The sequence below is a fragment of the Malus domestica genome, chromosome 09 (assembly GCF_042453785.1).
Source record: "Malus domestica chromosome 09, GDT2T_hap1".
NCBI lineage: Eukaryota > Viridiplantae > Streptophyta > Magnoliopsida > Rosales > Rosaceae > Malus > Malus domestica.
In genome coordinates, this window is record NC_091669.1 from 30,025,336 (window position 1) to 30,096,306 (window position 70,971).

At 38.7% G+C, this 70,971-nt stretch overlaps 5 protein-coding genes and 1 long non-coding RNA gene across 25 annotated transcripts; 2 read left to right on the forward strand and 4 right to left on the reverse strand.

Annotated features, from left to right (window-relative positions):
• Window positions 1-1,079: 1,079 nt before the first annotated feature.
• Window positions 1,080-2,920, reverse strand: LOC103444443 (squamosa promoter-binding-like protein 3). The gene is made up of 2 exons (XM_008383374.4): window positions 2,238-2,920; window positions 1,080-1,517 (listed from the first exon to the last, which is right to left on the reverse strand). Exons 1-2 carry the CDS (start codon window positions 2,567-2,569, stop codon window positions 1,283-1,285), a joined length of 567 nt encoding a protein of 188 aa, XP_008381596.1. The 5' UTR covers window positions 2,570-2,920; the 3' UTR covers window positions 1,080-1,282.
• A 5,493-nt stretch (window positions 2,921-8,413) lies between these two features.
• Window positions 8,414-9,354, forward strand: LOC139187968 (mitotic checkpoint serine/threonine-protein kinase BUB1-like). 2 transcript variants are annotated; one of them, XM_070804682.1, is made up of 3 exons: window positions 8,414-8,871; window positions 8,954-9,043; window positions 9,125-9,354. In XM_070804682.1, exons 1-3 carry the CDS (start codon window positions 8,552-8,554, stop codon window positions 9,132-9,134), a joined length of 420 nt encoding a protein of 139 aa, XP_070660783.1. In that variant the 5' UTR covers window positions 8,414-8,551; the 3' UTR covers window positions 9,135-9,354. The 2 variants fall into 2 exon arrangements, with proteins under 2 accessions (XP_070660783.1, XP_070660784.1); XM_070804683.1 differs by having other exon boundaries at window positions 9,004-9,043.
• Window positions 9,355-10,644: 1,290 nt separating this feature from the next.
• Window positions 10,645-13,696, reverse strand: LOC103444444 (ADP,ATP carrier protein 3, mitochondrial-like). The gene is made up of 4 exons (XM_008383375.4): window positions 13,453-13,696; window positions 12,221-12,713; window positions 11,675-12,046; window positions 10,645-11,103 (listed from the first exon to the last, which is right to left on the reverse strand). Exons 2-4 carry the CDS (start codon window positions 12,689-12,691, stop codon window positions 10,804-10,806), a joined length of 1,143 nt encoding a protein of 380 aa, XP_008381597.3. The 5' UTR covers window positions 12,692-12,713; window positions 13,453-13,696; the 3' UTR covers window positions 10,645-10,803.
• Window positions 13,697-14,348: 652 nt separating this feature from the next.
• On the reverse strand, window positions 14,349-23,162 carry LOC103444446 (transmembrane E3 ubiquitin-protein ligase FLY2-like). Of its 2 annotated transcripts, none has more exons than XM_070804680.1 (15): window positions 22,439-23,162; window positions 21,529-21,601; window positions 20,719-20,846; window positions 19,775-19,890; window positions 19,571-19,631; window positions 19,234-19,300; window positions 19,076-19,153; window positions 18,235-18,392; window positions 18,087-18,146; window positions 17,909-18,002; window positions 17,116-17,283; window positions 15,653-15,981; window positions 15,227-15,343; window positions 14,984-15,146; window positions 14,349-14,585 (listed from the first exon to the last, which is right to left on the reverse strand). In XM_070804680.1, exons 1-14 carry the CDS (start codon window positions 22,607-22,609, stop codon window positions 15,045-15,047), a joined length of 1,722 nt encoding a protein of 573 aa, XP_070660781.1. In that variant the 5' UTR covers window positions 22,610-23,162; the 3' UTR covers window positions 14,349-14,585; window positions 14,984-15,044. The 2 variants fall into 2 exon arrangements, with proteins under 2 accessions (XP_070660781.1, XP_070660782.1); XM_070804681.1 differs by having other exon boundaries at window positions 14,349-14,561; window positions 22,439-23,145.
• Window positions 23,163-31,457: 8,295 nt separating this feature from the next.
• On the reverse strand, window positions 31,458-35,211 carry LOC103444449 (uncharacterized). Of its 18 annotated transcripts, none has more exons than XR_011571314.1 (11): window positions 34,845-35,208; window positions 34,668-34,705; window positions 34,502-34,564; window positions 34,037-34,087; window positions 33,828-33,902; window positions 33,694-33,727; window positions 33,433-33,595; window positions 32,667-32,787; window positions 32,358-32,423; window positions 31,732-31,925; window positions 31,458-31,621 (listed from the first exon to the last, which is right to left on the reverse strand). It is a non-coding gene; the product is annotated as an uncharacterized lncRNA (long non-coding RNA). The 18 variants fall into 18 exon arrangements; XR_011571305.1 differs by having other exon boundaries at window positions 31,458-31,618; window positions 32,358-32,439; XR_011571303.1 differs by lacking the exon at window positions 31,732-31,925 and having other exon boundaries at window positions 32,358-32,439; window positions 33,841-33,902; window positions 34,845-35,211.
• A 583-nt stretch (window positions 35,212-35,794) lies between these two features.
• Window positions 35,795-40,091, forward strand: LOC103444448 (uncharacterized). The gene is made up of 11 exons (XM_008383379.4): window positions 35,795-36,228; window positions 36,317-36,376; window positions 36,463-36,630; window positions 37,135-37,201; window positions 37,626-37,876; window positions 38,004-38,081; window positions 38,631-38,664; window positions 39,109-39,221; window positions 39,528-39,569; window positions 39,648-39,725; window positions 39,803-40,091. Exons 1-11 carry the CDS (start codon window positions 36,019-36,021, stop codon window positions 39,857-39,859), a joined length of 1,158 nt encoding a protein of 385 aa, XP_008381601.1. The 5' UTR covers window positions 35,795-36,018; the 3' UTR covers window positions 39,860-40,091.
• Window positions 40,092-70,971: the final 30,880 nt, after the last annotated feature.

Below are 70,971 nucleotides of genomic sequence, written 5' to 3' on the forward strand. Positions count from 1 at the left end.
GCTTGGATATATGCTACTCGTACGCCTTTCTTCTCTAAAATCCTCCAAAGAATGTCTCTTGGGACTCTATCATACGCTTTTTCCAAATCTATAAAGACCATGTGTAAATCCTTTTTCCCATCTCTATATCTTTCCATCAATCTTCGTAAGAGATAGATTGCCTCCATGGTTGAGCGCCCTGGCATGAACCCGAATTGGTTGTCCGAAACCCGTGTCTCTTGCCTCAATCTATGCTCAATGACTCTCTCCCAGAGCTTCATTGTATGACTCATTAGCTTAATACCCCTATAGTTCATGCAATTTTGTACGTCGCCCTTATTCTTGTAAATAGGCACCAAGGTGCTCTTTCGCCACTCGTTTGGCATCTTCTTCGTTTTCAAAATCCTATTGAAAAGGTCAGTGAGCTATGCTATACCTGTCTCTCCCAAGGCTTTCCACACTTCAATCGGTATATCGTCTGGGCCAACTGCTTTTCTATGCTTCATCTTCTTCAAAGCTACAACCAATTATTCCTTCCTGATTCGACGATAGAGGGTGAGCTATGCCAGGAGCTATGAACACAAGAATATGAACACAAGAATATGTCAGTGAGCTATGAACACAAGAATATGTCAGTGAGCTATGACATATTCCTGATTCCCTCCTGACACAAGAATATTCTGCTTATCTCCTACCAATTATGCCATGCTTCATCTTCTTGTCATGCATTCAAAAAGTGCACTTCCTATCTAATGAACAAATGACATGTGGTGAAATAATGACACGAGAGGATCTCTTATCCTACTGACCTCCGTTTCACAATTTTCCCAACTTGGACATCAATGCCGACCATCCGGATATCCATGAGTAACAGTTCCATCAACATTTAGTCAGATTACACAAAGCTTAAACCACCAAAACTGTACCACTTAAGAAAACAAAAGAGAACATCTAGAGAAAACAACACTTAAACTTTTGTCTTATCAATTCCTCTCATTTCGATTACGGATCAGTAAACGAGCCATTAATGTTTGCTATGCAACCTCCAACAACGAAGTATTGAGGCATTCTATTCCCATCCATTCCGCATAAACGAGAAATGTACTAATCTTGCAAATTATATTAGTTATAGAGCTAGCTAAATCACTTAGAAGTTTTTATACCTTCCCACAGCCGGTTAACAGCAATCCTAGCACACACACTTCATGAAATTGAATTTGTTACAAGCCAAGTATCCAACATCTAATAATTATACATCTCTAATTAAGCTGACAGAAGAGAGGGAGCATGCTTGCTATAAATCTTATCTGATATGGAAATGCTTGTGAATTGAATTTCCTGGAATGGTTATCCGAATTCTTCCGCTGTCATCGACCTGCCCGCATACATCCTTGAACTGAGTCCCTGCACCAACATTGCAGCTTGAGCCTTCAACTGCATGAGACTCGGCTGGATTCTTCCTTCGTCGTTCGTTGTGTCCTGCCAGACGCCTGCGACAACTCCTTTTGGTGTCGTCGAATTCTGGTAGCTGATGAAATCTGCAACACAACAACATTCGGCATCAGGATGCTTGCTTATTTATCGGTGAATTTGAAGTTTTAAATGTTGCAAGAGAAACTATTTAACATTGGTGAAACAAAATGTACCAGTAAACTGCTATTCTTGGTAGATATACTTAAATGATTCAGCCTCATTACAAATTGGAAAGAGTAAATTAAGAACAAAAACAGAACCATACAACTTTGAATTTTGAACTTATTGCCAGAGATCGATACAACGACACGAGTAAATGTAAATTGAAGAGTAGCAATGTGCATCAATCGCACACAGGAACACATAAAAGAAACCGGCAACAACAAATTATGCGATTTCTGCAAAACCAATATATAAACTGAGCAAGCAAGTGGCCCTTTACCATAGTGGTGGAAAGGTGTTGAGCCCTTGCAAGAAGGCGTGAGATCAACCCCCTCAGTGGTTAATCTGACATATAATCTAACAAAATCTATCGTTTAAAGGTCATACCCAGTGCACAAGGCTCCCGCTTTACGCTCCCGCTTTACGCAAGGTCTAGGAGAGGTGAATGTCGGCTAGCCTTAAACAAAATCTATCGTTTAACCAAAAAAATATATATATAAACTGAGCAACAATTACTACACATTTTCATACCGCAGAAAAGAAAAATCAAACAGAAACAAAAGAATGGAAATGAAAATTGCAGCAAGAAAGATTGCAATAAGTGGGAAGTGGGAAATGATTACCTGCTGCATTGCTGGCAAAACCTTTGGTGGAGGCCAGAGACAAGCACAACCTGAGACTTGGAATGAAGGTCACAAACCTTATGCTTTCTATGATACTGCTTTTCTTCACTCAGATCAGCTGTGCACCTGTCCGCCTGACACCGTCTCATCGCGCCGCCTCCTCCTCCACCGGATGACAAGGACGAGGACAACGATCTCTTCAAGCCTCCTTTCTTCTTCCTGTCTACTTGCAGCTCACCATCAAATTCCTCCTCCTCCTTCTTCACCACCGCCACCACCCGCGGCTTCTCCCCCATCTGCTTGTTCAAGTCCAACTTACTCATTCCCTCCATCAACGGATCGACCCCAGATGATATATATCACCTTTTTTAGTAAAAAAGAGATGAGGAAGGAAGGAAGAAAGAGCAGGAAGATATTAGCGGAACAAGAGGAGGGGGAGAGTAAAAAGTAGAAGGGAAGCAGCACAAGGAGGGATCAGGAGGAGAAGTGGGAGAGTGAGGACCACAACATTCTCCTCCATAATTTTAAGGGTTTATGTAACAAGCCTTTTGCTTCTTGTCCGTTGTTTAGCAGCTTGTACTTGTACAACAATAATGCAGAGGGGTCAGAGACTCCAGAGGGGAGGGGATAATACCGACGAAAAGTTACAAATAAGCAAACCCAAACACTTTGGGTCTCTTTCCCTTTCCCTTTGTTTCCATGTTTACAAATCAACCCTCACCAATTACCAACATCTCCAAGGAGGTAGCATTTGCGTAGCATTGGAGATTATAAGAAAAAGGATAATACTAGGTTGATCAAATTTCTAAACTAAATTTTATAAATCAAATGATGTCGATATCGCTGATTGGATTATTACTTAAGTACCGATTAACGTATTTATTTTCTATTAGTAATACATCATTTTGTTTGCAAATTTAAGTAAAATTTTAGTCTCCAAGACATTATCCAAAAAAAAAAAAAAAACGCATTTCCAATGGACTTAGCCACCTAATTAGCAACTGATTTTGTATATTCTCAAGGTCAGTGGTTACTTCTTCAAGTTAGCAAATTGAGTCACACAATATATTTTATTTAAAATTATTGTTTAATGAAGTGTTTGAAAATAAAATTTAGGCCCCACAAAATATGGTAAAATTAAGATATTATAACATTTTAAAGTGAAAGATAAAATTTGAAGAGTTTGTTGAAGAGTAGTTCGGTGTGACATATTTTTTCGGAGTGACATTTTTAAAGTAGCATAAAAGTGTCAAACGAGTTAGCAAATAACACTTATAAAGAAAATCTGCTAACTCCTATTGTTAAAATTTTGTTAGTTTAGTTAATGAATAATATTTCATATAAGTGGTGCTTCCTAACCAAATGGTGCGACATACACTTTTGAAAGATTGTGTAACCTAATTCAGAATGCGACATTTAAACCTCTATAAAAGTTCCTACAAACGCTCAATGAAAAGTCTCACAAATATCTCTACTTTTTCATTGAAAACCAAAGCACCAAAAACAAAAATTTATGCAGATTTTGTTTTGGTGGTACTTGAACCTCTTCGTATTCTTGGTGTATTTGGGGATTATCTTAGGAGTGTGGGGATCTCGACAATTATTAGGCATTAAGCCGAGTTTCATTGTATCCACGTGACTAATTCGCACCTTTCATTTGCACACAAGTTGTAAGGGTAAATTACATCTGAAATATAATCATAGATTTTTACGTGCCTTGAAGCAACTTTCATCTTATATGTGACAACCCGTCCCTAATTCTAGAATTTTATAAATTTTAAAGATGTGAATTTACAAAAATGCCCTGAGAGGCGAGGGTATTGACTTACGTTGACCAACATATAGTGAGACGTATGAAATATTCATTTAGCGTATTTCTGTAGTACTCGACAATACGATCGCGTAGACGCAAGTAGAAGCGGATTGGGGTATTGATATTACCATTTATTATTTTATATTTTTTTAAGTACCATTACATTATTTTAAGATTAACTTTGATAAGAATTGAGGGAAGGAGAAGAAGAAATAGGGGCCGGGGGGGGGGAAAGAAGAAGGGCTATTGGCTGCCCAATGAGAGTGGAAGGGAGAGAGAGCTTCGGCCAAGGGTAGGAAGAGAGAGAGTGAAGGCGACCAATCAAAGGAAGGAAAGGAAGGAAAGGAAGGGAAAGGAGGGAGAAAAGAAAAAGGGGGGGGGGAACCGGGTTTCCCTCAACCCGCGACCCGATCCGGTGAATTCTCCCATCTCCGGCCACCTTGGACGACAAGGTTAGTGTCAAAATGACCCTTACCACGAGGCCAACCGATCCCTCTTCCATTTTCATGTGAAAATTGGGTGGAAAATTGGTGAATTTTGGGTAAAACCGTACAAGAAGGGGCGCACGGGTTGGGTTCTATTCCGCCACGATTTGAAGCTACCTCCTCCAATTACCACCACCAATAGACTCCCCTCAACCTCAGGAACAAAGCCCAAACACTTGTGGAGGCGTCGGAGAGAGCATGGAGGTCGAATCGAAGCCCGCCCTCTTTAGGGTTTCCGACTGATTTATGTAAAATTGAGGTGTTTCTTGGCCAAATTGGCCTTGGTCACAGGTATGAAACTTACTCTACTCATTGAGAGCTTCATTCCTATAAATTTTGGTAATTTTTGGAAATAGTTGGATTTTCCGGCGAATCGGGGTGGCGGACCTCCACCCACGGCAGCGCGTGGCCAAGGGACTGTCGATGCTACTCTTAGGTTAAATTAGATGCCTTGAGTTCAGTTTTGGTAATTGTATAACGTAGGTTGATCGTTTGAACCTAAATCCCTTACGATACGCTACTTGGTAAAATGTGAATCGACGATCCGACCGTTGGATCATCACCAAACTTTAATAGATTATAGTACATAATATTTAAGGACCATAGAAACTTACGGATTGGGAATCCGACATACGGATCTTCCTGAATTGGATTTGTAAGTTCATAAAATAAAATATTGACCGCCACTTGGTTTTTGGCAATTGGCAGAGATCAGACCATTGGATCGTAATGAAATTTTAGGATGTTATTCTAGAAGCATAATGTGGATCTTTGGGAGTAACGGATTGGAAATCTGTGATGCAGATCTTACAGATCAAATCTTAGGGGTGTGTTTTATGTAAATGATGTATTCTATCGATAAGAATTCTGAGATGTGATTTGATAATTGTTCTAAGCGCCGATCGTTCGTGACGCCTCTATGTGTGTGCTAGGGAGTTGTAGTGTAAACTCCAGGTGAGTGAGTCTTTTCCTTTCTATCGTATATATATTATTTATATATATATGATTGATAATTCTATAAACGTTTATAAATTGATTATTGCTTACGATTACTGTGAATGTTTTGAAGTAATTATGAACTACAAATGGCTTGATTCCTATTTAGGATACGTAGGCAGTCTAACGAGACGTTAGATGCATCCATATAATAAATGAGACTAAATAATTGAGACAATAGCCTTGTTGAGGGGATTAAGTAATGTGAGGGACATTGGTGGAAAATGTGAGATTTAACCTTATGAATTAGTGGTAAAATGTTTGTCATAAATCAATGTGTAAAGAATCAAGAATTTGAAGTACGAAAACGTAATTAATGATAGTTAATTAAACTAGTGTCTAGTTGGGCTTATCACCGATAATTATTCCCAAAAATAAATAGTTCGGGAGTATGGCGTTACAGCTTATGCATTTTTATGTATTATATATATATATATATATATATATGTATGTATGTATGTATATAATTGAAAATGCTATAACATTGTTGAGTATTAGATTGCATCATGGTTTATCTATATGTATATTACTTGCACATAATTATTGTGAATGCTTGAAGTGCAAAGGTGAACATAGGACACCCAGGTAAGTTCAGGTGAGTTTATGGTATTTGTTGAAATGATGGAGTTATGGCATGACTATATAATGTTTTAAGCAACTCCGGCACTGTCGTACGGGTTGCCCATGAATTGTACATGTTATGTTGAGATGCATTGAGAGCTCATAAATTTGCACCCCGGTGTTAGTGCTCCCGCCCATAGCCAAGGCACATTCCTTCACATGATGTTCACCACCCGCACCTTACGCTCACCTTGGATCCAAGTTAGGTGCACAGTTCTGTCGTACAAACAACTTTAAGTGGTTCCGACTCGTAGGTGACCTGTGATTATTCGCACAGTCTTCACGTAATCGTAGCACTTGAGCGTATTTATTTACACCTAGTTCTGTCGTACATACCACTTTAGGTGGTTCCGACTCGTGTGCAGGTATACTTATTGAGATATGGATAAGTCATACAGGTCACAAGAGGTGACTCCGACTTATGAGCTAGCATATATGATGAGATATGGATAAGTCGTATAGGTCACAAGAGGTGACTCCGACGTATGAGCTAGCATATGTGATGATATATGGATAAGTCATACAGGTCAATATAGGTGACTCCGACTTATGAGCTAGCATTGATTATTAAGCACATGATTATTTATATTGCTGTTGAGCTGCTGTGTTGTGGTATACTTTTGGATTTAATGTTAGCGTACATTTGATATCATACTATACATGGTGAATTCTCAGAAATTATACGGTTTTACAAAGAAGGGTTATTACAAGGATAATTATGATTTCAAATGTTTTGTTTTTACCCACTCACATCTTATGTTTTGCACCCCTCCAAGTTTTAATTGCTGAATGTTCGTATCGACGAGGATTCTTGGCAATCTCAGGATAGAAGGCTACTTCTGAGGGTATAATCCTTATCCGTTCTACTGTACTTACTTATGCGCTAATGTCACATGTGAAGTGAGTTCATTCCCGCTCACCAGTACACACTGGTATTTAGGCACTGTAAGGTTCAAATTTATTCATATTTTCCCATATCTTTACACTTTATGACTTCGTTACCTTCCAGATGTCGGCCAGCACATCTCGATTCAGAATCCTTATGAACATTCCGAATCGGAGTATGTCACTATCTCCACATAGCCATAACCCCACTAGCCTATATTTCGAACATAATGTCCAAAAACTAATTTGGCTAGCTAGTTTAACTTATAATCTCCAACAGCACTCTTTGAATATTTTATTATTTACCGATTCAAATCACTTATAGGAAAATGATAAGCACAAACCATTTTTATCTTATCACACTCATATTCAATTATGCTTGTTGTTTCCATTTGATCAACCACTATCTAGAACCACCAGTTCTCGTATTTTGACCTCTCTCTGATCGGTCCGCCACCAAAATTTATCATTCTCTAAGCCTCTAACATTTTGACACTCCGCCATCTAGTCGCGTTGAATGGACAAAATGGAGAGATTGAAGGAGAAGCGTATTGTATAAATACAATATAGCGAGTGACTATTCAAAAAATTAAAAAACTAAAATAGCCAAACAACCTTGTTTAGCGATATCATGGGATATGTTCCAAGCTAGCATTATTTAAAAGTTTCTTTTATTGTATACTTAGCCGTATCATTCAATATCAAACTCGTCATCCAGTGAGTGAATTTACGACATTTCAATTACTAAAATACTACTAAACCGTAACATTAAGTAGAAACAATACTCAAAAAGTCGAACCAAGATTTGTCTTCCATATGTACGTATCTCATAAGATTTCTCTTTGGCTTCGTGAACGGTCCCATCACAAAGCCAAAGAGAAATTGTTCGATCGATGCGCACATGGTTTATCAGATGGGTATTTCAAGGTCCGCCTCTTTGTCTCCGACAGGATTTTGCGTGCACCTGTGTGTGTTCCGAAATGCAGGTCTACAAAAGGAATGTTAGGCTGTGGCTCACTTTGGATTTAGAAGAAGACATTTTTCACCGTAAATTGTTTAATGATAGTCTTTTCTACTGTCTGTCTGCACTTTTCCTTGGATGTATAAGAAAGAGGTTTATTCTCATTTTTCAATCTCTTCAAGCACGTACACTTGAGCATCCGGTTATCAGATAGAAATTATGATGGAGGATATGCTATCTCTACGTTAGGACCTGTGTTTGTTATGGTTTTTGCCAATACCAACAAGCACTTCTTTTGCTGCATGGACCCTTATCCGGATATGCATTTTATATCCTGATCAAAAGTCTTCTTTTGAACTTTAATTTTGATTATTTATATTCTCTCTTTCACTCAAGAATTGGACCTACAACCAACTTCACTACTACCCTGTAGTGTTACCACCTGAGCTAGGGTCCCAGGGAGCCAGAATCATCTTGGATATTCAGAGCATTCAGTTCCATCAAATTAAATGAGTGTTTCGGTTTTTCAAATATTCTTTATTTTTATACATGGATGCTCCATCTGAAGGTAGAAGGTCAACTTATCATGTTCACTGCCCACACTGTAGGTCGTACGAAGTACCAGATCACTGGTTGTGCAGGCCAGGGTGGCTTTGCTCAAGTATACAAGGCATATGTCAACTGTAATCCTGATGATGTTGTTGCATTTAAGGTAAAATCTACCGGACTTATTTCTCTCCTATTGATGACCAGTGTATTACCGGATAGTTTCAGTTTTTGTAATCTGTGGCTGATACAAAAGCCTGCTTTCCCTTGGGAGTTTTATATGTATTATTGTATCGTCAACTTGATCAACGGATCTCAGGCAAGGAAGTAAGCATTTCCTGATCCTCCGAACTTTTTATTGGTAGTTCCTGGGTCTGTTTATTTTACACTTGATATGTAAATGTATCAGAGGTCAAGCTTTGGTTTCGCTCATAGAATGCATCTCTATCCTGACTGTAGCATCCTTGTCTCCGACTATCTTGCTGGTGGAACACTTCAGGTTAGTTTAACATACATCATACCAATTTTCATGTCTGCCACACTCTTGTCATGCTTATTATAACCTAAAGATCTTGTGCAGGATGCAATAAACTTGAACACACGGAAAACTGGACCTTACTAATGATATATTACTCGCAATCTGCTTTGCATCTACCTTTGTTTCCTCTTAGAGGTCATGACTAGAAATATTGATTGTAATTCTTTCTTTTTCTAGTCTTATTCTTACTTCGTACTCTGGTGACAGGACATGCTTTTAGCTTAAGTTTTTACTATAATTAACCTACGCTTTGTGTGGGAGACAGTTTCTTATCTTCAATAGTAACATGGGACAACTTTATTTCTAGTTAGAACCGCTAGCTCGTCAGCTCATCTTATTTTAAGAAGTCCGTAATCAGGGAGAAAAAAAAATCCCGGCTGTAACAACAAGAAGCTGTTGCAGGATCTGAGGAAATCCTTCCAGGATTACATGTGCTCGGATCCTCAGCTTATAAAGAAACTAAGCGATTTACTGGTTAAGCAAAGGGCCTCGCTGTGTTCTGCTTAGTGACCCATTCATTCCTCCTGGCTGAGCTCAGCTCCGGGAGCATCTGTAAATTCAAGTGCCAAACTTCGTCTGAAGATTCGGACAAATGTAAAGATGTATGTACAGAAACCCAACTTGTTGTGGTGAAACACCCTGACAAATTTGTGTTAACTCACAACAGTTCCTCCAAAGAATCTGCGAAATTGACTACGATTGGGGGGAGGCACCCGCCAAAGTTGTTATTAGTAAACCATAATTCTCTTAAATCATAGGGTATACGAGAACAATACTCTTGTTAAGCATTTTGTTGTTTATTTTTGTTTATTATTCTTTATACATTTCTTGTACATCTCTCTCACCATTTTTCCTCCACTTTTCTTCATTTCCCTTTTCCTCCATAGATTTTCCTTTATCAACTTCCAAACATCTAATAGAGTTAAGACCCAAACATTTTGTAGACCACATCCGAATCATCTCTCTAATAAAAAGTAAAGCCGCCAATATAAGTATATTCCACTTCTATTAGAGAGGTGATTCACATGATATTACAAAATATGATCTCCCTAGCATTTGCCAATCTGAAAACCAAAAAACCCAAAGATTATAAATCGGCCCTTGGGGTTTAGGTTTGGTTGCGAGATTTTGGTTAAGCGCATTCTAGGGCATTTTCAACTACGGCCTCTCTTCTTAGAGGTGTCTAGGTTCACCTCCAAGATGAGAGGCCAACCATTGCACCACCCGCTGCTAACCAATTACTGGGCAACGGGATGGCTAGCTTGATAGATGATACAATTCAATGCCTAAAACAAATTCACTAGACCCTTCACAAGTTGAAAATGTTGGGTCAAGCCGGCTGACCACGTCTCTTGCCCGACCACGTCCTGTTGGTCCCATCCATGTTAGAGCTGCTCCATACGGGCATCCCTACCCACGAATCCCGCCACAAGAGCGGCATCCTAAACAGCTAAACTCAACCGGAAAATGGAACCCGAATCCGCCACAAAACAGGATGCATATTTTACATACAACGTATCACCAAATTTATAAGAAACCACTATCTAATCTCAACAAAGCACTTCCGTTCAAAGCTCAAGCATTAGATAACAAGCACCCAACATTCATATTTCTTCATCCCTGTAACTATGACTTTCTAATAACAAGCACTTCTGTTCATTCAAATTATTCAACTAGAGTCGGTACTTACAGTAACTAACGATTTCATCATCATAGCATTATTAACCACCGCCACCAGACCCATACTTCTTGCCAAGAAGTACGACCTGCAGCTTGTCATAGCCAGCTAGCACACCGGCACCTGCAACAGCACGCAATATGTTCGCTCCAGCACCCTTAAACAGCGACTTAGCACCCTCGTTTTTGATGATTTGCTTAAATGCGTCCAAAGAGCTATTGTATTTAACTGCTTCTCCTGAGGTCATCATCATCCTTCTGCGCACTGTGTCAATTGGGTAAGAAGCTAATCCAGCACCGATAGTAATTCCCCATCCCAGCAAGAAACTAGCAACGAAGCTATCCTGTAAATCACCAGAAGAAAGACAGCAATGAACATTAATTACATCATATACTCCAGGGGAACAGATTCATATCCAATACCATAGAAAAATTGGACAAATGATATCAACTTCAACACATTATTCCCGAAAATCCCAACGGGTATTGAGAAAGACATACATATACAGAATGAACCCAAATTCCAACAGATCATCGGAGCTAATTCACAGTACATATTGACCCTTCACCGCCTGATTTTGGGCAAGGCAGGCAGTGGTCAAAGCAACTCCATGGGTAGCCATGTTGAGAATGATTCAAGCAGCTTACTGCCTTTCATATATTAGTACACACTGCACCTTTACTACCTCAGAAAATAGTGAAAAATAAGGGACACATTGACAGTATAAGAGAATAACACAGCCCAAAAAGTCAAATAATTACACACAAAAATAAATCCCTAATAGAGAACAAGTTAGTACGATTTAACAAGAAATTTTTCAGTGTGCCGGGAAACATGGCCCGATACACCAAGTGTAATAATACAACACTTGGTGTACCGGAACACGCACTGAAAAACCCTCAGATTTAACATACCTGCAGGCCACCAGTTAGAACCACAGGTTTCAGCGAATCGTACATTCCAAAGTAAAGCCCACGGTAAACGATAATTCCAACACAAGAGATACTGAATCCTCGATATAGCCCAGCGATGCCATCAGACTTGAGGGTTTTCTTGTAAACATCAACCAAACCATTAAACTGCCTTTCACCACCCTTTTTGGCAGCCTTGGCATCATTTGCCAACCGTGTTCTTGCATAATCCAGAGAGTACACAAAAAGAAGAGATGAAGCGCCAGCAGCACCACCTGATGCCAGGTTCCCAGCAAACCACTTCCAGTAGCCATCTCTATCCTTCTTGAAGTTGAAAAGCCTCTTGAAGTAATCCTTGAAAGCAAAGTTTAAGGCCTGATACACAAGTTTTAACAATTCAGAACGGCAATTAAAGGGAACAAGATACCCAATGCACAGAAAAAAAATAATACTCCAACACAACAACACATGTATATGGGGGTTTAGGAAGTGATGCAAATAACGCTAGATCACTAAAGATATCCAGATATCGTGCAAAAGAAAATTGACCTGGGTAGGAAAGTATCTGATAACATTAGCAGTATTCCCTCTCCACAGAGAAAGGACACCTTCATCCTTAATTGTTCGGGCAAAGCAGTCACTTATACCCTTGTATGGTTCAGAAAGTCGACCAGTCTTGATCATCTCATCCTGATTCTGTATAAGTAGTTTAACACGCTCGATAGGAGCAGCAGCAGTTTTGGAAACAGCAGCAGACACGCCTCCCATGAGAAAATCCACAGCAAAACCAGCTGCACCTTTCTCTGCCGGAGCCTGTGCCATAATGGGGGACAACGGAGAGACTTGTGCAAGGGCAGTGCCATCAAAAGTTCGCAGCAGGGGGCTCTGCAAAGCTCCATTGGCATAAGCACCAGTCACCGCATAGTTGCTTGTGTGCAACTTGGGGGAAAGCCTAGATATGAGGTAAGATTGCCCATATGTTTTCTGAAATATCGATGGACGTGACGACCCATCAGCCATGATTATAACTCAAGCCAGTGACCTGCAAACGAATAACATGATTTCAAATACAGGCATCCGCATGCATCAACACGAGAGGTCTGTTTTCCGTAACCGATACACACAATGACACGGGAACGAAATTATCTAATTCTTAGCACAAGGTTAACTAACGGAATTGTTTTCTCCATAAAATAGTAAGTTGTTGCAAATTGGCAAGACATGTACAAACAATGCGCCGAACGATTAGCGAATGGCACCGGCCTTGCACATACCCCATAAGATCACCTTGCAAAACATTTTAGGCTGCAATTATTTACGTATCCGGAAATCAGCCTGATACAACTACAGAGTACGGGCCTGGTCTACAATAATTTGAGCAAGATTACGTACTTAACTAAGAACGATTTTCGTGGATAATCACAATAATAAAAGATTTAAACAGTTGTTAAGACCCAGAAAAGTTTCATCGATTCAAAGTTTGGGCATCTAAGCAACCAAAAACAAGTGTGATGAAATTAATTAATGATCAGAGTGTTAAAAATTCCATGCATTCATACCAAAAACAAAAATTAGAGGTGTTAACAACAACAAAAAGCAACAAAAACAACCACCAGATAAGAAGACCCTAAACACATCCGCTTAAACATCCATAAATGGTTGTTTGGTTTTCGAGAAAAGTCGGGAAAATGAAGAGAGCACAATTCTCAACAGGAACATGATTTTCTCGAGAACCAAACAAAGCCGAAAAGAAGGAGAGTTGAAAGAAAACAAACCCTAACCTGAGAGATGATCGCCGAGGAGAAAGAGTGTGACAATCAGTCAGAGAAGAAGAGAGTGAGCGTCGACCGACCAACCGAGTGAGGGACAACTTGTCAGCTACTTCTAGTGGAACTAAGAAATGAAGGAGGTATGGTAAGCCTCGCTAATTCTTCTACGAAACTAAAATCCGACAAGAAACTATACAAAAATAACACGATTCTAGTAAACTCGTTAACTTATCGAGTGTCACTGGAGAATCAGGTCGTCTATTTGTTAAGAAGAACGCATTAAAATAACGAGTATGACGACTTGTTTGTCAGTTAAAATTTAGTCATAACAATTTTTTCCGTGACTCATTTAACTTGACACAAACTACACATTTCGTTAATAAGTTGGCTTGTTATCAAATCATAAGAATCTATTAAAATAAAAACCTTGACACGACACAATTCGTTCAAAAATAACAGATATGACACTAAAATAACAAATATGAATTATGGTTTAAAATTTTTTGGCTTAAGATTTATTAGATTGGCCCATCACCAATTTGTCCTTATGAAGTGGAGTTGATTAGAGTTGACTTCGTGTCTTATTTTGAGAAAAAACTTCTTCCACGTGTCGTGCTGAGTTGCCACAATAAGCAACAGCAAGCAAAGCCTTGTGGCTTTCTTCTCTCTAACATGCCTTTCATCAGTTCATTATCCTCGTTGCCTCTGTGACTACCATCAGGCACAACATCTCCATCCACACCCTCTTTATTTAGCCATTACTATCAGGCTATGATTCGAGGCATCGTAGCATCTCCCAAGATATTATGACGCCTCGAATCAGTGCAACCGGATCTAATTATTCGCTTAATTGCGAATAAGAAGATGCACAAAACATGTGTCGACTCGTCGTATAGAAAACTGCAGCGGGAAGTGGGAACCAACTATTGATGGAATTGACAAGAATTTGCACCTATAGATTTGCTTCCTACATATACATTTTACAACAAAGCCAAAAAAAGTAAGAGCTAAAAATTAAAAATTGTTGGCTAAAGTAACAACAATGCAGAATCTGTTACAATTTTGGAAACTGGTAGATTATGTTGTGTCTCATCCTTCTTCCTTCGGAAGGTGCGCTCAACCTGAAAATCGATTTAATGCCCAACCTGAAATAGAATACAGAAACGGCAGATTCAGGATTGTCAAAGTTTTACATCTCGTCATTTGAAAACCGGTCGGAACAGATCATGAAAACCCGAAATAAGCAACCATTCCCAAGTAAATAAGTTTAGCAGAAGTCAGAAATCAAATGTACAATATTCTTCGGTGAAAGATAATGAGATGAACAGACATGATTCCACGAGATGGTGAAAGGACGAGTCTTCAGTGTTGGATATATTAAAATTTTGCGTAACTGGTTATCCTTAAATCTCATGGGAAAATCCAAGCAAGCATTTGTATGTGAAGAATATGCCCTCAGAAGAAGTTTAATAAAAAAAATGTCGGAACAGACCAACTAAACAATATTTCTACTAAATTGCTTGCATGCCATCAAGCGACTTACCAAAATTAGCGAGTTGGGCGATGTTAGTTGATCCTATACGTATATAGGCAGAGTGGAAGGATCAGGCTGGTGGCAGTGAACGCCGACAAGTTGGGCACTCCATCTTTATATCCATCCACCTTTGTAAACAACCAGAGTGAAAGCAATGTTCACATGGTGTCACCTGCAAGGGAAATAGAACATTAAACCAAGCACCTAAGTTTGGGTACTTATATTACAATATAAAACACCCCATCACAGTACCATGCAATCAGTCGAACGTTGTGTGAGATCAACTGCAGTCATGCAAATGACACAATCTGTGGTGTGATTTGTATTCTGATCGAACCTTCTATAGTAGCTATATTTTTCAGGTAGAATCTGTAAACCATCAAACAGAAATGAGATATGGATATAATTACAGACCTTCAAGATGAAAATTCAAAAAGCATTTAGTTACAATCTTTTGTATTACATTCAATTGAATAAACTTTGTATTACATTCAATTGAATAAACCTGCTCCTTGCTTGGGGAAATTCCACAACAGGTTACCCGTATAATTAACATTGATTCACAATACAGCAATGATGGCTGTCTTGATGTGAGTTTGTGTGTCATTGTGACGTCAAAAGGGAAGTGTCTAAAAATCAATTTCCAGTAAGATATAAATGAGCAGAGTTAGATCGAACCTGACGAGGAATGAACCACCTAGAGCCGAGATAGTGCTGAAGAAGAAGAATGGATGCTTGCAGTCCAATAAATACACCCAGACAAATACACCAACTCTTGTCAGGCTCAATGCGCATGAAGTTGTTAGGGCAACCAAATATGTATAATGGGACTGCAAGTCGCATAACAGTCATGCCCAAGATGTAATGAGGATGCAAAGGTTTTCTTGAATCACGAATAACATTGGTGATTATTTGAGGTATCCAAAAGGAGTACATAAGGAGAAGAATAGGCCTCAGGAAGTTATGGAACTCGTACATGAGCAGAATGCCTCCCAAAAGGATCCCATCTGCAAACAGGTAACAGTTCTCAATAAAGACAAATTTTAAATCATGCCACCTACTATATCAAAGTAACCGGAACAATAAATTTAGTCTACCATCAAAATACATTAGTTGTTCTCGTTTGGATATATAAACTTGAAACTACGAAGCAAGCATCAGAGTATATTAGCCTAGCAAAGATGTATGTAAAAATTGTATATTCATGATGGTGATAACACTCGCTTACGAGGTTTTCTCAGAACACCAAAGGGGCTTCTATTCAAAAAATTTAAACGTCAAAGGGCTTTGTGTACTTTTCAAATCAATCTAACTCGGTTGTATTAATCAAAATGTAGGTCAAGGACTCAAGCGTCATTGTACTTTTATACCTTTACAAATGTACTATACCTAGAAAGTCTGAGTTAGCTTCTTCTATGTATGTTCTGGCCTTTCGCCACTAAAAGACGACTAAAGCATATAACTTCTAGCTGGCCAACTAGGAGTGATAAGTAGAACTTCCAACCAAAAACAAAATGGAACTGGGTGGAGAGGCCCAAGATCATTTGAACTCTACTCTACTTCCCCGATGTGGGACTAGTACTCTCAACCCATCTCAAGTGTGGTATCACTTGAGCCTAACACCTGGACAACTCATATTGGGGGACGTGGACACGTGTGGCCATTGGGCCCAGCACGTGAATAGCCTACTTTGATAATATTTTAGTATGTAAACATCCAACCTAAAATCAAAATTCATCCTCAAAGATACAACTATTATGAAAATTCACGCCCTCACCTTGTTAAAACATTTGCATGTGTTTCATTGGGGTTTTATTTCTTGTATAAATTTTTACTCTATGTACTTTATATAATTAACTTCTAAAATATTTTTTTCCTTTAAGAAAACTCACGCCCTCACCTTGTTAAAATATTTGCATGTGTCAATTGTTCTTCTGAACTTCTTTGTTTTAAGGCTAAATACTTCTTCCTCAAGAATATAACGAAATTAACTTCTAGGAGTAGGATAGCAATGGATATGTAGAATCCATGTGTATGTATGCATCATTCCCGATAAATGCTATAACTCTACATACCAATCAAAAGTTGATGAAATGGCATTCCACATGCAAACAAAGGATATATTCCAAATTAGTACTTACAGAAACGGCTATACAGAACTGAAAGCTCACGCCTCATCGTCTCCCAACCTTCCCCATTATTTGTAGGCCTACGAGCTTTCCATATAGCAAGAAGATATCTCATCTCAAATATTGAGAATACCACAAACTTGAAAAAAGCGGCAGTTGCAAAAGCATTAAATAAGGATTCTGTATAAACAAGAAATAAGGCAAAAAAAATATATAGAATTAGTAAGGAGAAACAAAATATTTAATGCCTAAAAAATACTGTCAATAAGCAAAAATTAACATGTGATAAGCAGAGGATATAGGCACATATTATTATTAAGTATATGAAGACGGCTGGTCAAATAGGACATGTATTCTATAAACATAACAGATGATACACATGTATCAGGCCTGTAACAAACTTCATTTAGGGTCTTGAGAAAAAGATTTCTTATGTGGAAGGCTGGAAGCTTGCACTTTGCAGTGCAACTCTTAAAGAGCCCATCTGGTTTTATTTCCTTCAGAAATCTATGTTCCAAAAAGCTACTATAAGTTGGTGAAAATAATATTCGAAGTAGTTGCTTATCTTAAATTAGGAAGCATTGTTCTCTATTTGCAACTTTGATGTGTCAAAAGACAGGAGCGTTTCTCATTGTAATCTTAAACTCAATACTTCCCGATCACAATAATTTACCCTTTTGTAGTGACTATACTAGTATACTACTACAACTGCTTCAACACACGTGTCTTGCTAGTATAGTTACCAACACTCTTAAGGTTGGAAACATTTACAAACAAGGTGGTAGTGACAAAGAGCTAAACTTACCAACAAGTATTCCTGCAGTCAAATGCAGAAGGCAGAGATAAGAATCCATGATAGCCTGTTGGCCAATCATTAAAATCGAAACTTTGGCAGCCCCCTGAAAAGTGCACTTATAAATACAAATGCATGTATTATTAAAATCCAATTTTTTTTTTTTTTATGTTCAGACAAAAATTCTTACTGACTGAGTGTTGCTGTGCTCCATTTGCCGAATTAAGAGAAGAACTTGGAGAAAAGAGACCTGAGGAACTACGTTAAGGAATATGCCTACATATATATGGCATAAAACATTGAAATTAACATGAAATACAATGATAAATAAAGGATACAAAGGTGACCATCAAAGTATAGTTCACTGCTTTGTTGTAGTACACCTCCACATTGACAGAAGTAGCATTTAATATAAAGGGAGCGAAGCAATCACCATCATCATCCACTGCAGGACTCTCCATCAACGATTCTATATGGTATCGATCACGATCTCCATCTAATAAAGATTTGTAGAAATTTGAATGAGTGTGGAACTTTAGAAACAAACAAACAAATAATTATGTCCATTCACAACATAAGACCAGAAGGTTTTGACCTCCCACAGGCACAAACCCCTCAATACAAAGAAAATAAAAGATTATATGAAAGATAGAAACAAATTACAAGAAAAGAATCAGTACATGGGCAAGAATTACACGATGAAGATGGTTCATTAGATAAGCATTATATCCACTTATGTGAAAAACATAGAGCTCGTTTAGATATGCTTTTAAAATGACTGAAAGAGCTTTTGGTAAAAATATTTTTAGAAACAATCCTTAGTAAAAATGCTAGTAAATCCTGGAAAAGCACTTAAAGTGCTGGTGCTTCTTGTAGAAAGCATTTAAAGTGCTTTTGAAACCCAAAAACATTTTCTCTAAAAGCACTTTCAGTCATTTTAAAGCACATCCAAACGAGCCCATAGACTAACAATTAAAAGTGCTTCTGAATCATATCTTATTAGGCAAAGTGTTGGCAAGAAATGTGAAACTAGTTTAGAGAATCTGTAGTTTCTAAAAATAAAATAAAATAAAATAAAATTTAGAGTTACATGTTTTTAGAGAAAAAAATTAGGGAAAGGATGGTGAGGAAGCAATTAAAAGGAAAGAAAGAATCCATACGCTGAGAAAACTCAAATACCATTATGGGCTGACGAGACACGTGAAATTTGGCCTGCGATTTCTATATTACAGTGTTTCTCCATTTCATAAATTGGAGCTGCAGTATGAGCAAATAAAATTATCATAACATGATAAAAGCAATATGCAAATAATTTATAGTGATGTGGGAGAAATTACAATGCTTTTTCCTCCATATCTTATCTTGAGGAGATTCTTGGAAAACCTGGGAAGAGAAAACTCCAAGCTGTTCCAAAGGTATAGACGTAACATGTGAGTACTTGAAACCTCTGTAATTGCATTTGACTTTCTGAATTAATTACTTATTCTTATATTTTTAATTTTTTATTCCCAAACAATTACAAGTGTTACCATCTCTCATATATTTTTGACACTCCAGATTACAAAAACTAACATATGACTAGAAGCAGCGAGCAAACACCAAAACATAGTGCATCATAAGATGACAGAAAGCAGAGCTACAAGGCTTCATAACAATCAATTGAACAAAAATTACCATATGATACGGATTTGACAATAAATATTCTTCTTCTTGGCTTGACTCTCCCTCTTTTCCACTACAAAATGATAAAGCACATATTTTTTTCTTAAAGAGATAGAGCACATATGTATAACAGAAGATATTAAATGCAAGCGGGTGTAAATGATGTATCAATGAAACGGAGCAAAAGCCTCCAATAACACAACCAGGAAAAATTACCTGTTAGCTACCATTCGAAGTTGTCTAAACGGCCATATAAATACACCCTCCACCCTGATTTGAATACCACCAACATTGTGTTCATTGTCAAACACATCATGGAAAATAATAACCCCCTATTGTCAGCCAAATGAAGAAATAGACTGTTATTTAAAAAAAAAAGTATGATAATTAACGTTAACACTAAAACAAATTCTAAAAACTAAACATTCAAGGAAATAGTGTTACAGTTATGTAGGCCATGAGAAGATAGCATATTTGAGCCTTTTGGCTGCTTGGTGGTTTAAAGATGATCAAAGCCCATCACATGAATATCATACAAGTGCACATGCACCCCAATGTGATATGGGGAAACTGAAGCAGGTGCGCCAGGGACTGTATAAAGATTCTAATTTAAACCCTTGAGTTTCAAAGTATGTATTTATTCATAAGGCAATGTGAAGCTGGCCCCCAAGCTTAACAAGAAAAGACAAAGTCTACCAATACATGACTCACAACACAATAGCCACACTTGCTAAATCAAGCCTCCAATGCTACAGGGAAAAAATTAGACTGCTAATTCATGGAAAACATGTTCCATCAGGATAAAATTTATTGGTATAAATGCATCCCGAGGCATTGCTACATTGGCCTGACCAGGCAAAGGCCGCTTAGGTTTATGTCATGTGTGTGCATGAAACCATCCATCTTTGAATACACATATACATCTATACATAACTAAGTTCGGTCACACATCGGACAAAACTCACCCACCCACCATCTGTATGACTAGACCTGCACATTCATCACCAAATATATAATGGACGTGCCATTTTTCTGTTGCTGATATCATGTATAATAATGCTCTTTCTCAATAAAAACCCTTTTTATCTTATGAACTCAGGCATATAGACAGAAGCAGACCTTATCTAATATGACAGTCATTGAGGGTTCAAACTGCTCACCTGCACGTAATGTACGCCAGTTATTTTTGTCTGCGTGCTAACTAATTCAATGATAGTGTCGCCATGGGAATTCCTAAAATCCGGAAATCTGGAAGAGCTATTTCTAGAATCAGGAAACTTCCAAATCCCTGCAACTCACATGTAAACATACGTATGTCTAATCAGGTCAAATAGAAAACTTTGTAAGCTTAGTTTTAAGGCTCCATTAATTTTTATAGTAAGGTGCTTGAATATAATGTCGACTATAAAGATAATTTGGGTTTGTGCCAGAGGACACAAAAAGAAAGAACTCATGGAATTTTGAAATATCCATTGTAGTTAGTTATTTAGATAATTCATAATATTAGACAGAACCTAATGAGCTATATCGTATGGGAGAGAGTTCATTTTTGGGCTTCCCTTTGGACGTCCATATCTTGAAAATGTATGCATACCGTCATCCAGAGGCTTATGCCACCCATCATACATTGGTTTATTAGGTCTGCTGCCATCTCCGTTGCTTAGCTATACTTTGTAGTCTTTGTTGATTAGCATATTCTAGATAGATTTGTGAGCAACTTTGCCCCTGTATTGATCTATTCTTTTTAATGAAATTATCTTTCTTATTAAAAAATGTAGCATTGTTACAGCTACACAATCCAATAAATTTTGCAACCTCTGCTTCTTACCAACTTACTTCAGCAATAAGCTTCACGATACAAAAATCTATGGAGAACACTAAGAACATCTTAATGATCCAGTTAGTAATGAACAAATTTTTAACAAGTAATAGCAGCAATAACTAACATTATATATATATAAGTTACAAACCTCTGTAAGTTCCTGTTATATTCCACGTAGAAAATGGTCCCAAATCAATTTCATCTTTTCTTACAAATAGCCACTGCAAAATGAAAATTGAGAAATTTAGAAGGTTTGTTCAATTTCATACCATTCAAAAAACAAATTTTGGTCATAAACCTACTTCATCTAAAAAGTACATGGATACGTCAAACAAATCATATCAATACCAATATCTGAAAGTGATGTAATTGAAAAACTTTAGTGGTTAACAGCAAACGACTAAATAAGCATTTAGGTCCACATACTTTTTCCTTTTATTTGGGGGAGGGGAATGGTGAGTGTCAAACTCTTGCCATGTTGATGCAGCCCAAAAATGAGAACCACCAAGGAAAAAACAAGCAGACAGAAATATTGCACCACATGTGAATCATTGCTCATATAGTTTAAGTGATCATAGCAAAATTCAAAGTAAAGCACAACTAGTGTGGTTCTCCAACTAAATTAACTAGGAATTAAAAGTCACGATGGGCTGCAGAACACAGCATCTGAAACTAAATTAACCATAAACCATAACTTTCTTAAGCAACTGGCTTCATAACTATGGTTCACAACATGAATGTGTTAGTTTTCAAAAAGTATAACACCAATATTGAGCTCTCCATTAACCTAACTATAGAAACGTGAACTTCGATATTCATTTACCATCGTATCCATACCTTCCCCACCAAAACTTCACACTGAGTTAATATAGGCTGTAAATACCATATAATTATTTACATACACACAAATGCAAACAGCAGTTGGCAGATCAAATTCACGTTTCCACATTCAAATTCACAATATTTACCCCCAAAAACATCATAAAGTTCAATCACAAACAACCAAATGCAACAAATTAAGCACGGAAAACAAAAAACCCGAAATTTCGATTACCAACCTCATCGCCCCATGATCGAGCCCGTTCCCGCAAGGGTCTAAGACCGGCCACCGGCTGAAAAAGCACAAAAGTGACCCAAACCCAGAATAAAACCCGGTACAGCTTGCTCCGCCGAGACCACAAAGACCCCAAATTCCGCACGACCCCCGAATCAAAACCCATCAATCCCATACCCGAAATTCAATTCCGAATTTCCACCGCCATCGCCACCGCCAAGCCTCTGTGTTGGGAAAGAAATCGAAAAATCGAAGAGAAAAACAAGAGACCCATTGGAGTACAGAGGTAAAGAGAGAGATAGAAGGGGGGTTTTGCTTCAATTGGAGTCAAGCATTGGAGGAAGTTATCAGCCGATCAATGGAGAAAGTGAAAGCTCAACGACTAATTGGCCTCTAATTATTCTTAAGCAACGACAACAACAAAAACTAATAACAAAGGAAATACTAAATTTATAATTTGATTGTATTTATTTATAATAATAGTGATAATTTATTGTGGGTTGGAGGTTAAGAGGTTTGGTTCGAGAGCTTATGAGGAAGAAGAAGGCGTGGAAATGGTGGTTGACAGTTCCCACTGGTTTTGTATTCTGGTTTCTGGTAAATGGAGGTAAGAGGGGGAGGCTTGTTTGGGGTAAGGTAGGCGTACGCGCCTCAACGAACATGGGACTCACCGCCCAAGTGAGTGAGGGCTCAGCATCATTCTTGTTCTTGTTTTGTGTGGGCTGGCTGGTCCTTTCCAACTAAAGAGTCGAATTATATTCTTGTAAGAAATTATATTTTAATTGACATGTGAGGTTATATTTTTATATCATCTCTAACCGAACATACAAAACATATCTCTTAATAATTTATTAGTTTTAAGTTTATTTTTAAAATTTATAGTTAATGTAATTTAACTACCGTAGTAGTAAACTAGATGAGCAGTGACGGATTAACTACTACTAAAATTTTAATTTTTATATTTAATTTTGAAAACTACATTGTAATCAAGTCAATCATATATTATGAAAGATTCATCTTGAAAATATAGCCAGAGTAACTGTTGACTAAGTTATGTATGTAAGAAATGCTATAACATGAGATGCATCATGAGGATCGTATATAACTATATGTGATTTGACATAATTCCATATCAGATAAATCTTAATCGAGATTGTGATAGAAGAATTGAATTGCATCGTAACTACAATCAAGGTTCGAAAGACTATCATGATTAGTTCACGTATTCTTCTACTAATCCAAGTAGCCATGACATGTTAGATGTCACTCATGGATTGTGGAATTGAATTAATTCATTAATTAATTTTGTTGCTGGATTTAGTGACCTAAGAGGTCACACACATATGATAAGTTTTAGTAACATTATATGGATGATGATAAGATATAATTAATTATTTGGAATTATTGGTCATGGTTTTAATTAAATAGGCATTGGGCTTTATTTAATTAAAAAGCATCCAAATCACAAATAAAAAAAGGGGTAAGTGAGGGGCTTGGCACGTGGAACAAGTCCATGCCGCCAAACCCTAAGTAGGGTGCGGCTAAAGGGACGTCGATGAGTATATAATACTCCTTGTGTTTTCTCTCTAATATATAGTGCAAAAGTTGTTCAGCTTTGTCCCTTAGAGAAAAGAGAGAAAAGCCAAAACATCTTGTGTGCCACTCATCCTACATTGATCCAAGTGTGAGATGTTGCTAGCACATCAAATCGATCACTCCATCATCCAGTGCTAGTTTTTTCAATGTGGATACTCTTAGAGGCTCAACATCTGGGAACTTCGGATGATCAATCATGAAGAGGAAGATTGCAAGCATGAGAATGATCCAATCAAGCGGCATGCACATGACAAAAGGTTCCAGTAAGTTAATGTCTACGGCTTCTTAACTTGTTGCTTTATCTATTACAACTAACTGAATATATAATTGCAATAACATATTGTATGTCATTTATTACTTTCCGTTGCGTATTTGACTATTCGAATTGAATTTATCCTAATAATATGCCTAGAAACCCAACAATAAGAACCTCTTATAACATGTCAGACGATTGAAAGAGAACAAAATTTAGACTATAGCCGAGCGCCCGTTGTAATCTTTAAAGCTATATATTTCGAGAACCACAGTGGATGTATCCTAGTTTTGAGGGGTGAACCAATTGAATTTTAAGTCCATTATTTCATAGTTTTGAACTTGTGCCCATCAAGGGCTTGTTCTAAGTTTTTTAACCTACAATTTTTTTTTAGTACAACGATATATTTTATACTAAGGGGAGGGGGAGTTCGGCTAAGCGACACAATGGGTAATCTAATTTAGTATCGAATTCTCCATCTACGACATTTGAACCTAAACCTTTCACTTATAAGTGAAGAAGAATACCACCAGACAATAGTTCTGAGTAGCTTTAACTTGCAAATTTTAAGCTTTAATAAGTCATCACTTTCGTTTGTTCAAATTAAGGGTAAATTAGTGAGACTTGAATGTGAGAATTTATCTTTGATTTGTTTCTCTTACGATCGTGTGGGGTACATGGAAACGATAAATGAGTTGAGAACCATATGCTTGTGATTCTCGATGAGTCTGATAAGCTATATACCAATTGTAATAATTCAAAAATTAGAAACAACTCTAGGATCCCACAAATTTGAAATCTGACACCACTATTCTCCCTAAACGGTCTTAGGACCAAGCGATACTTTCAACTCATATTCATATTCATATTCATATTTATCTTAAAACATGAAATTGATTTAATTTGATGTCTTGATTTTTGGACAAAAATAACCAAAATACCTCTTTTAAATATATTGAACTTATGTGCTTATCTGTCTCTCAAATACATGTCGCTAATCTATTAGACGTTATGTGTTCATCAGTCATGTAGAATTATAAAATTGAAATGGGGATAGAGTAGTAATACTTAGGGGATACAATTGAAATTCATTTGGTTGATTTTTGAAAGATTTCAATTTTTGACTTACATGTTCTTCATTGTTTAGTAAGTTCCTTGAGTTCAGATATTGTTTCTAGTTGAATTAGGCATACTAGTTGTTGATTATAAATGCAACTTTTGTGTTAGCAAATTGTGTTTGTGAGTTTATGTCACATCCCGGTCTAGGTCCCTACTACATCCCGGACTCGATTCGCCGTAGCATGATATTGTCTGCTTTGGACCTCAACCACACCCTCACAGTTTTATTTCTGGGAACTCACACAAGAACTTCCCAGTGGGTCACCCATCATAGGATTGCTTTCGTGCGAACTCGCTTAACTTTGGAGTTCCGATGGAACCCGAAGCCAGTGAGCTCACAAAATGCCTCGTGCTAGGAAGAGGTGAGAATATACATATAAGGCTTACAGGATCCACTCCCCTGGACGATGTGGAATGTTACATTTTATGTCAGATTATTGAGGAAAATGATTAAAATGGATTTTAATCCTAACAAAAGCAGAGAATTCACTAATTTGGATGCTAACTATAAGCTTTACAAAATTGATCACCGAATAATTATGATCAAAAGTAACTTACACTCTGTCCCAAGTAGTTGAAGAAGAAGCAAAAGGAGCCCTAAAAGCAAACTCCAAAGTTGTGGAAGCCTTTGACTCTGAACCATTGATTCTGAAAATGAAATTTCTTTAAGTTATTAATCAGATCTTGAACCGCCTATCAATTAATATACCTTAAACCAAGAAAATAAAATAATTAATAAAGCCCAAGAAAATAAAATAATTAATCAAGCTAAAACCAAGAATAGAAAAATTATGACCCAAGTTACAGTTGCCATTGCGGTTGACGATGTTACTACCATTGCCACTGCCATTAAAACCACCAGAAATGGCGCCATTCCTTCTTTCACTAGAGGTGTATGAGCTTTCAAATTTGCCAAACACGAGCCTTCCCCTTAAAATTCCAAACTGCTTGAACGAGGAGATGGACATCCAATAAGACAATCACAAACGAGACAATCATGATGATCCTTACGATGTATTCAATGGTTGGTCGCATAAACATAAGGTAGTAGGTACTTCATGCAAAGATCCTTTAACATCGGTGGAGGTCCGGGCACGACGATGTTGTTATGAACTTTGATGCCCATAAAGCTGAGCAATGAAACAAGCAGTTGAAAATATTGATTTGATGCCAATGCAGTCACCGGTGGCATGAATGGAATGGGCAGACAACGAGTCATTGATTTTTTGTTGAAATTGAGTAATCGATCATTGTTGTGGTCATTATTAGGCTTCAATTATGTCGAGGACTGCCTCTCGGCTGCTCACAGCTACTTGAAAGTCGCGAATTGTTTGGATCACCCCGTACAATTTTCCAATTTCTGGTATTGCCATCGTTGTTGATCTTTTGCTTCTTGAAACAACAAAATTAGAACCCTAATTCTGCAAAGATCGAAAACGCAACTTCTAATTATTTAGTTTGGGGCGGGATAAAACAGAAGCTCAACACGTCAGATATATATTTGAGTTTTCTTTTTAGACTTCTTTAGTGGAATTTCATTTAGAGTGTTCTTCTTAAGATTGGTATTTATCCTTGTATTTAACGGACAATTAACGGAAAAATAACTTTTGGACCAAATTCATTAACGGACTCCACCACGAGGGTTAAATCCTTTTTTTCCCCCTCCAATTACCTTATCACCACGATGATTGTTTATCCGTTTTAGTCGTTGAAGGTGAACTGTTGGAATTCACTAGTGGGGAACAGGTTACCATTGGAATTCAACTTTACTCTTCTTTGAACCATATTTGTTTGCAACTATTATTGTTGCAGGGGGTGAACGAGTATTTTCTTTTAATTTCACATATTATATTTTAATTTGCCTATAAATACTTAATTCGTACCAACAAATTTTACCACTAAACCAATTGCACCAACTTCACCAACTTCATCTGTACACTCAAGTTTATTTTGCTTGGTTTGCTAATCTATTTCATTCCGCAATGATGGGTTCAAGTGAGGCTCCAATAGTAAATGACTCGATGGAAGAAGACGTTAGTTGGTCGGTTGAGTCAAGAGGACACTGTTAGGGTTCTTAGGCATTGTTTTGTTTTTTGTTAGTTTTGTTGTTAGGCAAGCCTTTCTTCTGTACTCAAAAAGAAAAAGAAAGACAAAAAAAAAAAAAAAAAAAAAAACAGATACGCGCCAAATAGGGGTCGAACGTATGACCTTTTGCATACGCTCTATCCACTGAGCTACAAGTGCTTGATGTCAGCTTTTCAGCTCAGAGTTCAAATCTTATGCACCCATTTGTGCATGTGGTCTCTCTATGGCTTTCTCGAAATTGTGACACTTGTCTCCTAACTCAACCAAATCTAACATAGTTGACTTCAAAATAAGAAATAAAAAAACAAAATAAGAAAGTAAAAGAGGATCCCACCGTGCTGGTAACTCTCCACATCTATCTCAGGGCTTGTTTGCTAATATGTAATCAGATTGAGGGGAAGTGAATTGAGGAGGAAACCAAATTAGATTCCTATTAAAGTTTACGAAATTAACTGGAATTGGAATACAAATGATATTGGTTCCATATATATATATTGTTTACTAGTTCACTGGAATCAGAATTAAAACTATAATGATTACTAAATTGTCCTTGTTTAAAATAAATTATTTTTATGCTATAATTATTGAAAATAGTTTATCTATAAAAATAAATTTATATTTATAAATTTATCATTTCACCCTCCCATCCTCTCATCCTATCTATTATTTTCTTCACCAACTTCCAGAGCCCTCCCACGCCTCTTCGTTTCATCCTTGCTGCCCTTTTCTTTTCCAACCCGCACAACCCTTCCCACCACCCATCATACTCACATGTCCTCCACGCTCCCCCTTTCCTTCATATCTTCTTCTTCCCCAGCCCCCACAACCTCCCATATTCCCAAATCCTCCCACCACCTCGCATATTCACATGTCCTCCCACCACCCTGTAACCTCCCAATTTGGGTGGATTTGCAGAAGACGAATTGAGGACAATTTAGGAACACAAGTTTGATTATTGGAGGACACCAATTCAATGAATTCAATTACCACCTACTACTAGAGAATTTGTAATGACCCATCCCAGATTTTACGGTTTTTAAAATTTTAAAACGTGAATTTACAAAAATGCCCTTCGAGGAAAAAAATGTTGACTTCAGTGACCACCTTGTCGTGTCACGTAAGATTCGTTTCCTTGGTGTATCCTTGTAGTACTCGTCATTACAAATGCGTGGGTGCAAGCAGAATTGAATTTGGAGCTAGAACGAAGATTTTACGGAATTCGAATCGCAGAGGCATTTTGGTAATTTTGCTTCTCACGTGATATTTTTCTATTTCGTATTTTCTTATCTTGTTTGGTGAGCTAGTGAGGCCCACCTTTGTTGTTGGTCTCCCAACCATCTATCTCTTCTTCCTTCACTTTTTTCTCCTTTCTCTCCCTGGTGAATACTTTATCTAGAACTCTTTATTTCTCTTTGTCTATCCCCCTCATCTTTGCAACACTCCCTCCGAGCTCGCACAACCAACAACGATAGCACCGTCTCCACCCCCACTTGCCCCGCCACTTCAATGAGCACAATTCTATCAGTGGACCCTCCCCCTTCTTCTTTCACCTCTCTACGATCTCACTCTCTCTCTTTTGACAGCTACTGTTCATCGTATTTCCCTACGAACCATGGTGAGTTCTCACCATCCCCGACACAGGTTAGCTCCTAAAATCTTCTAGATCGTGTTTTAGGGTTAGATTAGAGTAGTTGGTATGTGTTAATCGAGTGTTGGATACTGGAAACACCTCGGGAAGAATTTCCCAGATTTCTAGAATTTGAAATTGTGGCCATTTGGCCACTTTCAGACACCTTTTCCGGCCAACTCTGGCCATGTCACGACCTCCAATGGGTATGTATCAATTCCCTACATTCATAACTATACTCGCGGGCGAGTGAGGCTGCGTGTGGGTTGAAGCTCAGCGCGTGGGGTACACGCACCTCTACTAGAGGCACTGTATTTCGCTGCTGTCCACGGCGGTGCCGGCGATTTTTCAGGCCAACTTTCCTGTGACCCAAAGAGGCACGTGGGGGAACCGATGTCTCTCCTCAAGTTATTTGACGTGTCGCTGTCTGTTTTCCCAAATTCGATCATTTTAGTAGAGTTTTAATAAATGGTCCATATTTGTGTTTACGTGCATTGGTTGGAAGTGATCCCGTCTTCTCTAATTCGATCGGCTCCCCGGTAGCGGAGTATTTGTGAGTGTGCATTTCTTAAATTACATGATTTTATTAAATGCTAGGCTTGCATTCACGAAAAGCATGATTTCATGATTTTACGTTTTATGCATTATTTATGATTTATCGAATTATGTTTTACGAAAGGTTATGAATAATTGGATTTACGCGTTAAGACAACCAACTTCGATAAAAAAAATGAAACCTAGCCGAACCAAAGATGTTGCAGGATGAAATATTACGGATTTACGAATATGATTTATTATGGTTTATGAATTGATGCTTTGAGCTTTTAAGCTTTGATGATTTGGAAAGATTATAATTTATGTTTTCTGTGCTTATCTAGTGGGTGATCATACAACATATACACACAACCTGAGTATGTAGATGTCTATGGCCATATGACACATTTGAGGATATTTATGACATACTCCCAACTTCATTGGCGAAACTAGTGTCGGTGTGTTATGTGATATTTTCTTCATTGACGTCAGCCATAGTCGTACAGCTTCACCTTCGGGTGATGGGACCTACCATATTTCTTCAGTAGCATAACCTAGTGTCGTACAGCTTCACTTACGGGTGATGGTTATGTCTTCTGGCAACTATGATGCCCTTAGTTGAGTACTTCATTGATTTGATTTACGAGATTCTTAGGATTTGCCCTTAGGAGTTTCGCTATCACTTTTAAACATGATTTTATCATACGAACATCTTATAGCATGTAGAGTTTTTAGAAAAACCTATTATGTAGCATTATATGTGTTTTCAAAATAGGAGGTTAGTATGTTAAGAAAGAAATCGATTTTCATATTATCACTATTATTATAAATTATGGTCCACCCACCTTTTTGGTTTTTACGCCCATTTCAGGACTTAGAATCAACACGTATGATCCCGACATCAAGGCATTCTCGTATTGGTATTTTTGAGTTCCCCCAATGTAGGACTCATTTTTTTATAATCTCATTTATTTCATAATTTTCCTTCAACATTAGTCTCAATTAGTTGTATGCTCTGAACACATTTCCGTATTTGCATATTTCATTCTCTAAACACGTTCTCGTATTTTAGTCACGTTCATCCTTCATTTATAACTTGCATGCATGTTAAAATGGCTTCGTCACCCTCGGGTGTCGGCCAGCACGTGCCTATCCTAGTATTTGGAGATATCGGGGTTAGGGCATGTCATAATCCGATTTCGGGAAATTTCAGAATTCATCTAGGTCCCACATGGTTTTTGATTCCTCCCACGTTAATAAACACCGGTGTAATCTATAGTTGGAATTCAATTCCTCTTTTTTTATTCCCATTACTTGCTCTCATTTTTGTCTCTTCCTCCCTTGCTTTTCTCTCAATCTTGAACTGTTGCCTCCTTAGTTTCCTGCAACTTCCACACTTTTGACCAAGCAAAAGCTCCTCTATACTCTCTTCCAACAAGTAATTCCTCATTTCCTCCCTCATTTCTGATTCCACTTTGGAATTCGTTTCCCTCTTTCGTCAACGCGTTTGCAATTTGAATTTAGAATTTTGATTTCAGGTATTGTGCTGGAAGTTTTTGGACTGATTTCAATTTCGCTTTTGATTTCGAATCCGTCGAATTTAGTAGATTTGATTGATTGGATTTGTCACCATCGGTTTAATTAAAATTTGAGAGATGATATAGTAGAAGTCATTTTTGGGTGCAGAGGATTTTGCAGAGTTTTAGTTCGTTGAAATTTGAGAGACAGAGGCGATGGGATGGGGAGTATGGCTTTCTTTTCTAGATTTGACTAGAAATTACCACCCGCGCGTTGCTGCGGGATTAGAAATTGTATAAAAGATTATATTTGACATATGTAAAGTAAAGAATTGTTTCAATTTAGGTACAATGAATTGAAAGTCTAAGCAATCGTACTCAATGTTGTGAGAATAAGGCTTTTGGCTGAAATAACACTGCCTTTATGTTTGTTCCCTTCCACCATTGCAATTCCTGCTAGAATATCAACAAATTCACAAAACATACAAAAAAATTACTGATATTGTGATATATTCACATAACGTCTCTCTGTTAAATGTAAGACAAACTATAAGTTTCTGCTTTACCAAACCAGGGAGGAGAAACATGGGACGCCTGGATTGTTGAATAAAAACTGAGAGACGCTTGTAAAATGCTTACTGCTTCTTTCATCAATTCTTCTTGATCTTTAACCTTTTTTTTTTTGTCAAAATGATCTTTAACTTTTGACTTGTGTAGATTAGAAACGCATGGATTTTCCTTTGTAAACTACATTTTAGATCTAAAAACGAAACAAATTTATTACAAAAAAAGGAATGCAATGTTAGAAACATGGGTAATTACACAATCAAAATAGTAACCTCAAAATTCATATGATCTGACCTAAACAAATTAAAATGATTTGCTTATTTTGCTAAAGAATTAACAAATTTGGTATAATTTATGAGACTAATTGCAAAGATGGATACAACACTTTAAACAACTATAAATTTTATAGAAAAGCTTTTCAAGAGTTTAGTTGGAGAAGGCAGTATCTGAAATACATCACTCAGAAGAAAAAGATCAAACTTACAATGCTTAATTCTACATATTAAATTTTGTAATGCAGTTTGAATAGATGACCACATTGTTGAATAATATTATCAAATTCAACAGATCTACTGATCTTAAAAATTATTGGAGAACAAAATTTAGACATGTAAAATTCAAATACCTGTAATTGAAGAAAATGAAGTGTTGGAAACTGGAATTCATCGATTAAAAATTCATATAAGCTTTCCTGTAAAGTAACCAAACTAATTGCAGCAATGTTATACATTGACATACGCAAAAATATGAACACGTTTATACACAAACATATATATTGACATAGCAAGAGTATAATCTTATTTGTTCCACTTTAAATTCTCTACTATATTATTTATATTCATTCATTTTCTACATAACTAATTTTTCCTTCACATAAACATAAATGGCCGAAAGAATAGATGCTTAGATATTAAAAACCAATGGAAAAACTTACTGCTCATAGATTCCAACACCAATGCAAAAACATCCATAATAGTCTTGGGGAAAGTTTCAAATATGATTGCACCCTCTAAAGCTTTATGAAGCACTGAAGATAAATTTTTGTGGTCCGATCCCTAAAAGAATCAGGAGGTCAGATATTAGTAACATGGTTTCAAAAAGAGTTGTTAGAAGAAGGATAAAAAATTTGTAAGCACAAAGTCATATTCTATTATATTCTAATTTTTAATATTTCATTAGTGTTCGAAAAACCTGCTAATGCTCACTATTTACAACATGTGCCACTTTGACAATAGCCAAGCAGTGATTCATGTAATCATGAGTGTGTGTGTTTCCAAATAACCAAACAAAGTAGCTACAATAACACTACCTTAAAACGATACTTCAGCCCTCTCTGAGGAGAACGATTGACGCAAGAAATGCCACAACCACATTTTGGATCACATTTATAAATCACTTTAGCCTTCGAAAGTAAGTAAAGTACATTTCTTACTGCAATTATGAACAGCTATAGTGCGTGAGCTTTGAATGTGTTGGTATAACATGCTTTTTAACAAATTAAAGTGTTTTTGGTTGGGTTATAATTATCTAATCGAGTTTATGCATAAAAATATACACCAATATTTCTAACCAAATCATTCCCTCTAATACGATAATATCAATTGGTTTAGCCAAGTTCAACATTTATTTGTCTAAATCTTTGTTTATTAGAATTAAAAAAAAAAAAAAAACATCTAAAACTTTGCTTTGAGCTTGCTTACTTTGTGATCAGTTTGGACTTGGATTGGTATATGGTAATAAATCAGTAGGGACACCAGTAGTGGTAAATGGCTCCACTGAGTGTGCTCCATGTCACTAATCGTGTTCTTCGCCAATTATCTATAGTTGAGCAACATATTCAGATATTTTCTTGATGGCTTCCACCTACAAAGGTAAAAGCAGAACATCAAAAATCATGCCGCAAGTGTCTCTGTAGAACCTTTTCAACTAAAGGAAAAATAAAGGAGGGTATCAACACTGACCTACGAACTACACATCTTTGTTCTTCTCAACAACCTGTTAGTCGTAAATTCGAAGATGAACATAGCATAATAAGATTGTTAATTTATAACACGAACTAAACGATGTTACAGGTACAAAATATAATCACCTAAACCTTATCATCTTACACTGCAAGTTGAGCAGAGCTTTTCATTTGTCGATTTCTCAAGCGACAATGCAAGCTCCATTGCTGCATCAAAAACAGGACCGAGAGGTCATCAAATCCAATACAGAGAGCAGATGAAATTGAACCCAAAAGGCAAAAGCCTTCTCTAACAAAGAGATACATATAAACAGTTGTTTGGGATATAAATATGGGTGTACCTGGAAAGATTAAAAAAGGTTTCTGAGTTCCCAAGCAGGAGCCTCCAAATCCTTTCAATTCAACAAATATTACAGCAAAACAAAAAAGCTCTATAAGTCAATTAACAACTAAAACATGAAAAAAAAAAAAATCAGAAAAATCACCAAACCCAATTTTCAATCACTTAAAATTAGATCGAGAGAGAGTACTGTTGAGATAAAAAATTAACAATCATGCTTTTCTTTCATAGCAAGCAAGAAGAGACTAAATTCCCCGTAAGCCCTAATTTAATAAAGCACCAAACAAAGGCAAAATGAGAGAGGAAACCCAAAAACAATTACAGCATAAAAAAAATGTGAAGATCAAAACTTTGAGAGCAAAACCTAAGTTTTAAGAAAATAAATTTAATGAACAGAACACCACCCCTAAAAAATTATTATGTTGAACAAAAAACCAATAGAAAAAAATAGATTTTATATACATACCTTCAACACAATGGGCTTGCAAAATTGTGGACGAAAGCCCCAAAATTGGAGAAGAAGCATTTCCTGAAACCAAAAACCCAACCAAATAAGCGCACTGACCAAACCCCAAAATGAAAAAAAAAATAAAAAATTTAAAGACAAAATTCATCTCTAAATCGAAAACCACCTGCAGACGAAAGCCCAAAATTGGAGCAGAAGCGTTTCCTGAAATATAAAACCTATCCAAATAAGCGCAGCCCCAAAATTTTAAAAAAAAAGAAAAAAGTTTAATGATAAAATTTATCTCCAAATCGAAAACCACCAAAAAAATGAATCACATAAGCTTAAAAAACGAAAAACTCACCAGAACACGTTAGACTACGCAAAGAAAAAATGGATTTCAATCGAATTGAAAAAGGCAGAAATCTGTAGCCCCTAAACCATTCACGAATTGAGCAATTTTTCGGGAAAAATAACGAAGCTGAATAATCAGATGGAGAAACTTGCTAAGTGTGGACAGCAAGAACAACACCGGCGTGGAAGAGAAAAAAAGCTACGTTCGACAATTTGCAGAAACTGAGGAAGCAGAGAGAGAGGCGAACGAAAAGAAAAAGCAAAGAATGGAGGGAAAGAGGCAAACGGAAAAAAAAAACCAACGAAGAAATCGAAGAAGAAGGACCGGCGATGATAGACGCGTGGCCACTGAGGGCAATGCACATCCGTCTCACGATGACCAACACGTGTATAGGAGGAGTCTAGAAGCAAATAGAAAAGGGGTGTGTTATCCACACACTTCATTTTACTTCTCACATATGTCCGTTGATCTTCTTCAATTCATCCGATCCGACGGCCGAAAATTAAAAAGGTGTGTGAGAAGTAAAATGGGGTGTGTGGATATCACACCCCATAGAAAACTGCGGCTTTTCCATCCTTCTCCCCCTCCTTTCGCGATGAGCAACACGTGTATAGAAGGGGTAAAATCATAAATTAACTGTTCAGAACAAAAAGTTAAGCTGAGAAAAAGAAGCAGGTGAGGGTTATTTTCGTTAATTTACTGCTCGTGAACAGTATTTTTCACCGGGTTTTAGTATATAGATAATTTGCGACGGTTTAGGGATGCAAATGCGGTAGGGTTGCGAAGATGAAGGGTCTAATTAGGAGAGAGGATTCTCGTCGGATCCTCCAATCACAACCGTTCATCGTATAATTTCTGAAAGCACAATACACGATGAACGGATGTGATTGAAGGATCTAGATCCTAAAAAAGATTCTTTTGATCCTCACAAAAAGGATCTGCGACGATCCTCCTGGTCTAATTAGTGAATGGACAGGTGTCACGAAATGCAGAAGCTTTGAACTCGACAGCTCATCCGGCAAAAATATCGCCACGTAGTTAGTGATTGTTCGCGAACCTTCGCCGTTTTCGTTTCCCCTGCGACTCTGTTCCACCGCCGAATGTATGCAAGCCATCGCCGAAACCATCTTTAAACTCCTAACGACGTCGTGTTGGGACTGAGTCTCTCTCCTCCTCTGCGACAATGGAAGAGTCGGCCAAAGGTCAAGGAACTGTGACGTCACTCTCCTCCTTGTTCCCCGTAGAAGACGCACAGAAAGCAGCGAAGCGCGTGGAGGACACGATCGCCGAGAAGCAGCAGCAGCTCGACCACCTCCGAGGCTTCACCGCCGACAACACCAGCCTCGTAAATCTCGTCATGAAACTCCCCGACCACCTCCACCACGATATTATGGTAAACCCTAAACCCTACTCCACCAAATCCCAATCCCCCAATTCTTTTTTTTTTCTTAGAAAAATTAAATTAATTGCTTATTTTTTAGGTTCCGTTTGGCAAGGCAGCCTTTTTCCCTGGGCGTTTGGTGCACACCAATGAGTTTCTGGTAAGATTCTTGTTGCCAAATTGAGTAGTTTTGATTGTCTCAACAGCAGCCAAACAGGGTGTTATTGAGTGACTTGTTTGCTACAGGTTCTGCTAGGGGAAGGTTACTATGCGGAAAGGACGTCGAAGCAAACAGTGGATATTTTGATGAGGAGGGGGAAGGAATTGGACTCCCAAGTGGATTCCCTCAATGCCGTTCTTGCTGATCTCAAATTCGAGGCTTCCTTTATTGACTCTACAGCCTCTGAGGCCGCGGTAATGCCCAAATTTAACTCTCTAATTTTTCTTATCCATACGTTGTTGAATATGGTTGAAATTTTGTTCCTTTGCTTGTGTGACATAGTGTACCTTTCAATTGGGTTTCTAATACAATCACAATATACCGAAAAAGTAATGCTTATTGTCTCTACATTGAAGCTTGCATCCCAAAGTAATTTAAACTAGTCAACAGCAGTTTTCTTTTAACTTTGCCAATAACATTACCAGCAGGACAGGTAATGTCGCAAATGTGTCACATTCATATGCGACTGCATTTTATTAGTTATAGCGCATAACAAAAACTATATATATATGTTTTCAATAGCTATGGGTTCCCAAAAGGTTCTTTTTAGTGGTTAGTAAGTAAGTTTCTTTTTCGCTAAATTGTAAATTTTTGGTGTTTATATCGGAGATAGTTGATTCCCTAAAAATTCAGTTTATTGTAAGGAATTTGTATCAGTGTGTATATGAACTTGATATTTTTTTATACTTGTACCACAGGAGGGCCTTGTGGAGATAAAGGAAGATTATGTGGAGGAAAGTTCTTCTGACGGAGAATCTGAGCTAGGCAGGTTTTCTTCCTTGTTCCCCTCAGTAAGTTAGAATGTGTTTCAAGGTGCATAGGGCTGAATCAGTTTTGTCTGCATTTTGGATTGCTCATTAGTTTTTTTTGCTGGCCGATAAGAAAAAACTATTCTTTTATCAACTTTTAGCCAGGTTGAAATTTAGACTGCATTTATACTCATTGCATTGGGGTTAAGGGCCTGTGTTCTGTTTTTTGTTTTTATTTTTTCATCTGGGGGATAACTTAACCTTTTGTTGTTTGTGGGAAGTAATTAAAAACACACCCTATTTTGTCAAATGGTTCTGAAGCATCTGATGCTGGTTTTAGAATTCTCCTGACTTTCTCATCAAAATTTGTGCCAAGAGAACCCCACTAAAGTGATTCGCCGCTCCAAGTCAATAAGTGATTGTGGTAAATTATTTTCCAGGTCCACTCAAGCAAGATTCTCCTAGTTCTACTGGAGCAGACAATACAAAAGTTTCAGATGAAGATGAAGAATATGCTCGTATACTGGCCAGGATGGATGAACTTGAGAAAGAAGAACTTGAAGCTGAAAGTGAGATAGTAAGCGAAGAAGAGCAAAGTGATAATGAAAGTGATGAAAACAAGAAAATTAAAGTTGACTTGCATCAGTTTCCGGATCATAAATCTCTTCATCAGAATGGCAAGTTTTCTGAGGTAATCTTTTGCATTTGTCTTCATACGTTGACGAAATGATAATAAAAACACATGAATATGTAGCGACTAATTTCTGTTCCAAGCCAAAAAATGGCTAACTACTCAATTTTAATCACTGATAAAATAGGAGTCAATGCCAAGAAAACCTCCAGAGACAAATGATGCAATTGCTCCCAGCAAAGAAAGTTTTATCGATCAGCGAAATGTAAGTGATGGCATTTCATGTTCCTCTTGTGCAGGTAGAGATAATAAGTGTGCTAGTTAATTTTATAGAACAGGTGTGGATGTCTCAAGAAGAGCCAGCAGTCCCAATATGTTTTATAGGACCAAGAGGTCTTACCTATATAAATCATTTCCGATATAACATGACCATTTTCTTTCGAAGTGATGCATATAATTTTTCTTTTCAAATCATAACCTATAAATTGTATAGTTTAGAGGATAAACTATTAAAATTTTAAACTGACCTCATAGTATAAACGTTGAGAATCAAATAGAATTGTAAAATGGGATATTGACTGGGTAGAGCCTGACTGGGTCATATATTCATTGAACTTGAAAATGAAATTGAATTTTTATTATAAATTTTATAGCAATCAAATAAAATATTAATTAAAGAAAAAGTTTCACTTGTTGTTCTAATGAGTTGCCTAACTTGTCTTAGATGTTATTGAGAAAATTGTTTGTTAATGTTGCAATCACTTATATGCTGTTAGTTGTCGTTATTGAATTTATCTCGATACTAATATTGCAGCGTTCTGGCCTGACAGTGCAATCGATACCTGAAGGTTAGTAACTAACATCTCTCTCTCACAGTGATAAATTGTGTTAGTGCCTTGCAGTTCACACCTTGTCCTAGGTAAAGGTAGAACCTTTCCCCTTTTTCTATCTCCGCCAATGTGCTTTTGAAGTTTATTGCCAAGAATGACGAACTTTCTTACTTTTGGTAATTTCTTTTTAAGAAATAATTCTCCTTTCTACTACTGGTACTGTGAGGTGCTCATGAGTCAAGACATGCCTTTCTATTCCTAAGATGTCATGTTTTGGCAGGACAAGATGTTAATTTGTTTAATACATAGACTTGTGATACCCTACCTGTGTTTTTAAAGTTTTGGTATGAGGAGATGTATGATGTTTTATTTTGGCACACATACCACATTCTCCAATTACTGTAGTATCATTTTCAAACTTTGATCACTACTTAATTGATTCCTTAATTATGATTTACCCAGAGACAAGTTCACGTGGAAATATATTTCCGAATGCTATGAAAAGTAAATCTGAGAAAGCTTTGGTGCCTCCTAAAGTTGAGGATGTTCAAGCTGTACCATCACCTATAAGTCAGGTACAGAGCAATTACTTTTGATTTGAGCCTCGATCGTATGAATAATTCCAGTTATAACTATAAGCATTGAGCATTGTTTTACCATAAAATGCTACTCTTACTGCATAGTTGCACCATCTCTCCAACACAAATGAGACTTGTATGTGTTGGTAGGCCCTACCGTTATTAGAAAGATGGTACAAATGATGGTATAAATATGTGGTAAACGTAGCATTAGTCTCTGTTTTATTCATATGTGGGTGGCTCCACACACAAATGGTAGTTTGCAACAAATCTTGGTTATAATGGTCCTTTCTTGTTTTATAGGTTACTCTCCAAAGTTCAAAACCAAAATTTGATGATCAAAAAGTATGTTCCCATGCATTACTTTAGCAATTCAGTTAGTTATTATTTGAGTTGTTACTGTATTTACTATTTTTTGTGCAGGCATTTACAGGTTCTATAGTCGAACGTGTCCATAATTTACAGATAGATTCAAGGAACCAAACTTCTGCTACATCACAGGTAGTTTGGGCTACTACATGATAAAAATGTTTTTAGTGGCCTCTTCATTGTCTAAATTGTTGTTTTGACTGTTGCAGTCTTCTGATTCTCAACCTTCAAAGCCAGTTTCAAGATTCAGGATGCAGAGGAAATAGTTACATTGTTGCCATATGGATTAAGGAAGTGTTAACACACGAGCCATTTTAAAATCAGAATGCAAATTAGAGAAAGGAAAAGAATCATCCGCCTGATTTTATGTGGAGTAGAAAAACTATATGGAGTAGCAAAAGTTTTGCGTGACTTGAACTTTCGGATAACCTTATTTGATGAACATGTCACATCCACTTGTTTAACGAAAAACAATCGCTACCAAAGTTGGTTGATTTTTGTTCTGTGTTCAACGGTTCATTTTTTTCCTTGCTTCTCATGTTGCCTCGTTGGTAAACAACTTTTCTGAAATGTCACAAAACTTGAAACTAAGCCAAATAAGAACATGCAAATATCTTGTTATGAGACTATTGTTCACGATATGGTGAGGGTGAGTTAGAGAGATCACAATATGGTGTGAGGATGAGCTAGAGAGAGAATAAACTTCACGTTCAAATTGAATGACTTTGACAAAGCAACTTGGGGGATATATAATACTAGCCTTCAAGTGCAAAATGCATTTTTTGAATCATGGAGTGTTATGCGCGATTTACACATTTTAAATGTGTTTATATGCGTGAATTGCTTCAATATTTGTTTTATGACAAAAAAGTCAAATACTTGAACTAAATGAATAATATTAGACCATACTAAAAGAAACCCCTCATAAACCAAGCAAAGCAGCTGGATCCATATAATAAAATAGGTCTTTCAATTTCTATTTACATTCTATTGAATTCACATTAAAAATAGAGAAAAAAATATTTAACAAACAACTGATTGAATCACATTATTGTGCACGTGCGAAATGTATTATTTTTTATCATCTCTTAAAATGTTTTGAACATGTTTGAAAATAGAGAAAATAATATTTAATAAATAACTGATTGAATCACATTATTGTTTGTCCATTGTGGTACTAATTATTAAAAAAAATAGAGACAACTGATTGAATCACATCATTGTGCATGTGCGAAAGACCTTTTTTTTATCACTAATGCTACACGCCTTTTAAGATGTTTTGAATGTGTTTAAAAATAGAGAAAATAATATTTAATAAACAATTGATTGAATCACATTATTGTGCTCATGTGAAAGCCCTTTTTTTTATTACTGGTGCTACTCGCCTCTTAAGATATTTTGAACGTGTTTAAAAATTAGAGAAAATAATATTTAATAAACAACTGATTGAATCACATTATTATTAGCTAATTGTGAGGTACTACCGTACTAATTAATTAATTTTTTTAAAAAAAAACACTGTTTACATGATGAAATTACCCTTGCATTATTTGATGCATTATTTTGGGCGACTTTTGAACTTTTTTGTTTGGATGGCATTTTTGTCCTTTTTTTTTGGTGAAACCGGTGACTCAAATGGGCTTCCGACTATATATTAGTATATATATGTACATATATGCAAGGGTATTTATTAATAATAGTCAAAATTTAACATTCACTTTCATAAATGTCATTTTTTATATAATATTTCAAATGTAGCAGAAAAACCACTTAAATAGACTTAAATACCCTCAAAATTAAAACCAAATAACAAAACCCTATTAAATCAGAATTTATGAAAAATGAGAGACCTATTAAAGTTGTTAAGATCTCCTAGCTGATAGGGTTAGGTTTTCCTTGTTTCCAGGTCGTAGTGGTTTGAAGCCATGCATAATAATCCCTAGTCTTAAGGGACATGTTATCTTCTGTTTTGGACTTAGTCTTTCTCCACGATTCTAGGGCTGTAAAGTCATGGTTGTTACTTCCCATTCAGTTTGTTTTCAAGGCTATTTAATAGCCATGATTGTTTTCTAATTGAATAAGAAATATTCTCCCTGCATATTGAAGTTGTCGTGCTTTTGTTCTTGTCAAGCTCTTTGCCATTACACCTGGTTTTAACATCTGGTATCAGAGCCCCATCACGGGGCCTGACCAACAGTTTGTACCATAGCAATTAGCAAGAAGGAGTAACATGACAAGTGAGAGTAGCTTTGTGCAGCCGGCTATCCCATGGTTTGATGGCCATTACGATCACTGGAGTATGCTTATGGAGAACTTTCTGCGTTCAAAGGAATACTGGAATTTGATAGAAACTGGGATCTCTGCAGTAGCATAAGGGACAGATCTCACTGAGGGACAGAAGAAGGTGATTGAGAACCAAAAGTTGAAGGATCTGAAGGCCAAGAACTATCTGTTCCAAGCCATTGATTGCTCCATTCTGGAGACTATACTGAAAAAGGATACAACGAAGGATATTTGGGATTCCTTGAAGCAGAAGTATCAAGGGACAGCACGAGTCAAGTGTGCTCAACTTCAAGCTTTTCGCAAAGAGTTTGAAGTGCTGCGCATGAAAGAAGAGGAATCGGTGAATGACTACTTTAGGAGAACTCTCACCACAGCCAATAAGATGAGAATTCATGGCGAAAGGATGGAAGATGTGGTGATTATTGAGAAGATCCTGCGATCCATGACTTCCAAGTACGACTATGTGGTATGTTCGATCGAGGAATCGAATGATTTGGATATCCTATCCATAGATGAGCTTCAAAGTAGTCTTTTGGTGCATGAACAACGGATCAGCCGCCACACTATGGAAGAACAAGCCCTTCAGATCACTCACGGCCCTCAGCAAGGAGGAAGAAGTAGTGGAAAACGTTCGTACCGAGGAAGAGGGAGAGGAAGGGGTGGGTTTGATAAATCTACCCTAGAATGTTACAATTGTCATGAGTTAGGCCATTTTCAGTGGGCATGTCCCAAAAGAGCAAGAGATACAAAGGCCAACTTTGTCGAGACCAGTGAAGAAATGCTTTTAATGGCGTATGTAGACGGCACTGATGCTGGAAGAGATTACCTGTGGTTTCTTGACTCGGGATGTAGCAATCACATGTGTGGGAAAATAGAGTTGTTTTCAATGTTCGACAATAACTTCAGAGAAACAGTGAAGCTGGGTAATGATACGAGTCTTAATGTGCTAGGAAAGGGCAACATTCGCATGGAGATGAATGGGATTGTGCAGGTGATTACTGAAGTGTTCTTTGTACACGAGTTGAAGAACAACCTACTAAGCATCAGACAGTTTCAAGAGAAGGGTCTTGCAGTCATCATGCAACACAAAAAATGCAAGATCTACCATCCTGAAAGAGGTTTACTAATAGAGACCGAGATGACATGTAATAGAATGTTCGCCGTCATAGGTCGACGTCCATCAAAGGAGGAAAGTTGTTTCTCCACTATAACTGCAGATCAAACTCAACTCTGGCATCGTCGTTATGGTCATCTTAGTTGGACTAGTCTCAAGGTGATTCAATAAAAGAATATGGTGCATGGACTGCCTCAGTTGAAGGCTCCCTTGAATGTTTGTGAAGACTGCTTGATTGGAAAACAACATCGCGATCCTTTTCCAAAGGAAAACGTATGAAGGGCATCCGGAGTGCTTCAGCTTGTGCATGCAGACATATGCGGGCTGATAAATCCAATATCGAATAGCAAAAAAAGGTATCTCATAACCTTTATCGATGACTTTAGCAGAAAAACTTGGGTTTATTTCTTGGTTGAAAAATCATAAGCATTTGCAAGCTTTAAGTCCTACAAAGCTAGGGTTGAGAAAGAAACTGGTGCATTCGTAAGGAATCTTCGAATTGATCGTGGAGGGGAGTTTACTTCACAAGAATTCACTCACTTATGTGATGAGAATGGTATTCAAAGGCAATTAACAGCTGCATATACACCTCAACAGAATGGGGTCGCAGAGAGAAAGAATCGCACTGTCATGAATATGGTGCGCATCATGCTGTCAGAGAAACAAATTCCAAAGAAATTCTGGCCTGAGGCAGTAAACTGGACAGTGCACATTTTGAATAAAAGTCCAACACTTTCCGTAAGAAGCAAGACTCCCGAAGAAGCCTGGAGTGGACACAAGCCTTCAGTAAGTCACTTTAGGGTTTTTGGATGGATCGCCCATGTCCATATACCTGATAGCAAGAGAGTCAAGCTTGATGCCAAAAGTCTGAAATGTATACTACTTGGAGTAAGTGAAGAATCTAAAGCCTACAGATTATTTGATCCCGTTGCCAAAAAAATAATTGTAAGTCGAGACATGGTGTTTGAAGAAGACCAAAGGTGGAATTGGGATGACAGTCACAAGGAAACTATCTTGGCGGATCTAGAGTGGGAGGAAGAAGAAGAACAAGGTACAAATGAAAGTCTTGGCGAAGAAAGTGATGAACAAGAAAGCATGAGGTCAGTTCAAGGTGACTCATTCGAAGAAGAAGATTCTTCAATTGATGGGAACACTTTTCATGCTAGACGAAGTCGAAGACCACCAACGTGGATGCATGATTATGTAAGTGGTCAGGGCCTATCTGATGAAGAACACGGCGATATGGCTCATCTAGCCCTATTTTCTGACAATGATCCATTGACGTACGAGGAAGCAGTAAAGAGTGACAAATGGAGACAGGCTATGAATGTAGAGATCAAAGCTATCGTGAAGAATAACACATGGGAACTCGTTGAACTTCCACCTAGAGTAAAAATGATCGGAGTCAAATGGGTTTTTAAAACGAAGCTCAATGAAAAAGGTGAAGTGGACAAATATAAGGCTCGACTTGTCGTGAAAGGGTATAGTTAAAAGTATGGAGTGGATTATGCCGAGGTGTTTGCACCAGTAGCTCGTTTGGATACCATTCGAGCAATTATCTCACTTGCTGCATGCAAGAGTTGGATCATCTACCAACTAAACGTTAAATCTGCATTTTTGCATGGAGAGATAGATGATGAAGTATTCGTGGATCAACCACCGGGCTATGAACAACAGGGACATGAAGCTAAGGTATATCGACTGAAGAAGGCGCTGTATGGGCTCAAACAAGCCCCTCGAGCTTGGTACAGTCGAATAGAAACTTACTTTGGTCGGGAAGGCTTTGAGAAGTGTCCTTATGAGCACACCTTGTTCATTAAAAGGGGCGATGGAGGTAAATTTTTGGTTGTGTGCCTTTATGTTGATGATCTTATATTCATTGGTAATGATGAGACCATGTTTGAAAGCTTTAAAAAATCCATGATGGATGAATTTGACATGACTGGTCATGGAAAGATGAGGTATTTCCTTGGGATTGAAGTTTTGCAAAGAAGGGATGGTATCTTTATCAATCAGCGGAAGTATGCTCAGGAGGTTTTGGAGAGGTTCAGTATGGATCAGTGCAATCCGATGCATAATCCGATTGTTCCTAGTTCCAAATTAACCAGGGATGAAAACTGAGTAAGAGTTGATGAGACATTCTACAAACAAATAGTAGGAAGCCTCATGTATTTGGCTGCCACTCGTCCTGATTTAATGTTTGTCGTGAGTTTGGTCAGCAAATATATGGAATGACTTACAGAAACACATCTACAAACAGCGAAAAGGGTACTACGGTATGTGAAGGGTACAATTAGTTTTGGAGTGTTCTACAAAAAGGGAGGAACTGAAGAACTCGTTGGCTACACATATAGCGATTATGTCGGTGATCAGAACGATAGAAAGAGCATATCTGGGTATGTTTTTACTCTGAGTTCAGGAGCAATTTCTTGGTCTTCAAAGAAACAACCAGTAGTCACTTTCTCAACTACCGAGGCTGAATTCATCGCTGCAGCATCTAGTGCTTGTCAAGCTGTGCAGTTAAGAAGAATCTTGGAGCAGCTTAATCATGGTCAATACAAACCAACGGTGATTCATTGCGATAATGTTTCAGCAATTAAATTGTCAAAGAATCCAATCATGCATGGTCGGAGCAAACATATTGACGTACGATTTCATTTTCTTCGAAATATCGTCAAAGATGAAGTTGTTGAATTAGTGCAATGTTCAACTCAGGAGCAAGTTGAATTAGTGCAATGTTCAACTCAGGAGCAAATTGCAGATATCCTGACAAAACCACTAAGGCTCGAAGTGTTCGTGAAGATGCGTGATCTCATGGGTATCTGCGAATGTCCAGGGGTAAACTGAATGTTGATAGAATTCAGTTTAAGGGAGGATGTTAAAGTTGTTAAGATCTCCTAGCTGATAGGGTTAGGTTTTCCTTGTTTCTAGGTCGTAGTGGTTTGAAGCCATGCATAATAATCCCTAGTTTTAAGGGACATGTTATCTTCTGTTTTGGACTTAGTCTTTCTCCACGATTCTAGGGCTGTAAAGTCGTGGTTGTTATTTCCCATTCAGTTTGTTTTCAAGGCTATTTAATAGCCATGATTGTTTTCTAATTGAATAAGAAATATTCTCCCTGCATATTAAAGTTATCGTGTTTTTGTTCCTGTCAAGCTCTTTGCCATTACACCTGGTTTTAACAAGACCACTATGTCATAATGTTCCCAGCCAATATTCATGAAATCAAGGATCTTAGAATAACAGAAATCTTGAAGGCGACTGACAATTTCAATCATGCAAAGATGTTTCAGGTTCTTGCTGTCTATGATGTATGCTTCAGGTTCTTTCTGCTAAATCAGCAGATAGAGAAAAAGGAGAGGGAAGAGGAGAGGGTGTAGGGATTGGGAATGGGAAGGAGCACAATGGGCCTCTATGTATTGTGGGAAGAAGGAAAAGTACAAGTACCCAAAAATTAGCATGGACGCAAAATTTTGTTTATAGTTTGTTAATTATTTTTGAATATTTCGAATTATTTCTCTTTTTGAGGGGCTGAAAATGGTTGAGAAAAAAACAGAGCCATGTGGGTGTTCCCGGCTGTTTGGCTCCCCTTACGGCTAATAAGGTAAGGATAGAAAACGCAGTTGGCTAACAGACAAAAAGTGAAAGGGCAAATATCTAAAAGGGGGATAGCAGAACAGACAGAGGAATTTTCGTAAAAAAGAGACTATGTCGCTCGAGCGAAGCGAGAGGTTAAGAGGTATAGAGGGGGCAATGATAGGTAAATTAGGTTAATCCCTCTCACCAAGACTAGTTGTCTTAGAAGGAGTTGCAACCTAAAGGGTTATTCCTGATCTTTCCTGTTTTGAAATCTATTCCTAAGAAAGGAAAGGAAGATGTTAATTTGTGATTGAGCAGGTGTGGAATGGAAGGGCTTTGAAGAAGAGATGCTTCAGGTTCTTGCTGTTTAGGATGTTTGCTTGATTGAAATTGTTAGTAGCCTTCAAGATTTCAGTTATACTAAGAAGATCTTTGATTTCATTGGTATTGGCTGAGAACACCATGACATAGTGGTCTCTCATTTTTCCTAAATTCTTATCTAATAGGTTTTGTTATTTGGTTTAATTTTGAGAGTATTTAGGTCTATTGAAGTGGTTTTTATGCTATTTTTGAAACATTTTATAAAAAAAAATGACATTTATGAAATTGAATGTTAAATTTTGGCTATTATTGATAAATACTTTGCAAGGGTATATGCAAACACCTTTTCTGGAGAAGTGTTCATTAGGGAAAGTTACAGCTTCTCCCAATGGATATAATGTTTTTAATATATCCTATCGATCATGTTCTTTTAGAATTAATTATTAACTTATTTCAGTATAATTATGTGTATGTCATTACATCAATATTATGGTATACCTACACACATAATTACACAAATTATAAAAATCATATTATCATAATCATATTCCAACATAAATACAAACTTTTGTGGTCATATTGGATTAAAAAAGCACTTATTTGCTAGGACTTGGATTAAAGTCGTCAACAAGAGATTGACGCAAGTTGGTTGGTATAAAATCTTGAGAAGCAAGAGCCCTTGCATATAAGAAACTTTTTCAGTACGTCCATCATCCTAGAAGAAGTAATTCTCGTTTAGAAGAAGTAAATATCCAGATAGACAACTAAGATTAATATGTAAGCACGGATTACCACAAAAATATTAAAAAAATAAAGCTTCGTGCAAATGTAGAAGATGTAGGATTCTCTCCCCTATTTTTTCCCCTTCCTTTCCCTCATCTTTTATTTGAACGGTCACAGTTAAATCATGTCAACATCTTATATTAATTTTTTTTATAGAAAGAGAGAGACAAAATAAAGAATATGAGAGAAGGGGATGGAAAATGATGGAAAAAAAAGGGAGAGAATCCTAGTCCAATGTAGAAAGCGGACAAGGTTAAACATGTTGGATATATGTCAACAATCCGTAATAAAATAAATATGCTAATAATAAATATGAATAAATATATTCCAGAGACTCAACAAGATGAAATATTAATTAAGCAGAATAACAAAAGATCGAGGCTTGCGTACCGTAATGTCCTTGAAACAGAAATTTCGCCCCTACTCAATGCTTGTAGTTCTACGGACGTTTGCTTCACCAGGATTTAATGATCTAAGTCAAAAATTCCAGCACCGGAAAATTGACTTTTGGCGAATATTAATGTGGTTCTCTCAGAAAAGATGTTTATGATTGTAGGAGAAGATTTATGATTTTTCTGTGTTTTAAATGCCATGCAGATGGATGTATATATAATGTGATTATACCTGTTCGCAACAGGTATAAGGAAGGGATGCATATGTTGGGAGACATCTGCTAAAAAGGGTGTTTTTGTTACTCCAATCACTTTCTATAAAGGACAAAGCTTTATAAAGTGATAAAATCTTTTAGGAATGACCAATGTGGGACAAAGAAATTTCTACTCAAACTACTCAAATTTCCAACAAAAAATTCTTTACCTTTTCTACAAAAAAAAAAAAAAAGAAAAAAGAAAAAAAAAAGAAAAAGAAAAAAAAGAAGACATGGACTACATAATTTATCAGAAAAGTTGGCAACGTGAACAACTTAAAAAAAAAAAACTATAACCCCTAAACAATGCACGAAGAGGTTCTGGCATTAACTAGAATATTTTAATAAATTAATTTGACGTGGTTGGTACTAATAAAGGTGTTGAAATTAAAGTTGGCAGTGAAATTAATATAAGTTCACAAGTCATAGTAGCATGTCATATATACTCGAATTAGATAGAAATATTTGTGAAATAATCGTGATACACTTACGAAGTACCCATTTACCACTGATGGGCTTTCTTCCATTAGGTAGATCAACTAGTTCTCAAACTCTATTTTTCTTGATGGAATCTAGTTCTTTAGTATGATATATTTGGCATCGGAGATTCTTCGGCCAAAGTCCCCCTAATTCATCATGGACGCGTGAGGCTCTTGGCCTTGATCTTAGGTGTTAATTGTTTTGCAGGTGCATTTTCGTCCAAGAAGGAGAAGGCGGAAATTTGCATCCACAAATTAGTGCTTTCATTGAGAGTCTTGATTCACACGCTCGTAGAAGACTCTCGCATTCAAGGTTTCTAATTTTTTTTCATTCGTAGATTTTTCGTACTTTCCTATTTCTAGAATTTTTTATACAAACATTCTTTGAATAAACGTAAAAGAAAAGTATAATGACAAGAGATTCGGAAACCACGACGAATGGAAATTCCAATGTTAAAAAATTTGGACCACGGCGGTCCACGAAGCTTAACACGACGACGAGTGGAGTGGCACCACCCCCACGAGGCACCACCGTGGCAGCCACCATGATGGCCACCATGGCAGCAACCACCGTGGCCACCTTTGGTAGGCCCACAACTCATAGGAAGCAGCAAGCCCAGGTGCCAAGGGCAGCCCATGCCGCTGCCCCAGCATCGCAAGCCCAAGCTCAACGCACTGCCCAAGGCCCGCATGCCCAAGTAGTGCCAACCCAGCGCCCAGCGCCGCTTCACACCACACAGACCCAAGACCAAGGTGAGTCGACCCAAGCCTCGACCTGGCGTGAGCCTAACCCGCACTCGAGCCGAGCTTAGGCCTAGCATCCATGTGCGCTACACACGGGGCAGCTTACTTCCGTGAAGTCCCAAGTAGGCCAAACCGGTCCAAGAACAGTTTAACCATCTCAACTTTAGATTTCTGGGTTGACGATTGAACCGGGGGCATTCTCACCACATTTTTTCACGGATTTGATATTTCCCAACTCAAATTTCGCCCCCGGAGTCTACCACACTTTCATTACTCAAGGAGACACATTCTGTCCAAGCTATTCCAACCCATATGGCGAATAACACTTGTCTCAACAAGTCATAGAGTTGACAAGCGCCCTCGCACAACAGACGACCTTGGTGAATCAGCTCTTGCAGCTCATCGAGGTGCAACGTGCCCCGGACGAGGTGTCCCGAAGTAGGACAAGGGTAGACAAAGAACCTCTCCAGTAGTGTCCTAGAAAGCAGCCACTCGACTAGCCATGAACCGAGCATTCCGGCAATGTACATTCCTGACTGGCCCTCTGAGATAGCGTATACTCCTGTCTTAGCACGCAAAGAAGCGTGCATTCTCGGTTAGGCCTACGGAATAGCATACACTAACGGTTAGGACCACACTCCAATAATCAACATGAGCAACCTTCTAGGCGAAGTTTTCATTCACGGCTAGGCTCGCAAGAAACATCCTTCACCTTACATCAGAGTAGGCAGCATGACGGACGAAGAGAAGCAGTCACTCAATCCGACTTAAGTTCAACTGGCAACCTACGAGGGATTCACTCGCTTGCTAGGGATATATCATGTGAACTACAGTCGGGGTATAGATGAGCCGAACTTATAAATGAGCAACCTAGATCAGCAGGTCAAGACCGGGGGCAACCGAAACCTCCGCTACCCCAACAAAGGAAAATTCAAGAAGAAGTAGAAATGCTATTGATTGAGCGATTGCATGATTTCCAAAGCAACGAGGTCACCGATGAGGCATTACGATGAGACATGACCAACATGAGCAGGTCACCCATCACGGATGAGATCGAGTAGGCAAAACCTTCACGCAATAACATGCCACTTTCACATCCTTTAAAGGAGATGAAGATCTGGAGAGACACTTAAAACACTACCGAAGCATGATGGTCCTTTATCGGAACAACGATGCCCATATGTGAAAGATATTTGCCACCACTTTGCAAGGAAAGGCGCATGATTGGTTCCACACCCTACCTCCATGATCCATCCGGAATTTTAAGCTTTCCTTGGTTTTCACCAAAGAATACCCATCTTACTGCTCGATAAAAAAAGTCCGACCATTTGTTCAATGTCAAGAAGAATCTAGAGGAGTTGCCCTGCGACTATGTGAAGAGGTTCAAAGTAAAGAAGAGGAAGACAGTCAGATGTGACGACTTGATAGCAAGTGCAGCCTTCCAAAAAGGACTCACAGCAGACCACCCGCTGTTTGGAGAATTAATTATGAAAGAAGATCTAACTCTAGCACACTCTTTCACTCTAGCAGAAAATCATGCACTTTGGGTTAAGGCTCGGCGAGCAGGCAAGGCACACGAGAAGCCTAGAAAAAAGTCGGCAGTAGCTAAAAAAAAAAAGGAGGACGGAAAACAGTACAATAACAAAAGCAGGCAGGGGGCTAAGTGTAGGGACCGATCCCCAATTAAAGGAGGCCTAACGCCCAAGAACTACTCAAAGTTCTCGATCCCGATCCACCAAATCTTTCGCAACATCAAAAGCGAACCATGGTTCAAACTGCCGAAACAATCGAAGGGAGATACTTCCAAGATGGACCACACCAAGTATTGCGTATTCCACCGAAGTCCCGGTCACACAATTGACGACTACTACACTGAGAATAATTACCTAGAGAAACTCATGAAGGAAGGCAAGGTTGACAGATACTTGGACAAGCCAGCTGCGCAACCTAGAAGGAACGCAGATGCTGATGAATAGCCACCCAACAAGACGATTCAGATTAATGGCATCTTCACCGAATCTGAAACACTTGGGGGCCAACAACAATTCTAAGAAGAGGAAGATCCATCATGCTTTATTAGTTTCACAAGTCTAGGCAATCAAAACACAACCTGGACTCATTATTGATTTCACCGAGCAGGATGCTGAAGATGTCGATTTCCTTCATGACGATGCACTGGTGGTATCTGTCCAACTAGCCCACACCATAGTTGACAAAATGATGGCTGATAACAGAAGTGCAGTCAACGTACTTCAGCTCTCAGTAATTCAAAAGATGGGCCTGGAAATCACAATCATACGCCGAGCGGAGGTACTCACCGGATTCAACGGACACACCTCAACTGTCATCGGCTATATCATACTTGATGTGAAAACACCGCCAGTTGTCTTAAAGTAGACGTTCACGATAGTAAGCGACCCGTCTCCCTATAATGGGATTCTAGAGCGACCTTGGTTGATAAAGTTGGAAGCCGTCACTTCTGTCAAGTATCAAAAAAATCTGATTCCGCATATGGGGATGAAGAGTTGGAGAAATCAAGTCTGACCAGGCTACATCTCGACAATGCACTGTACAATTACTAAAGGCATAAAAAAAGAAGACCTTTACCCCCCGTAGAGGTTACCGAGGTTCAAGGGAATGAAGAAGTTACCAAATAGCAATTACAGCAAGTGGATCAAGAAAATGGCATCCAAACCAACGTGCCAGCATACGAGACAGGATGGAAACCCAAGGAGAAGCCGAGCACATAATTCTTAATCCTCAACAGCCAAAGAAGACCGCAAAAGTTAGCTCACGTCTGAGCTCGAAGGAAAAGGAAGAACTTATGGTTCTTCCTTAGGGAAAATCGTGACATCTTTGCGTGGTCACCTTCCGACATACCCGACATTGATCCCAAGATAGCTTGCCACAAGCTGCACGTTGACCTTGCTGCCAAACTGGTGATCCAAAAAAGAAGACATTTCGCACCTGAGCAAGTAGCGATCATTGAAGCAGAAATTGACAAGCTATTGGAGGTCGGATTCATAGAAGAAGTAGCACACTCAGCATGGCTTGCCAACATTATGCTAGTAAAGAAGAAAGAGAAAGGAAAATGGAGGGTTTGCGTAGACTACACTAACCTTAACAAAGCATGCCCAAATGATCCTTATCCACTTCCCCGAATTGATCTATTAGTAGATTCAACTTCTGGGAACCAGCTGCGTAGCTTCTTGGACGCATACTCCGGCTACAACCAAATAGTCATGTATGAGCCCAATAAGGAGAAAACCGCGTTCGTGATTGAGCAAGGCACCTACTGCTACAAGGTTATGCCCTATGGCCTCAAGAATGCATGAGCCACTTACCAAAGATTGGTAAACATGATGTTCAAGAAGCAGATTGGAGTAACGATAGAGGTCTAGGTCAACGACATCATGGCAAAGGGTAAATAGCGGTCATACCACATCGGCATCTTAAAGGAAAGTTTCGACATCCTTAGAAAGTACAAGATGAAACTCAATCCTGCCAAATGCACATTTGGAGTATCTTCTGGCAGATTCTTAGGGTACCTAGTAACCCAACGAGGAATCGAAGCACATAACAAGCGAATCCGAGCGATCCTAAAGAAGAAATCTCCGACTACCTTGAAGGAATCAAAGCATATACCAAGCAAATCCGAGCTTTCCAAGACCTGAAGAAGTATTTTACATCACCTCCCTTACTGTCCAAGCCAGACGCAGCGGAGGATTTATATATTTACTTGGCAGTCTCGGAGGTAACAGTGAGCTCTACCTTTATACGAGAAGAGCTGGGGTCTCAACTGCCAGAATTTTACACTTCTAAAGCTCTTCTTGATGTGGAAATTAGATATCTAAAGATTGAGAAATTAATTTTGGCGTTAGTTGTTGTGGCTCGGAAGCTTAAACCATATTTTCAAGCTCATGTACTTGTTGTCATGACTTAATATCCTCTATAATCAATCCTATATGGTTCAGATGCTTCTTAATGAGTAATGAAATGGGCGTTGAAACTTGGCCAATATGGCTTAGTTTTCCGAACCCGCACGCCCATAAAGGCCCAAGCCGTGGTGGACTTCATAGCAGAATTCACGCCTAGCTTAAGCAACGCAACAAAGTGACCTAACAACACCCTGGAGGTAGCCGAACACGCCCTAACCGTGCCTGCTCCACCCGAATGAGACTTCTGGCATTTGCATGTTGACGGTGCATCTAACTACAAAGGCTTGGGAGTAGGCGTGGTCCTTGTTACCCTAGACGGTTCGATACTCGAGCAAGCAATCACTTTAGGCTTCCAAGCATCCAATAATGAAGCGGAGTACGAAGCCCTACTAGCAGGCATCCGAATGGAAAAAGACTTCGCGATGAAAAAGCTAGCAATTCATTATGATTCTCAGCCAATCACTAGCTAGACTATTGGGGAGTACACGGTAAAACATCCAAGGAAGGCACAATACCTAGAGAAGGTAAGCATTTCAGACTTACACCCTCACTCAAGTTCCGCGAGCAGACAATGCCCATGTGGATGCGCTAGCTGGCCTAGGCTTCGCCCTCGACCACCAACTTAAACGCTCTATACCGGTGAAGTAGCTAGACAAGCCAAGCATAGAGGCGAAGCTAGCAACTGAGTTATCACAGGTTAGTACAACTCCAAACTGGCAAAGTTCCATTATAGACTACTTGGTCAATAGCACACTCCCCATATAAAGGTTGAAGTCTAGAAAGATCCAAATAAAGGCAGCATGCAACTACATATGGAACGACATTCTCATCCGAAGATCCTACACTGGACCACATCTCCACTGCCTTATGCCTCCCGATGACCTAAAGGTTCTGAGCTCAATCCATGAAGGCGTTTGTGAAAATCACTCCAAAGACTAGTCCTTAGCACAAAATGCTCTTAACGTGGGCTACTGTTAGCCTACCATGCATCAAAATGCTAAGGAATTAGTACAAAAGTGCAACCGCTGCCAACGTTACAAGTCAGTACTAGCACTGCCTGCTAACAAACTACACCCACAGACGAGTCCTTGGTCGTTCATGCAGTGGTCGATCAACTTGGTAGGGCTAATGTCGTCCGCTACTGGGGGTAGAGGCATGATGATCGTGGCAACCAATTACTTCACCAAATGGGTAGAAATAAAGCCCATGACAACCACAACTTAGACGAATATAGAGCGCTTCATATGGAGGAACATCATTTGCCGATTTGGCATCCCTCAATCTATCGTCACAGATTACGGCATGTAATTTGTAGGTAAAGATTTGGCAAAGTTCTTCCAAAAATATGGCATCAAGCAGCACATGTCCATGCCAAGGTATCCCAAGGCAATAGGCAGACAGAAGCATCTAATAAGACGATCCTTGATTGCCTCAAGAAATCCCTCTCCGACAAGAAGGGAAAATGGCCAGACGAACTTCCTGGATGTCTATGGGTGTATCGCATAACCAAACGATAAGCAATTGGTGAGACTCATTTCTCTTTGGCATTTGGTTCAAAAGTAATCATTTCTCCCAATGTCATCATGCCAAGTATCAACAGTCTACTGCCAAGCATCGAGCATAATGGCAAGGAGATGACCATAAATCTAGATCTGGTAGAGGGAACGCGAGAAGGTCATCACCCGTTTTGTAGCCTATCAACAACAACTCTTCTCTAGCGATAACAAAAGGGCCAAGCTAAGGAAGTACCATGTGTGATCCCATATGGCTTCATCACTGTCCGCAGAGAAGGCTTCAAGAAGATGGATCCCATATGGAAAGGTCCGTACAAGATCAGCACAGTGGGCGGCAAGGGTAGTTACACCTTTGCCACCATGAACAACAAAGAGATCGAAAAGCAGTGGAACACCTACAATATGAAGAAGTACCATATGTGATCTCATTCTACATCTAGGCTTAAAGGATCAAGCAGCTCAACGAGCACCACATCGCAAGTCGAGGATTATCCAGTTGTTATGCAGTTTCTACTTTACAGATAAGTTTTCATTTGTTTCACTCATTTTTCAATGAGGAATTCATAAGTAATTTACAACTTGGCTCGACTACATGTTTACAACAACTAATCACTCATGCACTTCAAAAGAATATCGTGCTCTTTTTAGGGACTCATCGTAAGAATTGCACCCCCTGATGGACTAACCTTGCTTTCTAGTGTGAGAGTATAAACCAATTCCCTAACACCCACATGGGTCTGCTCTTCAATGCGGGAGGATAAACTCTACACTTCGAATATCTAGACGTGGATGAGTCGGGCTGCCATAGGGTAACTAGATGCACAATGGCTTGTGCCGAGATTCTTGGAAGTAGTCACAATGGTCTTTTTCAAGGCTTAGCTAACTGAAAGATTTTGGGTATCTTGGCCTAATCTGTGGGGAACTGGGCCTCAGAGGTAGAGGAGGCACATTACGCAGTACGCCCTATGGACGGCTGTCCTAGAACCCTAAAGCTGCTACTGAGTGTACTAAGGTAGCCTACGGTTTCCAGAAGGCTACCTATGGCTTGCCCTTCGAGCAGTAAGCCGCACTAAATTTATACAATCGCACATTTTTTTGTGAAAGGTTAAACAAGTTAGCTTGCATATATGAAGCTGTATCCACTGTTGACATGCTATGTAGTCGATAAATAGGTTAAACAAGTTGTTGTGATACTTGCTACGCAACCCACATAATTGGTTACATAAAAGCAAGGAGTTCTCTCGGACCTTTGCTTACGAAATACATATAACCGCGTATTTTTTATACGAAAGGTTAGCGAATTTCATGACCCAAAAATCTTTAGTATGTTGTAATGCAGGCCACACAGCTAAAATGATTGAAGAAAGCCAAGGTTAACAACTAAGTGGTCTCGTGGACTCGTTTACTTCTGTAAGTAAAGCGTTCGGCTGACGACCCTATGGCTAACAACTTTGCAAAGTTCTATACCAACACTCACGACTGCATAGGCTATGTGGGCTTGTTTGCTTATAAAAAAGTAGCACGCTTGCCGCTGGTTTAAAAGTCAAAGGTTGGGCATGAATAAAAGAAGCAAAGATGGAGGAAAACAAAGGAAGTAAGTTTACTAAATTTTCTAGCAAAATTGATAAACAACTAGGAAAGTCCAAAAGAGTTCAAGCAAAGCAAAAAGTAACCAGGAAAACAAAGAAAATCCTAAAGACTACCTAGAAGACTACTTTTCAATAGCTTGGACATCCTACAACTACTCGGTCTCTATACTTTCAACAGCTACGACACTTTCAACAGCGGCACCATCCAGCGTTTCACCCCCGGTTGCTCCAGCTTAGGCACCAATTTCTCCAACTACTTCACCAATGGAAGCCTCGAAAGTAAAAGTAAGCAAGTCTTTCGAAGAAATAGAGAAGGTCTCGAAGTCTTTTCCAGCAAACTCAAAGTCAGATGGTCTACCAAAACGATGGTCTACATAATCCAGCTTATAGAATCAGTTTGACTCTTAGCAAGTAAAGTCTATAGCCCAGCCTTCTCACTCATTAGCTGCTCATTCTTTTCGAGCAAGCTGACACAGACGCGCTGCAGTTCATCCACTTTATTCTTCAGACTTTCGTTGTTCTTCAAAGCACCTGGCGTTTCAACACTTGGGGTTCAAGCCTATCCATGACCCTCTTAAAGTGGATGATTTGATTACAATCAGCAATCAACTCTTCATCCTTTGCATCAACTCTTCATCATTTGCATAAGCAACGAAGTGAAGCTCAGAGACGACACGCTTAAGATCTTGAATTTGAGGTATGTAACATCCAATCTCATTCTTTGCAATTTCATACTTAACCTGGATCGCGTCAAGCCTAGTCTTTAAATCCATGATCTTTTGGCAAGCAGTCTCAAGCTGCAAAGAAGTGAGGGCAGAGATAGTAGACCCCTTCAAAGCAGCAAGCTTAGATTCCAACCTCTTGGTCTTCTCGACCGAAGAATAGGCCTCGGCTGCCATAGTCTTTGCCACCCCTTTGGTAGCCTTGGTATTCTCTTGGTTAATGAGCATAGACTTGGCTGCCAGAATTGTCGTTTTCTGCATCATAGCAAGTAGAGCAGTCATCCTATACTCAGTCATATGCTTCACAAAAGAACTTAGGTAGACAACCCCTTTAATGCTATCAACAAACTTGGCATACACATCCATGTCTTCAAGAAGATCTGGCTTCAAGACTGCACAAATCTCAGCAGCTTCCCCGGAAACAGGCTTGGTGGATTTCTCACAACTGCCCAAATGAGTAGTCTCATTCTTCTCAGTAGGTGAATTAGTCTCAGTAGCAAGATGAGTGGGTTTTGGCACCATTTTTGCAGCAGAGTCCACCTTATTGCTCTTCATAGTAGCAAGTCTTTCCAAAAGTGGACCAGACTTAACTCCCGACAGACATTTTGGCATAAATTTTGGCACTGAGGGCACGACTGAACTTCTACGTTGATGAATCCTATAAGCAATTGAACTAGCCACCTTTGGAATGGCAGACATCACTAGCACAGATCTAGTAGCCTCATCTTTCTTACCCTTGGAAGAAGTTAAATCAATCACAAGCCTGGGGGTAGCCGACGAACCCTCGTGAACAGCAGCATAAGTCTTTGGCTTTTTCTTAGCAAACATCTCTTGAGCTGGCGTGGAAGATCTATTTTTCCCACCTTCATTTGCAACAGGCTCCATAACGATAATTGGACTAGTTAGTGCCTCTACCTTGATCCACTTTATCTCTTCTCTTGAGGGCAGCCGACCTTTCTCCCGGTGAAGAGGACTGAGCAGCCAACACCACTCATGGTATTCATAAGGGATATCTAGTGCGACATGCACCTTTATGTCTGGAAAAGTCTTGGGAGTTGAGTTGAATTCTAAATCTACATAAGAAGAGAAGGACAATCAATAAATTAGTGAGCAGCTTAGCAAAATCACAAAGCAGTCGAGAGACTAAGTAATGTACTTACCGGAGATGAAAACCGTCGGAATGTGCAACTCGGGGGAATAATCAAACTTCCATTCTCCACTTATGTCCAAAGTCTCATTGGCCTAGTCATGGTCACATTTGCTCGAGTGGTCAAAGAGCCTATGGTGAGATCGCAGCTGCCCAACTCCTTCAATGTGGCTAATGTCAAAGAAGTACCAAAATTCGTTGATGGTCCAAGTAAAAGAATTGGCTTAGATTGATGAACCCCACTATCATATGGACTGCATTCAGAGAACATTAAGCAGGGGCACACTTCATAGAGCAAAGTACTTTTTGGAAGAAACAAGTCATGAGGAGAGTGAATCCCAGCACAAAGTAATATGGGTAAAATTTGATGGCTCGCCGAGCCCCACTACACGGCTTATGGCTACTACCTTCCTTGACACATCCCCGATGGAATAGCATGGCCATATGCCTCACGGAAGTCTCTAAATGAGTCAATGGAGCTAATTTTGAAGTGAGTAGCCTTAAAGTAGCCCACCTTGCTCAAGGACCCACCTTAACGATACAACGACGGTACACAATTATCACCTTTGTTGCTTGAAGAAGACATACTCGAAGGAATTCTACGAAGATGGAAGGAAAATTTGTTAGACGGCTGCAAAAAAAAAAAAAAAGACTCGACATGCCAGGCCTTATGACCTAAATTAGCAGCAAAGGGGCAAGCGCCCTAACATGCATTTCAACCCACCAACTCTCGGCCTCTCTCTCCTTTCACGAACGGGCCCGAGCCCATAAAAAAAAACTAAAAACCCAAGCTGTAGGAGCTCATCAGTCGCGCCAGGCCCCACGGCCAGGCCCATTCTTTTTCAGCCTGCAGGCATCATGGCCCAATTCCACCAGAGGGGGGTTGGCGCCCTTGTGTCCCTCTTCCTCTTTTCCTGTGGGCCGAATCCTAGTCATCCAACTTAAGAAGAAGGCCCAAGCCTCATTTCCTCCCATGCCAACACGGGCCATAGCCCAGCCAAAAAAAAAAAAAAAAAAAAAGAGGCTCGAACCTTCTCAGCTCAGCACACTAGCGTCCATCAGCTTGGCCTGAGCCGAGCCGCACTTGGCCTGGCTAGCCACCGCCGCGCCAAGTAGCCCCACGACAACAACCATGCTGTGGTATCTTAACCAATTTTTCACACCTTCTTGACCCCCGTCGAGTCAAATTTGAAGCCTAAGGCTCCCAAAAAATTACGAAGACAAGGAAAAAATTAATTTTTTCTTACCTTGTAGGTAGAAGATTGCTAAGGGAGGAGGAACAAATATCCTTTAGCTTTCTCTCTTGTAGGGTAGAATAAATTGCTAATGGAAGTTGATTTAATAATTTACTTAAATAGACTTTAGAAGTAATTTATTTCTCTTTCCTAGAAGGATCTAATTTCCAATTAAAGAGGGAACCAACATCAAAATGGGAAACATGTTAGAAATGTGCCATAAAGCCAATCATATGATGATACTTTACGAACATTTCACATGGTAAACTAATCTAGTTTAATATAAAGGGCAAATATTATTGTTTAAAGCCATCTCATATAAATGTTATATGCTTAAACAATAAGTCCAAGGAATATGTAATTGGAAGAATGTGATCTAAAAAAGTTAGATTCATGAGACCATTCTCTTTCGTATGCATATCCTAAACGTTCCTAATCATAGGATTGCCAATTGGGCATTGAGAGTCCGTTAAAATCAGTACGTGCTATGTTTTCTCTCAGGGAGAGTGACTAGTCTCGAGTCATTGGTGTGACTGACACCAAGACAAGTACGTAGGTGCTCAATAGAGAATGAGTCCACTAAACGTGATCAACAAGGAGTTCTCATACTCATGTCACATGAGAACTCATGGTTGGGATAATGCAAAGTAGTCATTTGACCTGAGGCATCATAGTTATCTTCTAGTTAGGTCCTTGATCTTTGACTATGTCAAAGTCACTCCGTCAGAGGGTGTCCACGGCATGGTTGAGGTTAAGCCACTTAGCCATGGAGGCAAGTGAATGCGCAACAAGAGATCTCTAACCTTCAAACTATTTGAGGGAGAATATTCTATGATATGATTAAGAATCTCTAGCCAGAGTATGAATAAGATTTAGGAAGTTGTTCCAAATCACATTCACGGTAATCGTATAAGTAAATGAATCACTTTGGATAGTAGACATGAATAAACTATTAAACCAAGCAATGTGGTCAAGAGTATTGTATTAGAGAAAGACCGTATTGCATTGGAATCCTAAACTGAATAGGTTCTCCACCTCTTCTGATTAGATTGGGTAGCCATGACATAAAGTTAGGTGTCACTCATGGTTTGTGGAAGCCCTAAAGGTGTATAATCACTAAAGGGAGAATTGAAAGTAAGTTTCAATTCACAATCGATTTGAAGAGTTCTAATCGCCCACTGCCTCGTTAAAATGAACCTAATGGATCGCACACCGTGTAAGATAATGATTGAAGGATATAACAAAGATGAGTAAGGACAATTAAATAGTTTAATTGTATATGGAAAGGATTAATTAATATGTTAATTAATTAAACGAATAAGTTCGTTATAGACCTAGGGTTAGTTTTAGGCCACAAGGACCAATAGGATTTGAATGTCAAGCCCATTAACTCAAGTTGTATGATAACTTGAATACACAAAGGGCTGCAAAGGCCCAATAAACCCTTAGGGCCGACCACATTAGAGGATGAAGGGTTTTGGTTCTTTTGTCACTTAATTGAAGGGACTATATAACGAACTTTATAACATTTCATCATTAGGGGTTTCTTTTGGAGAAAAAGATGAGAACAAAAGCTCTCATTTTCTCTCTAAGAGGTTGACTACCCTAGGGAGATATTACTAGCATCTATCTCTTCCTAGGTCACTCATCTCTTCATCAATGTTCTCCTTGGTGTGGAGACTTAGAGGTTCTCTATTTTGGGAACTTGGAGAATCCATTCATCCATCCTCCTTCAAGAAATCCATGGAGCTAAGAAGTAAGGAATGAAGGCCATATCTCTTGGGTGATTAGCCTTTGCTTATGCAAAGAGGAATCAACAAAGGTATAATATTTCTCAACTCACTTTGTTCTTGAGTTGAGTCATGGTTCACCCAACTACTCGGCTTTGAATTTCATGGGTAAAGTTTTGTTTTTGAATGTATACAAGCATGATTCCGCCTTTAATTGTTAATTACATGTTGTACATGTTGCTCAAATGAACTTGTTTTCACAAATATTTCCTTCAGTTTGAGCGAATAGCCTCCACACTTCCTCCACCGAAAAGAAGTTTCTAAGTAACCCAATAAGAGGCACATATACTTTTCCAAAAATAAGAGGCATTGGGCTTGACTGGTGTCTCCATGAATGAACCTTGTGGAAAGTATTTTTCTTTTAGTACCTATACAACTAACGAGTGGGGTTCGTTAATGATCTTCCATCCCTGTTTTGCTAACATCCCTAGATTGAAAGCAAAAATGTTTCGAAACCCAAGTCATCCCTCAATTTTTAGGACGCAAAGTCATTCCCAAGAGCACCAATGCATTTTTCTTTCACCCTCATCACCATTCTACCATAACGATGCGATTAGTTTGTTCAAATCCTCACAGAAATGCTTTGGTAAGAGAAAACAACTCATCGTATAAGTTTGGACTGCATGTGCAACCGCTTTAACTAAGACCTCTTTTCCCGCCACACTAAGTAGCTTACCTTTCCACCTCTGTAATCTTTTTCATGCTCGGTTCTTTAGGTAATTGAAGCACATTGACTTGTTTCTACCAACAAGGGTTAACATGCCCAGATACTTGTCATACCTATCCACTTGCTATACCCCTATTGCAAGTTTCAGCTATAGTGGTCTTTTGACATTTCTACTAATGCAAATCTCACTTTTTTGAAGGTTAATCCTCTGTCCAAATGCTCTTTCATAAATTTGGAGGACTTCCATAATCTGGCTACACTCGACATCAGAAGCTCAGCAAAATAATAGGCTATCGTCAGCAAAAAACAAATAGTTCACCTACGGCGCATTTGGGCAAATAGAAATTCTTGAGATCAGTCCCCTGCATTCTCGTTGTGCAAGCAAAGTTGATAATCCTTCGGTGCACAGAATAAACAGATATGGAGATAGAGGGTCTCCCTGTTGCAATCCACGTGAAGGGAGGAAGTACCCCAGAGGGTACCTATTGAGAACAACAGAGTATAATACAGTGGAAACACAAAGCATAACGAGATTTACCCATTTTTGAGAGAACCCGAGTTTGGTAAGGATTTGCCGTAGAAAACCCTACTCGATCCGGTCATACGCCTTACTAATATCGAGATTCAGGGAGATAAAGACATTTTTTCCCCTCATTCTCTTGAAGAGATAATCAGCAATTTTAAAGGCCAAGATGGTATTATCTGATATGTTTCTCCTTGGTACAAAGTCACTTTGGTTCGGAGAGTCTTGAGTATGTTTGCCAAAACCTTGGAGATAATTCTAAAGAGGACATTACACAAGCTAATATACCAAAATTAGGTCATTTCTTCCGGGCACTTTGTTTTGGTGATGAATGTGATATTTGTGTAGTTAATTTGCTTCAACAGCTTACCCAAAGCTTGAAGATTTCTGATGGCAAAAAGGTTTATCCCGTCCGGTCCTAGGGGCCTTTTCCGACTGCATTTGGAACACATGCCCTTTTACTTCCTCATCAGAGATATTCATATCCAACATCCCGTTCATCTACATGGTTATTCGTGTATCAATGGCGTCAAAGATCTCGGTCCCATCCAAACTTCTAGATGAACAAAAGATATTTTGAAAATAAACAGTGACTATGTTTTCGATCCCTGCTACATTATAGACCTAATCCCCATTTGCATTTCTGGTGCGTTTGATAGCATTTTTTAACTTTAGATTTCTTGCCCTTTGGTAGAAAATCCGCATATTGCGATCACCATCCTGAATCCACAGAGCTCGAGATCGCTGTCCTCAGTATTTCTCTTCTTGCCCTAGTAAAAGGTATAGCTGCAGTAATAATGATTCCCGTTTAGGAATTACCCTATCATTGAGTGGTTGAGCCATGATGAAACCCAATTTCTATCTAACCATGGTAATCTCCTCATGCCTGCCTCTAAAAATAATGGCTTCATTTGATCAATGTTAATCTGGTAGCCCGGATCCTAATGACCACCTGATACATTGGTACGCCCTTGATAGGTTGGTTCTATGTTTTATGGATGATGCTTTCACACTCTTCATGGTCTGCCCAGAAGTTTTTAAAGTGGAAAGATCGATGGCGACGCCTCTTCTGGTTTGGAACCTCTTCAATTTCAACTAGAAGTGGGACATGGTCTAATTTGATGGGTCCATATGGGATACCCTTGCACAATTGAACAGATCCCTCCATCCATTATTTGCTAAAACTCTGTCAAGGCGCTCTTTTATAAATCCCGATCTAGTGGTTATTCATGTAAACGGGGTACCAATGAAACCTAGATCATGAAGATGGCAATCATTAACTGCCCTCCTAAAATCCAAAATCTGATTGATTGGTCACACTATACCTCCTTCATTCTCATATATACCTAGGAGCTCATTGAAATCACCCCTTATCAACTAGGGTAGAGAGCTGGCTGCAGCAAGGACTCGCTGTAGATCCCATGATTGACTCCGTTCCTCAATTATCAGATCACCATAGAACCCAGTAAAGCACCAGTGTCATTCATCTCCAATTCCTCCAATTTCTGAATCAATATATCATTAAGAGCTTGATAATATTCTTAGATTAATGTCGTCATTCCAGAACAATTCAAGTCCTCCCGATTGACCCTGAGAGTTGATGCCAAAATATTTGCTAAACCCCAATTTCAATTTTAAAACCTTTACCAGAGACACATTACACTTGGTTTCACACAAGAAAACCAATTTGGGACTTTTCTGCCAGAAAATATCCTGCAGTGCTTGAACTTTTCAAGGGTTCCCAAGCCCTCCGCAGTTTTATACTAACGTATTCATGGCTGTTGGCAGGGTTGATCTTCGTCAGCCTCCACCGATAACATCTTTGTAGTTGGTCTTCCTCTTCCCAGTAATCCGCTTTCCTTTGCTTCCTCTAATTTATGAGTTGGACTAATGACCACATCGCACAGACCATGCCCATCTTCCACACTTACAGCTACAGATTGACTGCGCATATGAGCTTTCTTGCCCCAACCATCGTCTCTAGGTTTAGGGGTTCATTTTTTCAAGTTGGCTAGATGGAAAGGGCGACCGATGTTGGGATTTAATGCCCATTTTGGTTTTTTTAGCCGATGGTGTTATTGTCTCCACGTCAGCCCGACTTACTCCATTATTCTTTTTGGTGGGTGAGATTACATCATTAGAATCTGAGCCCACAAACATTACCACATAACAATATTGTAGCCTTCACGAATTTGGTCACCTCTTGGATACTGTGTTCATCTACTTCAGCCCTATTAGTGTTTGGTGGGAAACAATCCATCATTGGGATTCCTGTTGGGCTTGCCTGTACCTTCTCAGCCGTTTGAAGAAGGCCCCCCTTCCCCCCACATTTTTCAAAGCCCAAGGTGGGATTTGTTTTGGGTCACACTAGTCTTTTTCTAGGGAAAGCCCATTAACAACAATTGTTAGTGTGCCATTTATATACTGGGTACTATAGCTATCTGGGTGCCACATGTTGGCATAATCCGATCGTACGTCCAATCGTGTGGTTGGGTGACGTTCTGCATCACGACTTGTCCCCTTCAGCTGTCTTGTCATTTTCTGATGGACGTTCGGTCATTCCAGACCTACGATCATACCAGAATATTCAGCGTACTTTTGCCGCGTGGCAGGTTGTGTGCCAAGTGTGTTGGCATGTTCCTTCCTTATCTGATCAGCTGCATACCTAGTTGCCAGAATATCCATTTTCGTATCCGGTAACCCATAAAAACCTTCGTCACTTTCATCCTATTTACGTTGCCAGTGGCCGTCATTAGCTTCGGTCCCAATGACCGTTTTCTTTGGTGGGAAAAGTAAAGAATTAGCCTTAGATAGAGGGTCAGCCCGGAGTGCCGTTATATAACGACCTTCGCCATTTGAGGATGGTGGTGCAGGGCGTGAGCAACCCCTTGAGTGGTTAAGTTTACCACAGTGATAACAGAAGATTCTTAGTCCTTTATATTTGAGACAGATTATGTAGGATCTCTCACCCTTAGACAAGGGATCGAGAAATAGGTAAGTAAGGGTCTTGAAGCATCGAGATCCACTTGAAGTCACAGGAATCCCTTAAACCTAGCTTCCATGGGGTGTTCAACCTCAAGAACAGCCCTAATCTTGGCCCCAAGACTTCTAGCATTCTTCATAGTACAAAAATTCCTTGGTATCCCATGTGCTTAGATCTAAAAAATTGCACGGTCTGCTTCAATGGCATCAAGTGAATGAATTGATGGCTATAGTTTTACTAAGAAAGTGTAGTCCCTGATGAACCAAGGGTTTCCTTCCAGTATCCCCCTTGCAACATTTTCTTCTCCAACCGTAATGGCATACACATTTGCCTTGGCCCGTTGGACTTTGACCACCTCCATCTCGTTCCACGCTGAACGGAGCACTTCTTTTACCACCGTTTGGGACAGTTCGTTGTCAGCAATTAGTCTTCCCACTAAGTGGATGTTGTTGTCAAATCTTTATTCCAAATCAAGATTATCCTCAAAAGTTATATTGAGGCAATCCATCACTTCCTACTCGGGGTCCATAGGGAGAGAGAAATAGAATGAGAGCTTCACTTGGTAGGGAGGACAAGGAACTCACAACAACCAGTGCCGGAGCTAATAAGGAACTCACAGCAATGTTGATGCCGGAGCTAAATTAACATGCCTGAATTTACCTCTAACATTAATTGTTTGAGTCTTGCTAGATATATATAATGAGAGGTACTAGACCCACCCTACAACTCTATTTCTTCACTCTACCTTATTTTCTCACCCATCTCAAAAGGTAAAAAGGAAAGAACACTCTTTTCCCACCCACATATATTCCTAAACTATCCGTTACAAAGAAAATAGCCACCACCACACATCCACATATCCACTCACCCGACCCCCACACCCACTCAATGGCAAACAACCCCCTTCTCATTGGCAGCAAACTTTGTCTCTAATTTTATCAACACTACGAGAATGAGCGGCAACCTCAATAGACATTGTAGTTGCTCTTTGAAATTACAACTCAAGTAGAGGATTAATCGAAGAAGAGGGGTATCAAAACCGTGTGAATTAGATGAATTGGGCTCAGTTCCACTCCGATTGTCGAAACTATTAATGGATATGAGAGAAAGAGTAAAAGAGTATGGTTTCTTAAGGTAATTGTAATGTTTGATGAAAAGTGGGAATTGGTTGGAGGGGAATTGACATAATTAATAGATGAGGAAAATAATGGTTTCAACTTGGTGGGTGTTGTGTGCGATGGTTTCAACTTGCTGGGCTCTTGTTTTTGTTTCTTCTATTTTCAATTTTTTTTAAATAAAAAATTAAAGTTAACATCGTTCTAGTTTTCATAATTAAAAAAAAAAAAAAATTTAACACAAAAACAAAAGAATAAAAGGTGATGGCCTTATAGCAAAAGGTTTAACATGTTTAAAATTAACAATAAAGAATGGGTGGAGAAATAAGGCTGGTGCCTTCATAATTCTAAGAAAGAAAACTAATTTTTTTAATATAACCCTTTAGTTTAACTTTTTAATATAACACCCTAAGCCCTATTGGAAAGTAAAAAAAGAAGATGATAAATACACACCCGTTTTAGCTTTTAACACACTTTTGTTTTATTTTGTTGTTGTGTTCGTTTATGCAAACGGGCAAAAATAAAGAAGAGTATTTAAAAAGCTAAAAGCAATGTATAAAAATCACCTCCCGTAATAAATTAGTTTAACTTATGCTGTTTGCTTTGAAAAAAATGGTGGAAGCGTTTTAGTTTCATTTTAAAATTATTTCACTAAAGAAAAACAATTTTCTACCTTAAAATGTTTCGATAAATTTGTCATGTTGCTCTCAAAAGAATCCATACTCAAGTAATGATCCGATGGTAGTTTATAGTCATTAACCAGAAGTTTAAGAGAGAGAGAGAGAGAGAGAGAGAGAGAGAGAGAGAGAGAGAGAGAGAGAGAGAGAGAGAGAGATTACTGACAGAAAATTTATCCACTGGAATATTAAATTCGAGAGACTTGCAAATAAATTTCAAAATCAAACCCGTAAAAAAACATTAACTTGTCCACAAACACAATTAAACGCTCTAATTTGTTTCTCAAGCCACAAAGTTACCCAGAACAAGAGTACTCACAACAATACTAATTATACATATGAAAACCATTAACGCAACGTCTGATCCCGGTGCAGAATTCTGCTGCGGAGGCTGTATTGGTGCATTTGGTTCCAAAGCCGCCGGAGATGGCGAGACAGCAGGCGGATCAGTAATTACTGGTGATGGAGAAGGAGAATCCGTATGGTGTTGGGTTTTGTTTCTGACGGCCAAAACCACTACTATGAGCTTCTGACCCTTTTGGCAATTTTCAGCATTGCCGCTGATGAAGAAAAATGGTCCCGATCGGTTGAACTTGAAGACTGAGTCCCCATCTGTTAAACACTGTTTTGGGTTTTTTGTGTTGCATGAGTTGTAATCCTCTTTTGCTACCACCAACACAGAATTTGACCCTTTTTTGTACTTGAAAACTGTATATATGCATTCACCACAACGACAAAAGAAAACAAGCTCAATTTATATATATGGTGTGTGTGTGTGTGTGTGTATTTATACATATATGTGCGTATTCTTACGTAAATCCGTGATATAATTATAAGGGAGAAAGAGACTCACAAAGTGTATCATTGACCTGAAACCTATGCCTTTCCGCCCAGTGATTGAAGCTCTCGGAGGGGTTTAAAACCCAACCATCTTTGCCACCCACAGGGAACTTGTAAGCTTGAGAAGAGTTACTTGCCAATGCCACCACCAAAATAACAAGAAAAATGCTAAAAAATAGTCTCTCAGACCCCATTTTCTGCAGCTGAACAGATGAACAGACTAATTAACTGAACTCACAAAAGCCCTCCAGAAAAATACAGCCTATACTATAACTAGAGAGAAATAGAGATGGGATTGGTGAGAACTGACTACTGTTGGCTATTGCTAATATGCGAGAGCATATATAGAGAGACTGAGGAGGATGTGACCGTTGCCGAGCATGCAAAAATGGTGAAGGGATTACATGATACGTGTTATAAATTCTGCCGCCAGCCGTTTCAACCAGCTTTTTGTAACCTCTCCTCTCAGGGTCTACACATGGCGACATGCAAGAGATCCAACGGTCATCAAAAGTTTTAGAATTCATTGTCCTTGAAGGGCTTATTTTCTTGATTCTTGATTGCTTCGTTTTCTTTTTTCTTTGTTTTTTTTTTTTTGGCAAATCGGCTCAATTTCAAGTTTTAACGTACGATAAACCAAGATAATAGCGCTTAATTACTTTTAATTTTGTGATTAATTGTCGCTATATTACGAGGTCAAAGCTACTGGGAAATGCTTTAAAATTTATGATTTAATACCATAACCTATAATTAGAGTCGGCTACCGCCAATTATTAATAGCCATTTCTATAAGTTTTGTATTAAAAAAAAGTATACTTTGGATGCCGTCCCTAATGTCACATCCCGGCCCGGGCCCCCATCACATCCCCGGTCCTACTCCGCCGTAGCATGATATTGTCCGCTTTGGGCCCCGACCACACCCTCACAGTTTTGTTTCTAGGAACGCACACGAGAACTTCCAAGTGGGTCACCCATCCTAGGATTGTTCTCGTACGAACTCGCTTAACTTCGGAGTTCCGATGGAACCCGAAGCCAGTGAGCTTCCAAAAGGCCTCGTGCTAGGTAGAGATGGGAATTTACATATAAGGCTTACAAGATTCACTCCCTTGGGCTATGTGGGATCTTATTCCTAATCTTTAACATTCTTTGACTAAAACCTTAATGGCATTCAAAGTTTAATCAAAGTCCCTTGACTTTGTACACCTCATTATATTACAATTAATATTAATATTTTTATAGTTTTGACATTAATTGTTTGATATTTTATGAGATTTATAATCCTATAAATTTAAAATCCCTCATTATAATACAATTAGAAACGGTTACAATAAATTTTTTTAAACATTTTGATTGAATAAATGGATAAAAACTAAGTAAAAATAAGAAATAATAAATGGCAAAAGTGTAATAGCCCGTCCCTGAAAATTTATGATTTTTATAACTTTAGCAAGTGAATTTACGAAAATGCCCTTTGAGGCAAGTGCGTTGACCTTTGTGGACTGTCATGTGGTGTCGCGTAAGATTAATTTTCTTGGCATATCTTCGTAGTACTCGGCGCTACGGACGCGGGGGCGTAGACAAAATGTAATTTGGAGCTATAACAAAGAAGTTATTGACGATCGAAGTTGGAGATGAAATGGTTATTTAAATATTTTGGAAGGCTCCAGATTTTTTTGAATAAAAATCTGGTGTTGCCATTTGTACAATCAGGATGGATAGTTAAGAGGAGAAAGGAGAAAGAAGGATGGGTACTGCCCAATCAGAAGCAGAAGCAAGGAGAGAAATGAGGGAGAGTGGAAAGCAGGAGAAAAATGGGGAAACGGGTACCCAACCCGTGACCCGTGTACACCCAGCCCAATTCTCCATATTTTCCGATGGTTTTCCATTGGATTTCTCACGAATTTGGACCAAGAAACCATTCCCAATCATCCCCTAGTCCTTTCCTTTTCCATTTCCAATCAAATTTTATAGGATTTGAGCTTGAATTCGAGTAGAACGAAACTGTGGGTTCCTAGGGTGCCATGACAAAATCCGACGATCGTGAAGGTAATCCAGCAAATTGCTACCACCACTAGACACCCCTAGAACCCAGGAACAAAACCTAAGCAATGGTGGAGGCGTCGGAACACGTTTGGAGGTCGAATCGAAGCACACCCAATTCTAGGGTTCCGACGGGTTTTGATGAAATTGAAGCCTTTCTAGGCCAAATTGGCCTTGGTCACAGGCGCCGATCATTTGTGACGCCTCGATGTTTGTACTAGGAAGTTGTAGCACGGACTCCAGGTGAGTGGATCTTTCCTTGCTTATCATATTTTTTCGTGATTGATAATTCTATAAATGCTTTTAAATAAAACTGAGAAATTTATGCCATGACATATATATATATATATATATATTTATATGTTATAAAATACTATGAGATGGTTGAGTTTAGATTTCATCATGATATATCCATATGCGTATTACTATAAATGATTATTGTGAACTACGAATGACTTGATCCCTGTTTAGGGTATGTAGGCAGTCTAACAAGACGTTAGATACAACCATATAATAAATGAGACTAAATAATTGGGACAATAGCCTTGTTTGGGGAATTGAACAATGTGAGGGACATTGGTGGAAAATGTGAGAATTAACCTTATGTGTTTATATATCTGGAAATATTGAAATTTAGATTTACATCCTG

What these genes read in the sequence shown, in the direction of transcription:
- LOC103444448 (XM_008383379.4), top strand. Translation starts at nt 36,019, where the DNA reads ATGGAAGAGTCGGCCAAAGGTCAAGGAACTGTGACGTCACTCTCCTCC. An exon ending in TGACGGAGAATCTGAGCTAG is followed by an intron (nt 37,202 to 37,625) that starts GCAGGTTTTCTT and finishes ATTATTTTCCAG; the next exon opens with GTCCACTCAAGCAAGATTCT. An exon ending in TACCATCACCTATAAGTCAG is followed by an intron (nt 39,222 to 39,527) that starts GTACAGAGCAAT and finishes CTTGTTTTATAG; the next exon opens with GTTACTCTCCAAAGTTCAAA.
- LOC139187968 (XM_070804682.1), top strand. Translation starts at nt 8,552, where the DNA reads ATGCTCCATCTGAAGGTAGAAGGTCAACTTATCATGTTCACTGCCCAC. An exon ending in AACGGATCTCAGGCAAGGAA is followed by an intron (nt 8,872 to 8,953) that starts GTAAGCATTTCC and finishes TAAATGTATCAG; the next exon opens with AGGTCAAGCTTTGGTTTCGC.
- LOC103444446 (XM_070804680.1), bottom strand. Translation starts at nt 22,609, where the DNA reads ATGGGATTGATGGGTTTTGATTCGGGGGTCGTGCGGAATTTGGGGTCT. An exon ending in CTCGATCATGGGGCGATGAG is followed by an intron (nt 21,602 to 22,438) that starts GTTGGTAATCGA and finishes TTCATTTTGCAG; the next exon opens with TGGCTATTTGTAAGAAAAGA. An exon ending in ATACTTTGATGGTCACCTTT is followed by an intron (nt 18,147 to 18,234) that starts GTATCCTTTATT and finishes GTAGTTCCTCAG; the next exon opens with GTCTCTTTTCTCCAAGTTCT.
- LOC103444444 (XM_008383375.4), bottom strand. Translation starts at nt 12,691, where the DNA reads ATGGCTGATGGGTCGTCACGTCCATCGATATTTCAGAAAACATATGGG. An exon ending in TCAGATACTTTCCTACCCAG is followed by an intron (nt 12,047 to 12,220) that starts GTCAATTTTCTT and finishes CTTGTGTATCAG; the next exon opens with GCCTTAAACTTTGCTTTCAA. An exon ending in TTCTAACTGGTGGCCTGCAG is followed by an intron (nt 11,104 to 11,674) that starts GTATGTTAAATC and finishes GGTGATTTACAG; the next exon opens with GATAGCTTCGTTGCTAGTTT.
- LOC103444443 (XM_008383374.4), bottom strand. Translation starts at nt 2,569, where the DNA reads ATGGAGGGAATGAGTAAGTTGGACTTGAACAAGCAGATGGGGGAGAAG. An exon ending in TTTTGCCAGCAATGCAGCAG is followed by an intron (nt 1,518 to 2,237) that starts GTAATCATTTCC and finishes GTTGTGTTGCAG; the next exon opens with ATTTCATCAGCTACCAGAAT.